Source organism: Dufourea novaeangliae, unplaced genomic scaffold, assembly GCF_001272555.1.
Source record: "Dufourea novaeangliae isolate 0120121106 unplaced genomic scaffold, ASM127255v1 scaffold30, whole genome shotgun sequence".
Classification (NCBI taxonomy): Eukaryota; Metazoa; Arthropoda; class Insecta; order Hymenoptera; family Halictidae; genus Dufourea; species Dufourea novaeangliae.
In genome coordinates this window covers 192,728-264,611 of record NW_015373906.1, presented here as the reverse complement: position 1 = coordinate 264,611, position 71,884 = coordinate 192,728, and the positions used below count along the sequence as shown (strand labels likewise).

At 39.5% G+C, this 71,884-nt stretch overlaps 7 protein-coding genes and 1 pseudogene across 8 annotated transcripts; 4 read left to right on the top strand and 4 right to left on the bottom strand.

Annotated features, from left to right (window-relative positions):
- Nucleotides 1-32,638: 32,638 nt before the first annotated feature.
- Nucleotides 32,639-34,374, bottom strand: LOC107193841 (replication factor C subunit 5). Its single transcript, XM_015583357.1, has 8 exons — nt 34,235-34,374; nt 34,084-34,148; nt 33,881-34,008; nt 33,644-33,806; nt 33,416-33,575; nt 33,145-33,356; nt 32,989-33,066; nt 32,639-32,923 (listed from the first exon to the last, which is right to left on the bottom strand). The coding sequence occupies exons 1-8, from the start codon at nt 34,270-34,272 to the stop codon at nt 32,778-32,780; spliced, it is 990 nt and encodes a 329-aa protein (XP_015438843.1). The 5' UTR covers nt 34,273-34,374; the 3' UTR covers nt 32,639-32,777.
- Nucleotides 34,375-34,546: 172 nt separating this feature from the next.
- Nucleotides 34,547-35,749, top strand: LOC107193804 (annotated as a pseudogene).
- A 395-nt stretch (nt 35,750-36,144) lies between these two features.
- Nucleotides 36,145-36,975, top strand: LOC107193803 (ERI1 exoribonuclease 3). Its single transcript, XM_015583310.1, has 2 exons — nt 36,145-36,178; nt 36,252-36,975. Exon 2 carries the CDS (start codon nt 36,277-36,279, stop codon nt 36,973-36,975), a length of 699 nt encoding a protein of 232 aa, XP_015438796.1. The 5' UTR covers nt 36,145-36,178; nt 36,252-36,276.
- Nucleotides 36,976-37,195: 220 nt separating this feature from the next.
- Nucleotides 37,196-43,436, bottom strand: LOC107193823. Its single transcript, XM_015583334.1, is given in 20 exon segments — nt 37,196-37,303; nt 37,305-37,443; nt 37,518-37,702; nt 37,770-37,908; nt 38,079-38,277; nt 38,350-38,533; nt 38,613-38,792; nt 38,854-39,067; nt 39,134-39,304; nt 39,514-39,995; nt 40,078-40,341; nt 40,405-40,613; nt 40,694-40,939; nt 41,014-41,508; nt 41,609-41,781; nt 41,840-42,150; nt 42,215-42,366; nt 42,669-42,797; nt 42,866-42,993; nt 43,180-43,436. Coding segments are annotated over 20 exon segments (4,137 nt in total). The 5' UTR covers nt 43,281-43,436; the 3' UTR covers nt 37,196-37,267.
- A 563-nt stretch (nt 43,437-43,999) lies between these two features.
- On the top strand, nt 44,000-45,839 carry LOC107193824 (tRNA-dihydrouridine(20) synthase [NAD(P)+]-like). The gene is made up of 5 exons (XM_015583335.1): nt 44,000-44,352; nt 44,431-44,944; nt 45,038-45,283; nt 45,353-45,619; nt 45,684-45,839. The coding sequence occupies exons 1-5, from the start codon at nt 44,163-44,165 to the stop codon at nt 45,790-45,792; spliced, it is 1,326 nt and encodes a 441-aa protein (XP_015438821.1). The 5' UTR covers nt 44,000-44,162; the 3' UTR covers nt 45,793-45,839.
- A 1,335-nt stretch (nt 45,840-47,174) lies between these two features.
- On the top strand, nt 47,175-50,004 carry LOC107193802 (chondroitin sulfate glucuronyltransferase). The gene is made up of 6 exons (XM_015583308.1): nt 47,175-47,820; nt 47,897-48,204; nt 48,309-48,899; nt 48,983-49,258; nt 49,328-49,511; nt 49,691-50,004. The coding sequence occupies exons 1-6, from the start codon at nt 47,175-47,177 to the stop codon at nt 50,002-50,004; spliced, it is 2,319 nt and encodes a 772-aa protein (XP_015438794.1).
- A 567-nt stretch (nt 50,005-50,571) lies between these two features.
- LOC107193843 (ell-associated factor Eaf) lies at nt 50,572-52,891 on the bottom strand. 2 transcript variants are annotated; one of them, XM_015583359.1, is made up of 6 exons: nt 52,173-52,891; nt 51,875-52,106; nt 51,550-51,783; nt 50,993-51,279; nt 50,800-50,902; nt 50,572-50,726 (listed from the first exon to the last, which is right to left on the bottom strand). In XM_015583359.1, exons 1-5 carry the CDS (start codon nt 52,321-52,323, stop codon nt 50,802-50,804), a joined length of 1,005 nt encoding a protein of 334 aa, XP_015438845.1. In that variant the 5' UTR covers nt 52,324-52,891; the 3' UTR covers nt 50,572-50,726; nt 50,800-50,801. The 2 variants fall into 2 exon arrangements, with proteins under 2 accessions (XP_015438845.1, XP_015438846.1); XM_015583360.1 differs by having other exon boundaries at nt 50,572-50,723.
- Nucleotides 52,892-54,115: 1,224 nt separating this feature from the next.
- LOC107193851 lies at nt 54,116-55,949 on the bottom strand. Its single transcript, XM_015583367.1, has 2 exons — nt 55,764-55,949; nt 54,116-54,650 (listed from the first exon to the last, which is right to left on the bottom strand). Exons 1-2 carry the CDS (start codon nt 55,921-55,923, stop codon nt 54,199-54,201), a joined length of 612 nt encoding a protein of 203 aa, XP_015438853.1. The 5' UTR covers nt 55,924-55,949; the 3' UTR covers nt 54,116-54,198.
- Nucleotides 55,950-71,884: the final 15,935 nt, after the last annotated feature.

The window sequence follows — 71,884 nt, the reverse complement described above, 5'->3', positions numbered from 1 at the left end:
CTCTATTCACGGAACTTGGGGAATTTCTGGATTTATTTCGACGAGAATTGAGTCACGGAACGACGACCGATTCAGCAATAATTCATCGCAGACTGATACACCCCCCTCCCCATTATCCACCGTTGCTGTCTTTTGTACCTTGTCAACAGTTTCCGATAATGCTTCCCCCGTTGTTCCCGTAAAAATGGCGACGTGTGCGTAAGGCAGCCATTTCCAACGGAAAATGCATTCGCTCCTTTCGCGGACACGTTTCGCTCGTTAGACGTCTTGCGCTTCTGCAATCCCAGCCGGCGGGACATACGGCTCTAATAACACGAGTCATCGAGAGGCTTTGTTTCCTTCTTGGCTTAGCTCGATGCTTGTTGCGATGTCGCTCTCTGTTGTCCATGAGCCCCGTGAAGCAAGCATGGACTGGGATGGAAAAACAAAACTGAATACTCTGGACCTGGGTGTTGGCCATGCTTTACTCCCGAGATAAATCGTGCTCACCTTATTCCACCGTCGTTGTACAGAGAAAATTGAGAAGCTGGGCGTAATTCGGTAACATTAATGGATATTCATTTCGTTGTTTTATTGTTTCCTTTTGTTAATGAATAAAGAAAAGAAATAGAAATATTTTTAAAAATGTGTTGAAGTCTTACAAAGACTGATGTTTCATGATTTTATGAAAAAAAAAATAATTTTTGTACAAGATACCAAAAAGATACAGTGAGAGGGTTAACAGAAATTAGGCAAAAAAGGGTGCCTATTTTTTTTACGTGCTAATCGCATCGATTGCTTTTCTGCTACTTAAGAGGAATCAAACGATGCCTGGACGCAAACAACCAGGAATTATAAGCGTCAATCAGTTACACATCTGACACGAATATACTTAGCGAGACCGTGTCACGCGTTTATGCACCCGTAATGAGAGAGCACTTTAAGCGCGGCGAATGTGGATAGAAGGGGAGCGTAGGGGGGGCATCCTCTCGCTTCCTCCCGCGGAATGTAGGTAGCCCGTTATATGTATATATGTATTTATCCATTCGATACCGTCGTGCAATTATAGAGCACTCTGCCACGAGGAATAAATTAGCAGAAAGGAATAAATCGTATATAAAATTCACTCGACGATTCCGATTACTTTTCATTGGGCCGGCTGGGTTGTTTGCATATCACAGCTTGAATAATGTATAGCGAGCGGGGGAGGGGGAACAAAAAATCAAGATCCTGGTGAAAAAATAACTCTCCTGGTAAGGTCCGGGTCGTATCCGACCCCACCTTACTAAGTCCGATCTTAAAATCCACCTTACCATTCAGTGGTCAAACTCGCACACAAGACGATCCTATGTTTGTCGTATGGGCATATATTAGTAGAAAAAAAGTTTGTAACTAGCCCTATTCGTACTAGCAACGACCGTGTTAAACAACAGATCTTTGTTACCAAGCGATCCCATTCGGACCGAATCAAGGTCCCTGTCGTGACTGTCGTCTTTCCTAAACTGTGCCTGCCCCCCTTCAAAATTTCCCTTTATAACCGTCGCCGTTGCAACACATACGCACGCATGCATGCTGAGGCGATAAAGATGATTTCGAAAGCTTCCATTATGGTACGTGGGTTCCGGGCCACTCATGGGCTCCATTAAACGCTACAAGTCTCGGGCCAATAATTCTAAAACAGTCTGTAACCCTCCCGTGGTAACCGTGGATAGGTGCGCAAGTAGCGCCACCATCCACAGCCCCCGATCTACCCCTACGGCGAACACGAGTATTACCGTTTTATGGAGATTGCCAATTCGCGCGGCTGGAGAAACTTGGAAATTATTTAATTAGAAATTCTTGTTGCTAGGAATTTTACATGCACCCGCCCCACCTCCTGCCCACGGGGCGTAAGTACAGGCAACTAAATATGTACTTTGCGCTAAGCGGTCGCGGATTTGAATACTTCAAAATCCCTCCCCTACCTCCACCAAGCGTCCTTCCATCGAGACGAAGAATTCGAAAACTCCCCGGTTTACAACGTTCCACACCGTGTTTCCAGCAATTAAAAAACTTTATTTCACGGACCCAGGTAAACAGAGTTGCCAAGAATATATTTGCTGCATTTTTTGCGGAGCAAATTATATGTTAGGTTGGTCTCCCAGTTGTCCGACTCGCTTACGGGATTGTAGATCCCCATGGGGATGGTTCCAAAGGGGGAATTCAAATTTCTCAAAATTCTTCGAAAAAATCATTCGACGACAAGCTTCTCAAGTTTCCAGGTGCATTTCCATCGATCAAACGGACCGATTTGTAACGTAAATGAACGATATATTGTAACGTAACCGATTTGAAATGTAAAAGTGAAACGAGGATCCGTCGACCGTATACAATATCAGGGCTACGCGCGCAACAATTAGCTAATCGAGTTTCTCGGACCTTCCGCTGATCGGATATCGGCCGATTTCGATTTGATCTTCTCGAAGGTCCAGGCTGCTCCGGCATAGTAAATAGAAAGTTGCTGGATTACCATTGAGACTCGGTGGATTTCGATCCTGGACGGAATTACATACGTAACATCCCCCCCCATCGTCTGGCATAATTGCCGGTCGAGGAAGAAGATTACGAACAATATCGAGGTCGAACCTGAAGTCGGTTTCCGCCCCCCCCCCCCCGTCCCGTCGAGATAATAACGAGTCACCGATAGATTCCCCCCGTTGAAATCTTTAAAACTCGTGAACAAGAGGGCAGAGATTTTCTTCCCGATATATTCCATCCCTCCTGTCGTCCCTTGCTCGGTGGAAAATCGTTCCGGTTCGACTGCGAACGGAACAGGCGCACTGGAGCCTTTTTCTTTTTGGCGGACGGAGGAGAAATTATTCTCTCGAACAGCCGTCTCGTATAATTCGCGACTAATAAGGGAACGGGGGTGGGTAGTTTGGCGGTCCCTTGCTTTAAGAGGGCGGCCAATTTATATACGGGACATTCCGAGAATTTTAAACGGATATTCTTCATACGGAGGTGGGTGTAAGAGTGATCACAATGGAATAAGAATTCACAGGTGATGGATCGTGGGATGGGGAGGGAGGGTTCGTAACGAATACGACCCTTGTCAGATGTGTTTGGTTTTTTTATGGTGCACAACAGATTCTGGTAGTCGGATGCGAAACTCACGACACGGACAACTTATAACCTGTGTTCTGATTTGTTCTAAAAGAAACGAAGAATAATTTACCTAAAAAACAAAATTCCCACTGCCGGATGAGAACTATAATTCTCATTGAAAAATGTGATAAAAAAACATATTCTATTATTTTGAATATATTTTGGGATACTTATAATGACATATCGGTATACCAAAACATGAAAAGAAAAAGAATTCATTTCTCCAGGCCATGGGGTGGGAGAAACGATTACGGACCGTCCCGAATGTGTTAAAACACGTTCAGACGCTAACACGTTATACAATCGTGCCTCTATTATCTCGCACACACACACACACACACACACACACACACACACACACACACACACATATCACTGAAACAATGAATACAATCGAGGCCCCGGATCTTGCATCCTAGAAACGAATATAGCTGACGAGCGTTACACCAGGATGAAATCCTCGATTAATTTCCAAGCAACGTTATGGGCGGTCCCGGTTCGTGGGCATCGTCAACGTGGATACATACACCTATATTCCCCGCGTACAATAGGCGGATTTTCATTCAGCCACAGGGATCCGCGTTCCGATTCCATGGATCCGCGGGGGGCGCCCCGTTTTCCCCGACACCCAGCACTTTTTTTAAAATCCGTCGCGCGTCGAAGAGGAGGGGAAAGGGTGTCCAAAGGAAAGACAGAGATAGAGGCACGGGGCTGTATCGAAGGATTCCCTTTGAACCGCCTTTAATAAAATTGAAGCATCTCCCTCCCCCCAGAGAAACGATCTCTCCTCATTAATCTATTTAACGGGGGTGGGCGGACTGGCTATGCTCGTCAAAGCGTTTATTTCCGCGAGTCTTTCGTTGCGTACAAAGAAAGAAAGAGGAAAAAAAGGAAGAGAGAAGAAAGAGTGGGGGAAAGGCCACGGAGGAAGGAAAAAACAGGAAGTAAAGGAAGGGGGGAGGACGAAGAAAAAAAATATGAAAATCCGCTTGCTTCGAAGTGCTTTCAACGAAATTAGAATTTCAAAAAGGTCACCGGTTAAATCTACCCCTACCCACTATTCTCTCCTTCTTCTCTCTCTCTCTCTCTCTCTCTCTCTCTCTCTCTCTCTCTCTCTCTCGCTCTTTCTCTCTACGCGACCCGCCTCGATTATTAATTTCTTTTTCCACCCTTTTTCGGACTCTCTCTCTCTCTCTGTCCTCAGTCTACACTCTGCCGCGTTCGTATTTTTCTCCTTTGTTTCTTTAACGTCGATGAAGCGATTCGCCTCTCGCAAGGGGGGAGGGAGGCTCATCTTTATTCATCGGGCCAACCAACCAGACCTGGTACAACGTTGTACATTACTCGGGGGGGAGGGGGCCAACTATTAATTCTCATTTGACACTTCGAGAGACCGATGGTCTGGACATATTCAAGTGTAGGTACCTTTTTCAGGGGGCAACGGAGGGCAGGATTTCCATGATCGATTACCCCGTTTGCACGAAACATATGTATCCCTCTTCTCACGGTGTTTTTACTTGACGCGTGAGGTAAGAGACTCGATGGGCGAATCGCCTATGGCTCATGTGTGTGTGTAACGTTGGGATCAGCCCATAAAACAAATCCAAACAAACTCCGCGTCGTTTCCGTATTGTATCAAGAACAGACCCTCGCGGAGGGGCATACCCGCGACGAGACGGAGCATCGTGATCCGGAGAAGAAAACTTTCGGGTGTGCTTCGATGTAACCAAAAAAAAACGTTCCGCGTCGTCGTCTAATTTTCTATAAAGAACTATCTTTCTTGCACAGTTTTTTCCTCTTCTAAATCCTCATACGGACACAACAAAGTATCTCTTATTAGAAACGGCATATGGTCTCGTATTAGAAGTTTCCTGGGTTTGAAAAAAAAAAGTTAAATCACCCCGAGAACAGTTTATTAATGTTTACATTTAAACGATAATAGAAATTAGTTGATAATACTAAGGACTTGAATGCTGATAAAAAAACTGATCGAATGACACCCGTAATGTTATACAAAGCTTCTTCATATATGAGCTTCTTTGTAACGAAGAAACCTACTACATGTCCGAAAAGTTTCATTAGAATCGGCGCCTTGAATTTAGGGAGGTTTCGAGAAAGATACAGAAGATTTCCTAATTCTTGCATGATCAGCTAGCCCCCTCCACACGCAAGAAATTGAAGCGTTTTAAACACCACTGAAACGGAACGCATCCGGTTACAATAGATCCTTTGTCCCTATGCTGGCCAGTCGAGCGAGCCCACAAAGCTACCGTTTCCCTCGGCTTTGATCACGACGCATCATCCCTCTAGTTCAGGCGGCTTGTTCTTTTTCGCCGTTGAACGAAAGGATCCGCGAGAATATCGATACGTATTGTACTTGCGAACAGGGGAACAGACTTTCTACTGCGGAGACGCTGTTGTCAAAGTGTCGAGGACAGGGTAGGAAGAGGAATTAATAAGCGACCCAGAAACTTCCTAGTCCTCTAAGTACAATCCAAGGCATCGCGACTGTGGGGTCAACACGGCCCGTGTGACACACGGGGTTGGGTAGTTCCGCAGGTACGACACACGGTCGCAGGTGTCCATTATACAAAGCGGGGGCTCGAAAAGTTAAGGAAAAAACGAAAGGACGGCGGGGAACGGCAACAGAGAAAAGAAAAAACGAAAGAAGACAGAAGGAAGGAAGGGAAACAGAGAGAGTTTCTCGCGCCAGGCGAAGATTTACGCCTGCCCCCCCCCCTCCTCCTCCCCCCGCTTCCACCGTCTGTAATTTAATACAGGATACTTTGCCCCGGAGTTCCTTCGAGAGTTACCTGTTCTTGGGGAACCCTTCGCCCCGCGCGCGTACTCGCGGTACGTGAGCAGACTTTGTGTCTCGGCATATCACGGGGAAAGAAATAAAAACGGGTGTGAAGAAGGGAGGCGGGGAGGGGGTTGAAATAAAAAGGAATAGAATCGAGCCTCTGGTGTCGTTATTCACCAGCTTCTAGTACCCTCCCCTCCCACTCCCCCACCCTTCCGCCCCCAACTGGAACATCTAATTACGATGAAAGAGGCTGTCCACGTACCGTGGCGGTACCCCGATAAAAAATTCAATATGAAACTGTAATCGAAACTCGGCGTTTTCCCGTGAATCGTTATTATCAGCTTCCAGTCTCTTCCTATGTCTGTCGCTTTTGAACTATGGAGGAGCACCACAAGGCACACCAGTATCAGTGTGTCTTTCGACCCCTTGATGAAGCTAGCTACAATGCTTGCGAAACGTTGAGAAAACAATTCCACAAAGACATGGCTTACACCCGAAAGCCTCAACAGTGAGAACTGTATGATGCTGGGCCGTGGAAGCCTGAAATCTCAAAGTAAGACTATTACATAAGGAATTCGTTGTTTGACAAATGCGATAAATGGGATCAGAGACAGAAAATTTTACGTTCTTTCAGACGCAAAATTTATGAGGTGGGGAAACATTGTCCCTCTACGATAAATGTTCCGAAGCAGAACCGAGTTTCGAGCGTTAATCGAAGATTTACTGTATTAAAAAACATACAATGAATACTTATGAATCAGCACGTTTGCATTTCACAGTCACTAGATACTAGATGTACGATGCTACACGAGGCATCCAACGACCGTGTAGATTGTTCAATTGTTTCCGGACGTTGGCGACTAATGGTAACCGAGAGCTAAATGCGCAAACGATTACGGAATTCGTCATTTCGCAGTTATGGTCTTATTCGGGCGATGAGTATACCTCTCTTCGAACTTACAGTCTTCTGTAGAGAAAGAGAGAGCCAAAGGCGTGATTTATAACCTGGGCCACACGTAACGCGCGAGCGCATCGGTTGAATAATTTTCCAAAGGGGAATGGGAAGAGGAGGTTGATGTACGATACTTTCCCATTCTCATCGATCTCCAAGTGTCAAACTGGTATTAGAATCGCCGGGAGTGGCGTGTACGATGTCTTATCGAGTTCTCGATGGAGGGATCGAGCCCTATCCACCAGGCCAGTTACCCTGGATCATTCTCTTCTTGCCCCCCCCCCACCCCTTTCGAGAGTTCGAGATAGGGCGGGAATTAAGAGACTGGTGACGCGACTCCGGCTCGATTTCGTCGATATTGCCCGAGATGTAAATAGGGTCTCATATTCAATGGCCGTTTCCCCAATGGTTTCTTTCGGGTAATATTTTTTTTAATGTTCGTACAACAGCATAGATCCTCGAAAAAATGAAACAGGACACGTGGATTGGCCCGATTACAAGCGAAGGGGTAAGAAAAAAGAAATGATAACCCAGGCGGACAGGGCGATAACGTCGCCGGAATTTCACCGGTGGCCCTTAATAAAACTCACGAAACGCACGAAACGTAATAAACGAGCGACGTGTACAACTTGATACCAACCAGACTCCCATAGGGAAGGGGGAGAAGGGTTGACCCACTTTTTCCAAGATGTATGAATATTAGTTTAACGAACTCTCGCCGCGGCGAGGACACCTACACCTCCCCCCACCCCCATTTGCCCTCCTATATCGCGACGCCGTCAGCTCTCTCCACCTACTGCCGATTTTTTGTACCCTCCTCCAGGTTAAATGGGCCGTGAATCAATTTTTTATAAGATACTGGAAATCGTCTTTGAAAAAAAGTCCCGTCTGATAAGTTATCATCGCCAATTACGCGATTGATAAGCTGTTATTATATGTATATGTATACTGATAAGTACCGGTGAACAATAATTTATAAAAATCGTCTGGCATCACAACGTGGTTAACCTATTGACCACTATCCGTCATACTAAAGCTTATTTCAATGGCTAAAAATCTGCCGATTCCTGTATACCGGTCTAGAGGAAGCCAGTTTTATGTATAGGACCGTCAACGATAAATTCCCATTGTCAGGTGAAAAATCGCGACTGTGTATCGATACTGTTAAGACACGTCAAAGCCAGCAATTCACAGGGTCAAATGGACAACGGGTAGTCGTTCGATCGCGGTTCTCCGGCACTGGATCCACTGTATCCGAGGGGGGGATCAGAGTAATAATTCTTGCAGAGAACATCGGAAACGATCCAGGGGAACGTCTGAATCGCGTATCCGGCCGAAATGGCCGGATACGAATCGGGTGTCAGCTCTGGGAATCCGCCCGGCCCGGTCGATCGGTCGATTATACACGGCGTAATAGACCGTCACGTATCTACGAGAATCCGTCGTGTACTGGGGCAGGTTCGACGCGGCTCGATAGCTGTCGGCCTGGTCGGCCAGGAGCTTCTACATCGTGTGCGCGCTACGGTTCCAGGATTTCCAGTCGGACACGTGTACGCGACTATTCCCACTAGGCTGCGTGCTACGCATCGTGGAATTAACACCGGTACAACTACCGATCCACGTGGTGCTCGAAACACTTTGAATCACGGGACACGACGCAATCTTGGAATATTCAGGTATCGACAATAAGATGGAATATATCGACGGTACTACTTGTATCGGAGGTTAGTCGCAGTAAGGTAAAGTGGAAATAATGAATGATGGACAGGCACGGTACACGTCAGATCTTTGTCGTCAATTTCATCGAAAACGGAGATGTGTACGAAATTATTTCATTCTACTATAAGCAGAATCATTGAAGAAACTACTATTCGATTTTTGATGTCAGTCTTATATCATCAAACAGAATATTATATCTACGTGATATCTTGTTAATAAAAAAAGAGACCAATTCAACGACATCACTCGGCACGATACCGTTGGCGAACGAGGACGAAGTAATATCACGGAAAATTTCAATGAAAAATCGTCCCTTTGATGTAACGTACCAGCAATCTGTGGAATACTCCTAGACGGCAACGGTTCGCGTAGTAACGTTCCTGTCGTGTCGGTTCGACAAGAAGAGGACGCCCGCCCGACTGTAATCGCATTGCGGCCGTATCCCTGTCTTTCCCACTCGCCGCCACCGCCGCCGCGCCAAATGGTCGCAAGACAATCAGAGTAATCTTCGTTTAATTACGAAATTATTTCGAGTGCGGAAGCTTTCACGAACTCGTAATCGATTCGTCTCTAAACATCGGAGGCGGTGCTTTTCAATTAAAACTTTTTATGAGGAGGGAGGCGAACGGAAGGACTCGGGGACTGGCAAAAGCGATCGACTCGACCCAGAGGAAGGTGAAGAACCGTTCCCCGTAATTAATTCGACGTTAAAGTCTGTCGGAGTAGCAAAGTATAATCCTCGAGAACCAATAGTGTAACGACTTTTGCAGGAAAAACGTATCGGTGTCTCCGTTTTCGGGATACACAGGTTGTTTCATAATCTACGGGACACAACTTAACACTTTGACTGTCACGTCGCCCGAATAGGGGTGACACGTACGTTGTGAAGAGGCTTGCTTATTTTTCACCAGAATAACCAAGTCCGTCAAAATGACGGATATAAAATTTGTTGTTTTACAATTACGGAAATCATGAAGGTACTTTTTTCGTAAATTATGTTAACTTTTAGTTGACATTACACTGTACATTATACTACATTAGATATTATATTGTACATATCAGTATACTGTAAAATTTAATCTATTATACAAACGCATTCAGAGATGTTAATGACACGACCTCGAAGTGACCATTGACTTTTAGTTTATCTGTTATTGCACGTTTCAGACAAAGCATATCTACGGAAAGACATCATTTTAAACACTTAAAATAACACGATAACTTTGACACCGTTCAAATTCTATACAATATGTATGGTTTTTATACATATAATCACAACAGAAGGAGATATTTAGATGTCTACCTTTAGGTAGACCACTCTGTATTGTTTTGTGTTTCATTTCAGTGTCCAGGGCTACCCACTCTTCTCCTACCAACCGGATCAAAGTGTGCTCGGTAAACCTAAAATTTGTAACACTCAGAAGAAAGATCCTGGATGGTCTACAAGCGAGCAAACTGATCTCCCACCGGATCGCCGGAATATGATACACAAGAAGCTGTTCCTCACTCGGGGGAACGAGGTCAGCGGATGTGGATACGTACATACGCTGTACGTGAGCTCGTTTAACGAGACCCCGATCGCTTAAAAATACAGTTTCGATCGTTCCACACACGTTCTACTGGATCGTCCGACACGGAGATCGAGGAACCATTCTCGCAGGAGGAACCACCGGATAAAATTTATCGTCGAAGCTCCCGCCAGGAGGTCAGTTAAAGCCGCGGCGGCGGCTTTAATGCTTGCGGTGAACGCGCAACAAGGGGATACAACATGTACACACGTTTGCCCCCTCCAACCCCTCGGGTAATTCTGAAATCGAGTTAAAACAGTACCCGCGCAACAACACCAACGGACCGTTTTTTCGTTTTTTTTTTTTTTTCGTTCCCCACCGACACGATCGCCACGATTGTCCACGGATCCCGGGGACTGGTGTGCAACGACAGATAACCACGATATCCCGCGTGTTCCTAGCCGTGGAAACGCGAAAGTCATAAAAAACAAAAACGTCGAGGCATGTTGTTGTTATGGTAACCGTGTGATGTGAACATTAGTTGTTATATGTATAGATAATCGTGGACGGGGTAGTCGAGGTTTCTCTTCAATTTTTTTTACGCCAAGCGTCGCGGAACTGGTGGCAGGAGATACATATACATATACATATTAAAAATGAAGGGTTTTCACAAAGAACGAATCTGTATGAAAAAATAGGATATATAATAACCGTTCCACTGGTGTAAAACATAAAAGAGAGGTGTTACTCTTCAGAAAAATGTCAATACATCAGACCTAGTCACCTAATACAATTTCGAAGAACAATTTCTATAATTATTCTTAAGAATTATTTCAAATGATTAGAAAATAAAATAACATGTTATTTGAAGTAATACTTCAAATGATATCATTTCAGAAGTGTCCGGGTCTGTCTATAATAGTACATTACCAATAACTAGACTGCAGATTTTAAACGTTTATCGCGTACACGACTGTCTGAAATTCAGTACAGTGCAAAATTTTCGATAAAATTCTCCGGGGATTTTATTCTCTGTGGAATCCTATCGAAGCCTCAATGGGGCTGTCTAGTTTCTATTGGTTACTAACCTTTATAAATTGTATACAAACCAGCAGGAAGAAGAGTGGATACTTCCTTAGAAGGAAGTATCGTACCACGGTCAATTTCTGTTAGTAAAAACAATTTACAAAGATTAGTATCCAATAGAAACTAGATAGCACCATTAAGGCTATCTACAAAAATCGATATTTCCATGCACATCCGTGTACCGACAGTGTTGGGAAAATTCAATATTTCTCTCTCAGTAAGATCGTGTTGTACGGTTTTTGAAACGATATTCTATATAATCTATATGTATAGAGCTGTCGATACGATTTCGCGATCGTTTCCAGTGATTGACAACTCGCTTGTATCTTGGCCAGCATAACACTGACCTATACCACAGGTGTGGTAACAATAACAGTGTAATGATATAGGAGACGAAGCAGCCTGATCGTATGGGAATATTGTATTCCAGTAAGTAGAAGAGACCAATAATGGTCAGGCACACAAGCGTACGCTACCGCTAAAAGGTATTATCTACATAATACAACATCATGGTCTGCATGAAGAAAATTATAATGTATCCTAAAGATTATACATTTTAGGCCAAAGTTATTACTTCGTAGTAGCATAAACGTTGCCCATTGAATTTTAACCCCTTCCCTTATAACCTCGAGTCAGACACGTGATGACGATTTGAAACTGGATTTAATATTATTATTATTATTATTTATTGTTAACGTTCGCCCTAGGACATTATATAACTTCCTGTACTAAGTTACATTTTCATTTTTTTTATATCATTCTTACAAAAATCTTAAAAAATTTAATACTTTCAGACTCAAAAATAGATAAATCGTTACGTTTGTCCCTGGTCTCCCCTGCCAATTGAGACAATTTATCTTTTCGAATGAAACAGATCTTACCCCACCCCCCTCCTCCCCCCGAGAGCTCGGGAAAGTATCAACACCCCCTGGGTCTGACTCTCGTAAAATCCCAATTAATCCGGGGCAATCTACTCAGATTATTCTCGAGCGATTCGGTAGGTTGCCACCGCCGTCGCTGCCAGTGAATTGGCCGTCGCGGGATGTCTGGTCGTAAGAGTGGGGGCACTTTCCACGGGAATTCCGGGTCGCGAGCGTACTAATGAAACCGTAGAGTAAGGGGAACGGGGCCTTTGAACCGCGACAGGGCAAAGAATCGACGCGGCAGCACGATCGTTTCCGTCGCGGCTGCCCGCTTTAATAAGGGGGTGGTAGCCCGTGAACGGTGCTGGTAACCGGTGTGGTCGGTCGGTACCAGTTTCCGCTTGCAAGAAAAAAAAGTGGGACATCGAGAAGCTCATTCCTTGCGCTTTGTCCGTTTCGATCGAGTTACCCTGCGACATCTCGCGAGTCAGAAAGACATACACTGATGGGAATCCCAACAGTACAAGACACCGTATTTGATCTCTCAATTGAACAGTATGTATACACGTTCTTTTAATCACCCAAATACCGACATTATACAAACCATCTCCTAACATAAGATGCCTAACAGAGAATTTTTCTCTCCAAAATTATAACTTCTTTCTTATAAATTTTTCGCTCATTTGAAAGAATGTACTTTAAACTATGTCTATGAATTTTGGCATTACAAAATATTTATTATTAACAAGGTTATTAGCGATCACCCGGAAGTCTTATTTATAACAGGAATTTGCGATGACTACAATTTCACAAGGTGATTTTTGCTCGAACCATTTTAAAGCGAAACCGTGTTATAGAAGTGCCGTGTTACACGGAGGTTATATTATGACCGGTAACGTATGTCCACCGTGAGAGTCCAGCCCAAGATTTCTTACGTTCCCAGACGGATCACTCGAACGATCCCGTGGTAATATCGTCGCCCGTGATCTCATGGACGGAGGAGAGGTGTCAGTCAACGAACACGTTTTTCCCTGCCCTACCCTATCCTCCTTCCTCTATTCGCGACTTCATCTGCTCCTCCCCTGGCCAGGAGTCTCGACGATTTCGTTTGAGGCGGCTCCATCTTGGAATTGCTTCACGTACAGAGAATTCGCAAGGGGTAGTAGGATTCGACGGGAGAAAACGATCGATTCCGGCTGGAGCCATGCTAGCCTAGCCAGCTAGCTGGCGCTAGAGAGCGAGAGAGAACGATTGCCTTCCACCAGAGCTCTCGGGGGCTTGCTCGATTTTCCCATTTCCTTTCCGCCGCGTACGCGGCTCGTTGCACGGTTTATACCTGGACCCGGTAATTGAGCGATTCGATGCTCTCCGACCGCTTCGTTCGGTACGGTCAGAGTTGCCGCCCCGGACCGATACGCCTGGTCTTTCAAAAGCGGCCGAATCTTATCTGGCTAAGTGGGCGTCCTGCCACCTCCTATATACCCTTCCCTCCCTCTTCGACTAATCTTCGCTGAAATTATCAACTCAGGGAGGGGGGTGGAGAGAATCTTCTGTCGCTTATTCGACGGAATCAATCCCCCTCCGGAAGTCAAACCGATCCGACGTGGACAACACTCACGATCAAAAGTGTTAGGATACTTGTCGAATATGGGGACAGTTTCACCCCACCTTAGATGAAACGAATATAAAGAATTGTTAGGTGCTGATATTACACACTACCGGCCAAAAATCTGAAATCAGGTTTGATAAAAGGAAAGAGAAAAATATTATTCTAGAAAGATTCGATAACAGTAAGGTGCTAAAATTGATTGGAAAAAATTTTGTATGAAGAATTTTATATCGTAACAGAATAATGAGTCACTATTCCGCCAGTCATAAGCGCTGGTCCCACAGTTTTGACCGATAATATATTTGTTGTAACGGAATAGAAACACAGTAAATCTTCGATTAACACTTGGAAACTTGGGGGTCGGTTTTTCGTCTGTACTTCGTGAACTGTATTTCGGGCCGAGCCTCTAGTGTGGGAACCCCCCAGGAGCGGGGACGAAGCAGAAGTATTTAACGTAGCGATCTCTTCGAGCTGTTATCGAGACTTTACTGTAATATGTTAAACGGTTTTGTGTTGATTCAGAAAAACTGGTCTATATTTCCGTTAGGAGAATATTTACTAGACTGTGGATTTTCATGCAAATTCTAGTTTTGGATATGAATATCTCAAACAATTAAAATAGGACAGGCTTCTAAATTCTGCACTAGAGGCTTTACTACGGTAATAACGACACTTAAACGGTATTAAACTTTCTTAGCACTAGAGCACTAGTAGACTGTAGTGTTGAGTTTCATCGGATACGTACAGACAACCCGATATTCTGCAGCAAACTGATTGCAGCACCCGGTTTTATATTTCAAGATGTTACGGTTGGTACCCCCGCGTTGAAAGATTGGGTCGATCGAGGTTCAATATTTGCTATCGACCCTTGTGCTTTACGCAGAGAGGTATTTGTTCAGGATCATTACAAGTGTTACAGTAGTTAATTACAGTAACGAAGTTCCGTTGGTATACGTTGCCCCTGTTTTAGTAGACCCAACCCTTCCCCGCACCCCAATTACTAGAATATAAAGCTTCGCGAAATTATTTAGAGAGATGTCGATTCTCAGTTTAACACCTGTCATAAATCCAGGACAGCGTTCAAGATAACTGACCCTATTCCGAAAATTATTCACGATACTACTTACTCATTCGACCTTTTTCTCGTTAATTAAGCAAATTTCAATGTTTCAAATTCAGAAATAGATAAATTGTTACATTTGTCCCTGATCCACCCCTATCATCATCGAGCATTTCGGAACTCGTCCAACAGTCGTCGTGAACTTGAATCCTCGTATTTCACAAGTTCCCGATGGATCTAATGGTTCCCGTCGTGCCATCGTCCCCCCCCCCCCCCCCGCCCCCCTCCCTTCAGAAAACTTCTTTACGACACCCTGGTCAACGATTTCCGACAGGAAGGGACACTATTGTGGCCACTAACCGTGGCTCTGTTCATTGTGCAGGGGGCTTCGTCGACGATTCTACAACTGTAGACATAGTTTTACCTGTACGGAAATTCTCTCGAAAAAAAAAAGAAGTTTCCCGACGGATTCTACACACTCGTGAAAACGAACAGTCCGTAGAACTCATCGACAACGATACGTTATTCGTCCTGTATTCATCGAACAGAATACGTACTGTTTCTTTATTGTAACAAAGATGGCCGTCGTCGATCTACTAATATACTGGATTTTACACAGTTTCTGATTCTCTATCAGAATGTATACAGGGTGGGCCAATAAGAACTACTATCTAAAGTAACTCGTTATATATCGATTGCGCCAGAAAATGTTTTAAAGAATTACTTAACATTGTAAGAGATACAATTTGGGCTTTTTATATCTTATTTTTTTTTTTAGACATCAAGGTCATCTTGTGTTTTTTCAAGGTCAATGCACAATTTTTTAATACCAAATAATAGGTAATGACTTATTTTAGATAGTAACCGGGCAATTGTAATATCTACAGTATCACGTCATGCTTGTTAATCATTTCCTATGATTTAACAAAATTCTCTACGATCCACGCAGCAGGCAGATATAATCCAATGGCCCCAGGCCAACAGCCGATGACAGATGGCTAATTGTTGAAAATTATTATATACGATTCCTTCCAAGAAAGAGAGTATCCTCTCCGCCGTGATACCAGCAACAGATGATGAGAGACCCGTTTTATCCAACTGGTCCACCAGCTGTTGCCATCCCGTTTCCCATCTTCCGCTGTACTTTGCAACAAGATTTTTCAATAATTTGGGAATGAAGGGGTTAAGCGGTCTGGGTGTTAAGGGGTTAATACATCACCCTCACCGGTCACCCTCGTCTTCTGACCATCGCCATTCCCCCAAAGGAATCTAACAATCCGTTGTTTTCAATTTCAGACGTGATTTCACGGGACGTTGACGCGCCCCGAGACGTCCCCCAAAGCACCCCTTTTCATCCCACCCCCCAAACGGAACCCGAAATCGATGCTCCACGAAAAGGGGAGGTGGTGGGGAAGAAAGGCCAAGAAACGGTCAAAGCGTGTTCGACGTAGAAAACAGGGACGGACGATCAAAGATAATCGCGAACGGAAAACTGGGGGATCCGTATCGAAGGGGCTCTTGGGGTCCAAGCGAATCTTTCTCTTCTTTTTTTTCCTCCTTTCTCGTGTCGCAGTTGCGCAATCTTCCCGAGGGTGCTTTGTACCGTACCGGTTGTTACCACCCTCTACCTGGTCCCTTTTTTTTTCCCGTTCCTAAAGAGATATGTCCCGACGACCTCGAAGAAAGGTACAGGACCGAGATCCAGTCGAAATTCCTTTTCTCTTGGTCGATCCACCACCATCTCACCACCCCGAATCCCTTTATCTCTGTCCACCCTCGCCGCGGAGTCGAGTGTGTTTATTCGCGTGTTCGAGTTTCTGTCAGCGTCGCACACCATACTCCTCCAAGGCAAACAGATCGATCTTTGAGCTGTGAGCCCCGGTTTCTCGCTGATTTTACCGTCCAGGTGGAACAAGAAAACCGATCCACTTGACCAGGATCATCGACGCACACAGTGTACGATAGATATACGAAAATGAACGAAAAGTTAATAACTTCTCTCTAGGGAAACATTTTTTGGAAAACAATTTCATATTCGGTTATACTGAAAGGTCTTTTTTATATATAGGTTTCGTTATTATAGTATACATATATTTGTATACTTATACAGTGGGTGATCAAATTATTATGAACACTTGGAAATATCGCTCATTTGAATTTTTATCAAGAACTAAATTGGAAATACACTTACAATGGTAACTTCTTTATTACAAAACATATTGTTATGTTTTTATCTTCGCATCTATAATTGCTTGAATTTTTCTCGACATACTTTCTATATTCTTTTTTGACACAATATAATTTGAAAGTGTTAGAATAAATAATGTAATTTCTCCACTTATTCAGAATAATTCGATCACCTACTGCATACAGGATGTCCCATTTAAACCTTGCTACTGGAATATCTACGAAACTATCGACGAAGGGCATACACTTTCCGATGTGGGTAACTTTTTTTCTGTATGGATGCGTAAAGGTCACACGAAGGTCAACTTTGTTTTTTTTTTTTAATGGAATCGTGTATTTTTTAATGCACTACAGCTACTCGTTATACACTGCATAAAACAAAAAGTCACTTATGGCGAATTAGTGCATTAAAAGATACACGGTTTTACGTAAAAAAAGAAAAAATCTTGACCTTCGTGTGACCTCTACCTTGAATTAATATACAAAACATCGTGGAGGTATCTTTGATACTTTTTTTAAAAGTTGCTCTAAACATGATAAACATTTAACATGAAAAAAAAAACAACTACAAATTATTGGTATTGTAAAGAACAATAACTCAGTAATTTTGAAGATATTACAGGGACAAAACACAATTTATCAACATAAAATAGATAGCACGATCATACATTCCGCCAATAAATTTAGCAAACTGTTCTGAGTAGCATTAAAACCTGCGTTCCTTCATTGGGATTTTAAGACACAATAATTTACGGATGCAAACATTTAAGATTTTTTACTTTTTTAGCATTGCATCGAACACTGCAAGATGATGTGAAATCTGATCGAAATACCACATTCTGTTATTCGTACGATTGGGACCACCGTTTCAAAGGAAGGCGAGGTTTGTGTACCGAGGGCTCTTGGATTTCGTTGCTGGGGAAACCCCATGATGTTTCGAGATGCCTGGTACACACGTGTAAAATAGGATTTTCACAGTGAATCGTCGATCGTTCGCGCGAACGAACCGTTTCAGGAGTGTAAGCTTGTTCGCGGTTTTTGTTCCGAACGTTCGAATGTTTACTGGATAGCAGAGCGCACGCTTTGGAGAATCGTGAATGAAACTTGCGGGTTAACGGTGATTTTCGGATTAGAAGATTACTAGCCACGGGAAAATAGGGGTTTAGAAAATCGTGATTGTGAGAACCGTGGTCCCATGGAGTTTGTAAATCGAGGGTGGGATTCTTTAGTAGATTCAACGAACCGTGAATCCTTAACCGTTTCCACTCCAACGGCTCGAAATACGCGGGTTCCAATTTATTAGAATACGAAACTGAATAGACGAGAATTCGCTTTAAATTATAACCACTGTAGTACATGCTTGCGTGGAAACAGGAATGTTTATCGAATTTCAGAAGTGACAGAACAAACATTCCTGTGGTTATTTAGTAATGTATAGACTGCGGATTTTAAACGTTTATAATTTATAGCACACACACGATTCTCTGGAATTCACATAAGAATTTGATAAATTTTGACGAACTAACATTCAGTATACACACATTGACTCGTAACATTCGTAATTTAATAATTTACAACTAGACTGCGGATTTCATGCATTCATAGCATATAGAAGTATCTGAAATACAACAAACGCCAAAAAATTCATCGAATTTAATAAATTCTTTATTTTATTCTTAACCCGTTAAAATCGTTAAGAGGACGAATTTTCTATTTTCATTCTTGCTTGTATAAATTACTTTACAAAACTTTGCAGTCTATTTATAACAGAAGAGTCTTCTGTAGCGGAGAGCGCTATATTCACTTATCAAACTTCACATGGTCGTGCATGTTATAAATGCATACAATCCGCAAGTCTAATAACAACACACCAGAGCCAAATGAAAATAAGAACCAAAATATGCACTCACATGTCCAAGTTCGGGCACGTTGAACGACCGGCCTAGGTTAGTAGAGAACTGGTCGAGGGAACCGATGGCGACGACGCGTGTCAACGTCCGGCGACGCAGCAGCGTGGTTGGCTCGGTCCAGGATCCCTGGGGAGCAGTCACAGACGTTTCCTCAGCCTCCGGGCGTCGCTGCTCGTGCACGTCATCTTTCGCGGAGTCACTATACGCGCGCACTAAAATCACCACAAGAGTTTCCAATACAATTTTTTTTTCCCCGAGAAAACTCGTTATCCCCCCTTGTGTGTTGGTCACTGATTTTCGAGGTGTCTGAACCACACAATGTGTCCCTCTTTCTTTATCACCAGGGACAAACCCCGTTATATCGTACGATGTTTCTCTCCCTCCCCTCTCTCTCTCTCTCTTTCTCTCTCTCTCTCTCTCTCTCTCTCTCTCTCTCTCTCTCCAACGAGAGAAAACAGACTCACTGAAGGGAGGGGTGGGGGAGCGACACGTACCGCGAGGAAGGCAGGTCAGGTCCGCTAGGATGCAGCGAAGAAGACTGGCTGCGCCTCACAGGAGGTTAGGTTACGATATGATCCTTCTGCTTCTCTCGTTGTACCGGAACTGACACGTCTCGGGACCGCGTAAAATGTCGAAACACCCAAACTTAGACGCGACGAAACACCCCCTGGATGGACGAGGCCAGCGAACAGCCAGAGGACCATGAACAGCGACACGGACGAACGAGGCAGCTGAGAGCGGCTGGAGAAGGAGTAGGAGTAGGAGTGCGAAGAACGGACAGAGTGAAGAGGGGTGTATACCGTGTAGTGGCTGGGGGGGGGGGGGGGGGGGAAGAACAATTTCGATGGTGGGGGAAACGAGGGTGGCTCGCAAGCCCCGGTGGTTGTGCTATGCTTGCTTGCCTGCTTGCTTACTTGCTTGCTAGCTCGCTTGCGTGCTTGCCCTGTCTATGCCCGTCTACTTGCCTGCCAGCCTGCTAGCCAGCCTGCCTGTTCGCCAGCCAGCTCACTTTTGCTCGCCTCTCTGCCCCTCCCTCGGCGGTTCTCTTCTGCTCTCCTGCGTCCTCTCCCTCTTCGGCTGCGCAGGACCACCCGTTCACGACCCGGCCAAACCCAGACCGTGTGTAGGTACCGCGGGCTCGCGTTTCGAGGTAGCTCCAGCCACCCCAGCTGGCTGCTCCAAACTCCCCTCCACCCTCGCCCCACCCTCCACGTTACCAAGCTCACCCTCCTACTCGCTCGCGCGGCAGGGACGTGTCGCGTGGGCTAGGCACCACCTAGGAACCAAGTGTTGGGAAAAAATTGAGATATTTTTTTAGTGATGTTCTCGAAACCAGGAACGGATAGTGGGTACGGTAAATCATCGATGAGTGTTCGGAAGGCTTCTCGGTAGCTACACGGAGAGGTTCCAAGGTGTAACGCTAACTTTGTTAATGACGTTTAGCACAGTGATAGAGTTTGGAATTTTGAAGCCAATGATATTTGTTTCAGTTGCATATAACCGTTAGTTTATGAAATATTTAATGTTCAGTGAGTCTTCGAACACTCATCTCTGATTTATTGTGGTTTCTGTACAGGGGTGGTATCTGGTGATTTAGAATGAAAGAAGATGCTGGGTGGCTGATTGGGGGGATGGGTAGGTAGGTGGGAATGCGAAAGTAAATTTTGGGGGTTGAGGAGAGACTATAGAAATAGAGATAGACTATATCGTTAGAGGGGTAACGGGGGAGAACGAATGGAGGTGGAGAGAGTGATGGTATACGTCGCGGTATAGCGTAGTGTTTTAAGGAGCGGGGAAATTTTAAACGAAGAATGGACTGACTTTGGTTTCAGCCTGTATTTTTGGCTAATATTAATTCAATCGATCACGGGTCCATTGCAGGATGGATGGTATACAGGAGGTCCCACCCAACGTCAGAAACGAGGGAAATATTTAAGGTGCTCAGGTTGGGTGGGATAGCATGTATTCTAGGAGTGAGTTTCATAGAAAATCAAAAAATCCAGAAATCAAGTTTTTAAGTAGAATTCGAACGATGGAAAACTATCGAATTGAATCTGGGGACCGTTGTCCAGCAGATCCCATAATATTCATAAATCTCGAGGTTTCGAGCCTCACTGGGGAAGTGGAAGAGGGTGGAAGGGGAATGAAAGATTCTAAGAGCTCCGGTCTGAAAAGCAGGAAACGATTAACAGAGACGCGAGAACTATTCCGACTGGTCGTCGACGGGATATTAGTAAAATTTTATTTCGCGCATGCGAAAACCGGCTATTACCCTCTCGACAGGGTAGGAAGAGAGAGGGGTAGAAAAACGCGCGGATCTGCTCGTCTCGAGACGAAGGAAAGCGACCGAAGACACTGTTCTCGTCCTACTTTCTTGCCTCTTATCTGGTTGCTTTTTGTTTCTCCCTTCGCAAATGCCCCCCCCCCTCCCTCAAATGGCCTGCAATCAAATACCACCCGTACATGAAATGGACTCGTTCCTGAGCGCGAAATTTTTCAGAATGGTGGCAGAGGGATGGTTTGAAAGAAAATAATTAGGAAAGGAACAGCCACGGGCTATCGATAACAGTCGGGGAAGTATTACTCCTCGCGTATAAATTTCCGCCGTGAGGACCGCCAAGCTTCCTTTACAAACCCCTCCCCCAACCCCCTTCCACTAACCCGTGTCGCTAATTAATTAAGAAGAATAATCGTTCGCGTTTAGTCGAGAGGATAACAATTACCGATATCAAAACGACGTTGATAAAGCATCGTTAAACGATTCGAACGGGGGAAATTATCGATTGCAAGCCGCGATGGTAGCGGCGGCGGGATCGACTCTTGAATTAGTTAGACAACAAGCCACAAAGCTCTGGGCCTGTGTTTTGTGGATGGTTAAGTAATTGGCGCACTCTAAACGAAACGTTGATCATGTAAATGTGGAGGGCGACAGATGAAAAAGAGAAACGATGGTTCGATTCGTAGTTCGGGATTCCGTAAACCGATTGGATCCTGTAGATTCATCCACAGAGAATGGAACAAAGCCATAGAACACGTGGAGAACACGCCGTGGTGTAATGGAACAGACGAAAACGTCCTGTAGAGCCGTCGAACGAATTTCTGTAAAGGAAAATATGTTAATGACGAACAAGCACAGGATGAGATTGTGTTATACTTGGTCTACCACGGTGAAAGATTTTACGTTTACCTTCCATCGTCTAATAAATCACCCGTTGTGTAACTTCTAGGCTACTCCGGATGGTAACCGCGAACGCCAAAGTGTGCATCATCCCCCGTCCGCAGGATTGTCCCGCCAGAAGAGCGCGTAATGATACTAAATTTCGCGACGTACGACGATGTTACCGGAAAATGGGCCTGTACTTTCAGTGGCCCTCGTCGAGAATGTCTGGCGTATGTTAAACTCGGAAGGGGGAGGGGAGGGGCGGTCGATGAACCGCAACGTATGCTTCCACGAACCTGAAAAGGAAAAAAAAGGGTCTATTGTCTTCAATACTGTTTAAAATCCTCCGCATCGTACGATAAACAATGAAGAACTTCACTGGAAACGTCAGCCGTGTACCTGAAGTTTCGAAAATGTACCTTAAGGGGATATTCTATTGTGGCCGGTCAAAATAATCGATTTTCTTTTTCTAGCATTTTTCTGTAGCTCGGGGTCCTGAAAATGTGTTCGTGCAGCATTATTGACGGAAGTCATATAACTGTAAAACCCATAGAAGAAGAAAGGACTTTTCTCAATTTTTTCTAAAAACCGTGTTACATTTCAGCGGATCTGTCGGTATCGTCCTTACCAGAATTGAGACAAAACATTTTTTTTTTGTAATTTTCCAGCCCGAAGGAAGATGAGAAAAAATCGCAAAATCAATGTTTAATTTTCAAATTGCAGCCATTTTAAAAATTTTAATATTTCAACCGAAATCTTTTTTTCATATTGCGAACTGAACAAAACTTTTATTTACAGTTTAAGGTATAATGTATATACGAGAGAAACGTTCAGCATATAAACCTTTCATTAAGCCCCAAACAAAAATTCTTGAAAAAATGTAACAAAATCCCACGTCACAGTGGAGTACCCACTTAATGTCTTGAGGAATCGAAGGACTCACCGATAAAGTTTTCCCTGTTTAGCCGGTGGGATCATCCTCTGTGTGTAACCAGCAAAACACAATTAGCGGCGAGGAATATCCCACGCTGATGTTATAAGCAGGTTACTGTTTACTCTGCGCAGAACCCTTCGCAATAGGTAAATCACTGAAACTCCAGCACAGATTAGCCTACCCTCTCGAGTGTTGTGACCACCTTTATGTAAGCTTAGTATTTCATTTCAAAAGAAAAAATCTACACGATCTTTAAAGTCACTGACGACCATACTGACTTTCCATTTATGGTTATCTCACCGGTATAGTATTTTTAATTTCTGACAGTAAGCTGCAATTGTAGTACTAAGCAAAGTCAATTACCCAGCATTATAGCATGGGACTTGTAATAGGCATTACAGTAAATCACAATAAAAAATACATACATACATACACATACATATTTTTAATTTCTAATTGCAAGACTATTTTCGAAGGTTCGCTTGATTTTTCAATACGTAATATTATAATTCAATAGGTGGAATTTTAACACGTTGCCGACCAATTTTTCACCTCCGAGTTCCAGTCCCCTGATGCAGATCTCAACGGAGGTCAACGTGTTAATAAAAGCCTTTTCGGCAAAAATGTGACAAGAATACTACTTTTATATATTCCAGGGTTTTTATCATGAATTCAAGGAGCCAGAATCAGAATTCAGCAGCTCGAGTGGTCATACACAAATTCTTTTACCTTCCAAAAAACTCACATCTCACTTAATATTAACCGTGGAATATTCATTCCACGTATTATTGTTCTCCTTAGGCCCTTTTCATATCAAGAATCATAATAGAACGTAGAAAAGAAATTCCCTAAACATTCAGACCATTCATGAAAATGTTGCGAACACTCTTAGTGAATGACGACATCGTCGAAGACGATTCCTAAGATTGGTTGAGCTAAACAATCGTACGAGCTGCTAAATTTTTATTCTGGACCACCGTGGAGAACACCCCCCGGTGTACACACTCTGCCCATCGATTCCAAACCCTCTGACCGAATTGCGTCCAGTTACCAAGGCGGTGGACATTAAATTTGAAAACCGGTTGGGACCGACAGTGGCGATCGAAAGTGGTCCTAGGTTCTTGAACGGCGGCTTACGGCACTAACGACAACGCCATCCTCCCTCCGAGCATCCCCGATTCCACCCCTTTCGCCCCATGGCCCACCCCCTCCCTTTCACTCTCTCTCTCTCTCTCTCTCTCTCTCTCTCCGGGTCAAGCTCCCGCGATCAGCATCGAGCCGCACCACCGTATACCTATTTCACCGTGCCGTGCGCTCGATGAGAGTGTCTACTCGAAATTACACGACGAAGACGCTCGACGCCCTCTCTTGGGGAACAAGATCCATCTGGAGAAAATACAGGCGAGAACAATTGTACAATCGACACCAAAACGTCCGTTTCATTTATAATCCTATAACAGCCTGCGTCATTCCTTTGGCACCGTCAAATAGTTTTGGAAACTGCCTTCACGGGATACTTATAGACACAGGTCCGTGGACTTCAAACACGTTTTCGAACAGTTATCCATAAATCCAGACATTCGAAAAATTGAAGTTCACCCTACGAAACAGTTATTTTAATTAATAAAAAGACTGTCAAAATTCCAAACATTCGTCGTAAAATCAAATCTACGATGTACACACTATCTACATATGCTTTGAACCGCAGAAAGGAATTCAAATTTGGTTAAAGACAGTTTAAAAAAAAGGTATCATTGCTCTCTTAATCGCGTTCTAACAAACAACATTCGATAACTGAAACTTTCTGAAGGTCACTCAAGTGGGTGACCTTGATAACATATGTCAAGGTCAAGGTCATCGGTCATTTTACTTATCAATACTACCAAAGCACATTACATTTTTTTTGTCATAATAACCTTTTAAGACACCGAAACTTAAAAAGACATCGAAATCGAAGGTAGCCCCCTTATTGTAAATCTTTACTGCTGGATTATTTAAATAGCGTTACAAAATAGTGGCTTAAAATTAATATCACGGTATAATTTAAAACAAGACCAACAGCCTTTCTTAACTAAACGTAGTTATCATATATGTTTTAGTAGTTACTATCATATATGTATTATCGACGATGTATGACTTGCAAAAACGGAATAAAGTGTGTCTGGCTACGTACGGCCTTCTTCACTGTGGTGGTCAACGTGTTGAACCAAGTGTACGTACAAAAGGAAACTCATTTAAAAAAAATAACAATCCATGTATAAATGTGATTCGGTGTTTTCGATCCAAAAATACACGATATAAGTCTATGTCACGAGTGCACGACGCCTAGCAACGAACGCGTTGATAAAAACCCTCAGTCCCCAGGTTCTTTCTTGTATGTTCCTTTTTTTCAGGGGAGACCCCGAACACGTGACTCAAAGGCGAAGGAAACGGGCAAGGCGAACGACGGTTTTCCCGATCGATCGAACATACTCAGCGGAGGGGGGCAACTCGTTGATATACAAACTGGAAGACAGCGAACCTACCCGGCGATAATTATCTCGGGAATCCCCCCTCCCCAACCGGAAACAGTTCGCTACAAGTTATCTAAGCACGCGGCAACTTCCGAGATCTCTTTTCTCCCGGGAACGCAGAGGGGCCGTAATCGATAACACGTTTCACACAGACAGGGGAGAAGGGGAGGGCAAAAAGTCAATCTATGAGTCCGCGAGCAAAAATACGTCGAACGTCCGGTATACGGTGAGTGTCAAAAGTGAATATAGACTTCGAAAGCATGGGATTTATTCATATTTATTTCTCTCAATTTAGAATCTGAATGGGTGACTATGGAGAAGTACTTAACTAATTGAAAGTGTTTTCCAGCGAAAAGAATTTCTAACAGCCTTTGCTGTATATTTTAAGTCACGATCTCACTCGAAAAATTCATCGATACAATGGCAGTTAAATTTGATTTTAAAATATTAAATATCCAGATTTGTCCATAATACCAGGAATGCAAAACCAACTGTCGTGCGCCAGAAATTGCCATACTGCCCCAAACCATAATAGTGTATTCACAATGTTTAACGATATTTACAACGTTTTCTGGTTATAACTCTGAATTTCTTTTTCTCGAATTTTTCGGCTGCCTATTCATATCGAAAATGTTAAGAAAATCATATCCAATTGTACTACTACAATGATCTTAGAACAATTGGACACGGAACCTCACCTTTGTAAGGTGTACTAGTTAGTTTTGACTTTCACTGTATATGCACACACACATATGGCAGCTGGAAATTTGTGGCTGGCTGGCTGGCAACGCCTCGGAACGGGCATCCATCAGGCGCCTTTCTGTTTCTTTTTTATTCCTGCTAGCATCAATTTCTGAACATCACACCGGCAATCCTGGCTCGAGCCAACCGGAAGCGGAGGAATCGATGGCGGGAAGAGGCTTCGACAAGAACTATTCGACAGGAATCACGGCCGCTTAACGTCAACCTCCCCTTCCCCCTCCTTTTTCTCCAGTTATCTTCTTTTCAGAAAACGAGATCATCTCGATGCATGTTCGTACTCGAGGAATAACCTCGTGTCGTCTGTTTGCGTTCGCCGCGGTTCTTCGTCCTATTTTCCAGGCCCCCGTCCCTGAATTTTAATGAGACTGTTACAATCATGTCGGCCCCCGGTTGCTAACGGACCGTTGGGATTTCTGGACGGGGAGAAACTCGAGTGACTTATATAAAACCCATTTCACGCCGTAGATCCCCGCGTTATGGCACTTGTTACCGCGATGACGAGAAAGGCTCCTCCCCGTAAAGAATTATAAACGTGAGATGATTCTGTATCGGGCGAGTAGAAGATAGTCCAGGTACACTCACGAGGAACCAGAATGATCACCCTGGGGTCCCACAGTGAGAGTGAGGTTCCATGATCGCGCAGGATCCTTCTGATACACACTAGGAGACTCAGTTAATCCTCGACCTCGAAGAAGTCCCCTGGATCGTCAAAATACGTCCAACCTTCCGGAACCCTGATGTTCCTTAACCTCTTCAGGGACGAATTAATTAAGACCAGAAAGAATCTTTTCTTCATTCTTCGGCTGTATTTAATTAAAATATATTTATTTATATGAAGGACAATGAATTGGTAGAATATCCATTTTTGTTGGGAAATTTCCTAGTGAATATTTCATTAAAAATTAGAAAAGTTATCAGCGCTTAGAAGAAAAATTGCCTTCTTTTCAGCAGACAAGTTGACTTTGTATTGTTTAAACAAAATATTACTAATTAAAAGTAAAATAAAAGTTAAAGGCATAATTTGATTTGTGTAAAAAAATTTGTTTCATTTTTTGAACCTGTTACACGAGAATCCCCTCTTAACGGACTCCAAATAGGAACTTTGCTAATCCCTGGAGAACCTCAGTGTTCCTTAAATAACAGCGAAACAATCTCTGGGCGATACCTTTCCTCGAGCCCCCCCCCCTCCCCCCGCCGTTTATCGAGGGTCCGTTCATAGACACTTTGCCCACTGGAGCGGAGTGCACGGTTGTTCCAGAAATCCAAACTTCGAAGTTCCACGGGTTTACAAGTTTCTGGACACTCGACGAAAGTACTTTCCACAATACACCGATAGTCCAGAGAGGACAGTCGAGGGGGCGATGGGTGGGTGAAAAAGTCTGGGACCACGGTCAGACTTCGATCGGCCATAAATCCTTGGTGATGCTGTCTCGCGACCGACATTTCAATCTCTAAACCATCGAGAGCACACCGAGGACACACGGCTAATCGAACGTGTATGTGCGTGGGTGTGTGTGGACTGGTCGAGCCGCCAACGCACACCACCCCTTTCACGATATTCCAAGCTCCCTGGACCGCGCGCCTTTGTACCACCTCCTCTTCCCAAATGGTCCTGACCGTCGGCGATTTCGCGCTGCGCTTACACGCCGCTTTTGTCCGCGTCTCGTTAAATGATGTATCGTTCACGGCCCCCAACGGCTGCCGTCGCCTGGGACGGCTGGTTCCGCTGGGTGTACATACACGTACACGGAGGACGAGTCAGTCAGAAATTTTTACCTCACCCCCGATGGCATTTCTCTTCGTTCCCTGGAACGTGCAATAAACGTTGAATGAGATGAATACAAACGTTCGTCGCCATCCACGATTTTCCATCGTGGATATTGAACTCTCAAGCATCGATCGCAAAACACCAGTTCGCCAATGGGGAATTTCTTACCACGTAAATTTTCAACTACCGAGCATCGATTGGAAAATCTCTTTTTGCCATGGGGTACCTCTTCCATGCAGATTTTTCACCCTTTTGTTCCGGCCATATCCGCCGCGAAAACGTATTTCACAAAAAAATGTATTGAAACCCAATTCTTAATTCTTCTTACAAAACAAAATTGACGCCTCAAGTTTTGCGATTTTGGAGAGTCCCGAAATCCTACAATGTTTCCTATTCGAGTTTCGAGAATTTAGAAATTAGGTTTCAACCCACCCTAATCGAGAGGGTTAACCGGTTCGATGCGAGATACATACTATCGAAATTGAACGTTCACGAGGACGATCGTTAAGGAAGAATTCTCTGTACCAATATTTTTCTATCGTTTTGAGTACACTTAAATATATATATATATATCGGACGCGCGGACAGGCAGTAATAACTAGACCGGCTGTTCATGCATTTATAGCATCCTCTCTAACCAACCGACACACAGAAGAAAAGGAGGACTAATAAAGACCTCCTAATATTTACATATTATTGTTTATATAATGAGACACCCCCTGTGCAGGAAATACATTTTGGACAAATTTGCATTTTTATAAGTGTCTTAGACTATAAATTTGCATAAACGTCTGCTAGGTTCAGTAGTGACACGTGTATAGGAACGGAAGTTGATCGCTGGACAACGGATTTTATACATTTATAGCCTATTACGGTTCTGTGAATTATACAATATGTAGAAAACAAAACTTTCGTTAGATACAACGAGTTTTCTATTCTATGCTGAACTGAATAAAATACTCAAGGCTAAACCTACCACGACCGGTCAAATGCCAGATTTTGCCGTTCTAATTCCTGCCTTTTTGCAGGATTTGATGGGTTTAACAGTAAAAAGGAGGAAAGAAATTCCTGGTTTTGTTCTTGTTTTCATGAATTGTTTTATATAAAATGTCCTTTTGTTCCTCACTAATACTTGTCACACACATAAGCTGAAAATGATGGATGAAATTTCTAAAATCCTCGATCAATAATGTGTTTACAAATATACAACTTCAGGTGTTCTCAAAAGTATTTATAAACAACCACTTGACTTTTATTTGTCAAACTTTAGATATAGGTAAAGCGATCTTCTCTATTTTTTACTGTTCTAGTTTTTGTTTAAGGAAGACGTACTACTACGTCAACCGACATCAAACCATTAATACAGTGAATACGTTATCCAAACAAAATGGCGACAACCCCGAAGGTGTCACGCTGCACTTCCAGCTGCAAAAGCTGCTTAAACTGGCGTAAGCCGTGCTTGTCGATCCTTGTTTAATGCCGCGCGAAATCGTCGCTAAATCAAACAGGTTGATGATCGCTCTTTACGAGGTCCTCAAGAGTGTAGACGGGCACGAAATCGTCGATCGAATACAGTCGATTCTCAAGGATGAGCTAGGGGGAGGTGAGGGGGGGGGGGGGGGGGGGGGGGGGGGGGGGGGACAGTACAGGTTTCGGGAGGGCGGAGATTAGCAATGTCGAGGGCGAATGTTCGCGCGAAGATTAGATACAACCGGCAAAGATGTAGTTAACGCGGTGGAGTCTAGCTGCGCTGATATACTAATTGAATTAGTTATTTCGAACCGGAAAGTTAAGGGCACGTCTACGCCCAAGTTTTGCAAGCTGAAATAACTCGGCGAATCGACGTGCTTGGCCGGGGGAGGATGGGTGGGGGTAGTGCGCGCAGAGCACGGCTCTGAGAAGTTCTTATTAACCCAAAAGTTTCGTTTGATACCGAGCATGAGTATTATTTAATTATCAATTCAGGAGGACGGGGGGCCGGTTGGTGACCCTGCATGCGAGAAACAGTCACTGTTAGGGTGCGTATCCACTTGTTGCGTATCCAGTACTCATACCGAATGGACCGAGTAATCGATATTAAAGCTAATGAATGTGAAGGTACATACATAGGTAGTTGTCGTCCAGTTATGTTACTGTGTTAATAAATGTTCGTTAATAAACGTTCATTAATAAAATATATCTTCGTTAAAATCAGAGATGAATAAGTTTGTTATCTGGATAAAGAATCTCTGAATAAAAGATAAGAAAGTACTTTGCCGTTTTCAACCGATTAACCATAGAAATTCCAATTTTTATAACAAAATAATAATTCCTCCTGAATGAGTCGACATTTGGCAAACAATTATTCAATCTCATTAACTGTTTAAATATCAGGATGACGCCCTTAGATAATACAGCTTTCCAATATGTATTGATCGAATAAATTTCTGTTCAACTCTGGTTGAAAGTATATTATATTAAGGAAAAAGAACTTCGCATTAATTTTTCTTCGACACAAGTGGGTATCGATACTTTTGATGCGATATTAAGTTAGATATCGTTACGTTTTTTCGATTGACGGTATCGGTTCATCCCTACGCACACCTTCGCCGAAAAGCTACTTCACCGTTTCTCGCAAATTCCCGTGAGCTCCTACCAGCTTCCGGTGGTCATCTGGTGAACCTGTATAAATAATATAACTGGCGACAGTTAAATTTAATGCACACAGTGATCTCAATTGAAAACACACACGCACACACTTGGTTAAGGGTCGACCGTACGACGACGTAGACGGGTAGGATTAGGTGAAAATAAAGAGAAACGAGAAAGAGAGATACATACGCAACAGCGAGAAGTTTGCAGTGCTGTTGAAGCGTGAGAGATTACGTGACGTCGAGCGTTAGGAAAGGAGAGGAAGCTAATGACATACCGGGAGCTGCTCTAGGGAAGCTGGGTCATTCCGCTCGCAGGGATTGGATATAGGTTCCACGATGATATTACACGACGATTTCAGCGGTTTTGCCTCACTTTTGGCGATGGCACAAGCGTGTATGTACGTGTGAGCGGCAGCTCCACGCCCGGTCCCTTTCCATCCGCGGTACTGTAACATTAGCAATCAAGCATTAGCGGACCGTTTGGCGACCAGTAAATCGAATTCAACGGCGAAACCGTTACACGCAGGTTTTTCCAATTTCTGTTCGTGGAACCACGCGGATAATCGAACGATTAACGTCGTTCAGCTGGCTAATGGTAAACGGAAATCTCCATACGTCACCCCGCTCCTCAGGCCCTGGATTATACCCACGTATTATTTCAAACCTCGATCGAAGACACGGAATATACACAGAGAATTCGAAATGGAAATCGGTTTTCGAGAGTGGTAAACCGAGAACAGTGCGACGGCGACGACGTGCTTGGACGAAAGTTATAAAACACGTTTCGTCCAGCGCTGGTGACAATTAAAATACGATAAAACATTTTATTACGGTTGGACGTTAATGATCGTGAAACTGTTCGCGAGGAAGGGACCCAACGACGTTAACTGGAAACATTTTATTCCCAACCCGGTAAGCTGAAATTGGCATAATTGCACTGAAAATTACTGTTTCCCGGACGAACTGAAATACGGGCCACCGAATAATCCCTGGTTCTTAAAAACGAAACCTCCCACCCCCTCTCCTCCCATCCCTGTGAAATGGGTATTATTCTACGATTTTCGACGACAGTCTGTTGATCGTCACGCACGGGCACAGTAAAATCTGAATAAAGACGACTTTTCACCTTAAAACAAACGCTAGTATGTTTTCGTATAATATATCGATACAAACATTAAGCAATAAAAAGGAAAAGAATCATCGTGGGGTGTAGAAAACGTATGAAAAACGAGTTAGTAGAAACGATAAGTACACATTTGTTAGTCCACATTCTTCAATTAACGACTTGCGTATATTCCATTTCAATTTTCTCACAAACGGAGTCCTATAAGAGGAAAGTTTATATTTTAGATTCGTTGCTACTCGTTACAATTCCTTCCTACTCGATTGTATTTCACAGAACTTGAGAAACGTGTATATAACCCCCGATGAAACTACAATCGACTCGCAAAACCATGTAACCAACACCCGATTCCAAGCGATAAAATCTTGGCCTGAAACAACGTGAACACCATGGGAAATCCTAATGAGCACCACTGCCACGGAACATAGTGGCATCGCATGCTTGGATTGTGGATATGTGTTTTCATCGACAGGATGCCCGAACGATCACGTGTCAATTGGTGTGTATTTATCGGACCACTGTCAGACGCTGTATCACTCGTACAGAGAGACATTGTGAATAATGTATACACGCGCGCGCGCGCATACACACAGATGCGGATGGCAATTGCACCGACGCCAGTAGAAAACTTATCATTTCAGGGATGAGTTTTCTGTAACTGCCGTACAGCCACGGGATATGATCGCGATCACAGAAAGCAGAGTACAAAAGAATTTATGGCTGTCAGAATTCATGGTGACTCGACCGATTTGTGACCTAGACTTTGACAAACTTGCTTCTGAAGATGGATCGCCTTGATAGGACTCACGAGAGAATGTAATTTATTAGAAAAGGGTATGAAATCAAACAAACAAACAAAAAAAAAGTAGCGGTGAAATAAACTGGCGTGAAGGGAACCGTTGCGTGATAAGCAGTTTCCTTGGTAAAATATCGATTTTTTATTCGGTACGCTATAACGATTCATGAATGGTGAATTAAGCTTTCTTACGTTCGTTTTTATTTGACTTCTCTTGTAACAAAATCTAAAACGTTTTAAGTTAGAGATTACCTTAATGTAAACTTTAGGAAGCTTCGATGTCACGAGCATCTTGGAACGCTGAGACAAGAGCGTTCAATTGCACCGGTTCGCTGCAACCAATTGCGACCCTCTTTTCTATTTCTGCTAATTTAATCACCAGATCAATGAGTATCCAGTCTGGGAATTCAACTGAAACAGAATGATTAAAGACTCGATATCGTACTGTGAAATATAACACAAATTCAGCTACATACTTTTATTTACAAACAAGTGAAGTTCCGTTAATATGTCTTGCAATGCAAGTCCTTTCTTCAGCTTTATGTCTTGTATTTCTGTGTAACCATATGTTAAGGAATATATGCTTTAAAGAACAATATATGCAATTGTATTTGCAGAATAGAAAAGGATACTACAGTAACACATTTCATACGACTCGTTCAATAACCAGTTTACAATATTCTTTATATCTATTGGAAGAGGGTGCCCAACACAAGTATACACATTCTCTTCTGTAACTGAACCAAAAGCAAGCCACGTACTTTGAAGAACATTCAAAACTTTCCTCATGTCCCCTCCACTTAGGGCTATCAATGCTTTCTTGCCATCTTCACTGACATCCAAACTACAACATTCATATTTGCATAATATGTATAAGAATTCATACACAAATAATAGACTTACTTTTCTTCTTTGATAATGTCGTCTAGTCTAGGCAGAATCTGACTTTCAGACAGTGGACCAAATCTGAACTTAGTACACCGGGACTGAAGAGCAGGTATGATTTTGCTCAGGTAGTTGCATATAATGCAAAATCGTACATTGTCTGTATACTTCTCAATGACTACAACATATTATTCTATTAGAATATATTCTTCAAGTTTTAATTTTGTTGGAATAACGCTCGCTTACTTCTTCTGAGAGCATTCTGCGCATCATTTGTCATAGCATCTGCTTCATCCAGAATAATTAATTTAAAACCAGATCTGTACATTGTACCTGTACTTGCAAAACTAAGAATTTGACCTCTAACTATACCAATACCTCTGTCATCTGAAGCATTCATTTCTAATACCTGAGTATGAAAATTAATTGTGTGTACAATGTAAAACAAAAAAAATATATAACCCAGAAGAAATGAAATCAAACCATTGAATTGAACTGAGCTGGTGTATATAATTTCCGAGCACAAGCAAGTATTGTACTGGTCTTCCCTGTACCAGGTGGTCCATAAAAGAGAAGATGAGGAAGTTGATTTTCGTCAATAAACTTGTTTACTGTGACAAAACAAGTTTACTTAATAGAATGTTGCATGATTTCATTGTATGAAATCTATGAATGAAAATACTAACTTGTTTGTATAATTTCCTCGTGAGATATAAGGTCCTCCAATTTCTTAGGGCGATACTTCTCAACCCTGAAGTAAGAGAAGCAAATTATTATTTTCACGTATTTTTACAACATCTTTTAACAAATGATTGTAAAACGAAATACATTACTTACCATGGTAAATTCATAACAGTTACTGCTTTCGCTGTCATGGTATTTAATATAAATTTTTATCATAAATACAATTAACGACGCACCGTGAGGTTAATAGCAACGCGTCTTGGCGTCTTGGCGGGTAACTGACACGGACAAAAACGGCGCCAACCACGATATTTCTCCTTCGAACTAAACGCTCTCATTGGTGGACGATGTTACCGAATCGAATCGAGATAAAAATTGAAGGGGAAGATATAACTAAAAATATAAAAATATTTATGGTAATTCAAGAAGTGACAAAAAAGGAATATCAAAAATACAGAGAATATAATGAACAATTTAGAACTGAACCATAAAACTCCTGACTACATATTACTTGCTAAAATACGGTTTAAACTAACCCTAAAGGAGTATCGAGACGATGAAGATTTAAAGAATGAATTCCTCGACATAGTAAATCGCAAAAACATGACCAAATACTACGAAGACGTATGCAGAGAATTAGATTGGAATATTGACGAAGACTTGCTCGAGAGAATGAAACACGCAAATAAGATTACATGGGAAGAACTGGAATCCTCTGATAGCTCGGCGTTAGAGGATTCTACAAAAAGAAATTGGCGGGAAAAATTAGAGTTCCTCTGTGAAATCGGCGACCTTGATCATGTCATGAGCATTACCAGTGTGATCTTTAAGGATGAGACCACTTCATCAAGTATCAGAGTCGAAGCGGGCTTCGGTTTATTTAGATTGGCATATCTGAGAAATAATTATCGCTCAATGGGAAAAATAATCAGCGAGATAACGAACCTGGTAGAGTCAGCGTGCGGATCTGGCAGCAACTGGTGTTGTCGTAACAAACTAAAAGCATACGAAGCTATTTATTGTCTAGCAACCCGAAACTTCTCACGTGCCACCGCACTCTTCTTGGACTGCACCCCCACATTCGAGTCCTATGAACTTTTATCCTTTAAAGAAGTAGTCGAATACACAGTGCTCTCCGGAATGATTTCCTTACCACGATCTGATCTTGACCGTCTGGTAAATGATAATGGACTCCTGCAACAGGCTCTGTTTACCGAATCCGTTAAGTACAGGGACTATTTTTGCTCACTTTATGATTGTCACTACAAAGAATTCTTTAAAAATCTTGCATGGATAGAATCAGAGCTGAAGGCCAATCCTTTGCTCCATCCCCATTATCGTTATTACGTGAGAGAGATGCGATTAATAGCATACTTCCAGCTCCTACAGGCGTATAGGACAATCAATTTAAACAGAATGGCAATAGAATTCGGCATGACCGAGGAATATATAGAGCAGGAAGTGGCACGTTTTATTGCAAACGGCAAGCTACATTGCAAGATTGACAAAGTGGCAGGAACAATTGTTACCGTTAGCACCGCCGGTTGTGACAGAGGTCAGGCACCTGATGCTACTTGCAATCGTGGACTAAGTTATCAAAATACGATCAAAAGGGGCGATACAATACTCAATCGACTGAAGAAACTTGGTCAGGTTATCGATTTTTGAATACAGTTCTCCCACCATAAGTTATTTAGATCGTTATGTCAGTGTTACTTATATAATGTTATAAGTATTGTTTGGGATCTTCTGTTGAAAAGTGCGAATGAACTATTACAAAAAAATGTTTATATCAGTTATTATAATACTTGAAGATACCGGTATACTGTTGCTATATAAATCGGTGTAGGTAAGTGGTCAAGTAAAATGTGCCCCATTTCTTCTTTACGTACTTATAGTACATATACATATACATATGTGAGTACATATGCATGGTGCCGATAATCGCATTTGTCTAACGGTCTGCAACTTTTGGAGTAAACTTTTTCTGCAAAGAAAACCATTTGTGGCACAGAGTAAAAAATATTTTGATATCTTAGAGCAAATTGTAATTCAAAATATAACGACTTTATTTGTAAATGTTTCCTAAATAATTTCGTAAGTATTCTATCAACTTAACCTTAATCATATATAACGTCAAAATAAACAATCGAAATAATTTTGTAACCAGAATCTAATCAGCATTTGAATAAACTATGGCTAATCAATTTCTGAAGAGATATCCCAGAATAATTAATAAAGGGTCAAAGGAAGTCAAACAGCATTTTAATTACTTGCTTGTATTAGACCTTGAAGCGACATGCAAAGAGTTTGAGAAATTGCAGCCCCAGGAGATCATTGAATTCCCATGTGTAGCATTATCTACAAAGAACTGGAAAGTTGAGAACGTTTTTCATCAATATATCAAGCCAAAAGTCCATCCACAGCTTACTCCGTTTTGTACAAAATTGACTGGTATTATACAAGAAATGGTGGAGAATCAACCACACTTTCCAGAAGTGTTTGATAAATTCTGTTGCTGGTTAGAAGAACACAATTACTTTAAAGAAGGCAATGATTGTGCCTTTGTTACATGTGGCGATTGGGACTTAAAGGCTATGCTACCAAGTCAATGCAAATTAGACCAAATAACACTTCCACTGTATTTTAGAAAATGGATAAACTTAAAAAGAAGTTTTTTCGACACAACAGATCATTATCCGCGAAGTATTCTAGCCATGCTTTCGTTTCTTGAACTTGATCTGGAGGGACAGTTACATTCTGGAATAGATGATGTAAATAATATGATTAGAATTATATGTTCTCTTCAAGAGAAATACAATACTGAATTCAAAATAAACACTGCACCAGATATAGTACGTGAATTTTTAAAAGGACGTAATAAATTATTTTAAAAATGAGGAATGTATTGTAAACTCGTTTGTTACTAATAAAATATATTGTTCGTATAAAAATGCAAAACTACAGCTACAAGCTGACTAATAAATATTAAGTAAATGGTAAGTATTAACTCTAATAACAGAATTTACATTCGTTTAACATTCACTTTTATCTGTACATCCAATTTATTATTCTCTGTATAAATTTCAAGCACTGCATTGAAACTGCGCTCGATTTTTCGTTTGCATTGTAATTTTAACTGAAAGCCTCTTCTTGTAGGTATCATTCCTTCGGCGGGCATAACACTTAAGTATTCTGTATTTGACAAAGCGGTTTCGAATGCTTGAGCAACAGTACAAGTACTTTTTATAGTCACAATTGCTTCCGTTTTCGTCGGTGGGGTTAAAATTACAGTGGATGGAGTAACTATAAAATTATCGGTATTCACTGCATGTTGAAACGTACTGCTTGCTAAGAGGGTTCTGAAAATTTTTCAATTGATCATGAATGTTTAAAAAATGTTGTACCGAATATGAGTAATTCAGCAGAAACTCACTCAGAGGGTAAAAAGCTTTCACCGTTTCCTTCGTATACACGACTATTGTCACTGCAGAGGGAATAAAACATTTGAGACTCGTCGGCATTGTCATGGAGAACTGTTAGAGTCTCATCGGCACACACTTCCATTGTCAGCATGATTTCATGTTGACGAATTCCTCGACAAAGGTCCCCAAGATTTTGCTACATTAAAATTAAGAAACCGATACAAGTTTGTTACAACAGTCAAAATCAATTGATTTATTTTTACCATTGAGTCTCTGATAGTATTTATGTCTGACATTAATTGTTCACCGGGGAAAGCTCTGCATATTGGATGAACTATATTTTTGAACGCTTCATTTTCATTACCATTTAATTCGCCAATTTCCTTCATTTTATTATATAATCTAGATATTCAATTTTCAATTAGCACCTCACAATTATATGATTATCTATTATTCATGTTATGCTTAGGGTCATGCCCCTAACAATTACTGCTCTACTGTTAGAGCTTCTAAGAACATGACCCCAAATACAACATAAGTCATCGAATAGTCTAAACTGTTATAGTAGTTACCTACGAATTCGCCAACGCGTAGGTTCGTCTCCATGAGTAATGAGTATTGTTCCTACATGAGATACATCTGATCGTTGTAATAATGCTAAATCTTCTTTTCGTGGATGAAATTCCAAAATCACCCACTGTGTTTCTTTTGGATTTAATATTAACTCGGTTGGATTTACGTGCCAACTCGAAACCATAGTAGGATATACAGCTGAAATAATTCAGAAACAAACTTAACAAATTAATTGTGATCAATGTACGTATTTGTTGTTAATTTAAACACCTTTTGGTACTAATTTTATTTTCACATATGAACACAAGTCGCCCGTATTTTGTAGCTTGAGTTTCGCATTCAAAGAACCACTGGAATTTAGTGTGCCAAGGGATAACCACATCTTTCCGCTTGTATCCTTAAATGCTTCAGAGATTTCGACTCTGCTATAGCCACCATAGCCATACAAAAACAGCTACAAATAAAGTATGATGGATGGATACTAATGGGGAATCCTTTAATCAACATAGATTATATTCAGTAGATTTGTTTACCACTTTTGACGGACGGGATTCACCACAGTCTTCCCTTTTCGGCTCATAATGTCTAAATATTATTTTACCAGTGGCTGCACCCAAATGATGGGGATTAAATACAACAGACAGTGTTCTGCTTTCTGATCCTTGTAATACTAACACCAAGCTTGTACCAGCCGCTTGTCGTTCTCGAAGAAACTGTAATTAGAACAATTGATTTTCTTCCATCTTGATGTAACGTATTACACTAGCATCTTACCCGAAAATTCTTCTCGCTGTCGGATATAATAGTTTGAAGCTTTATCTTATTATTGCTAGTGTTGCGAATAGTGAATTCCTTAATTTCAGACTTTCCTGTTTTTATACTATTCCATACCAAAGCAGCATGAGTTGTTCTTATGGGAATTTTCTCGCCAGCAACTGTCGATCCTGATACCGAACTCAGTGGGGAATTTCTTCCATACATTCCCGACCTACTTAACATCAGCCATCATAGCTTAACACTTTAAGGAACTGCAAGGCAGAAACTTAAAACTTACTTATTCGAGATCACACTATGAGGAGACGACGGAGAACTAACAGACGATAGATACTGAGGAGTTTCACACCGAGGGAAGTGCTCATTTTCTGTTTCCAAATAAGTATTGGACTCCCCGTGTACAGAATATTGACACACATTGTTGGCCACCGTGAATCTGATTTTCGTTTGCCTGTAGGAGTACCAAAGTAATTTGGATAAGTTTCAAATACCGTATCCTGACGAGAGCTGAAAACTTAAGCATGAGGGAAACCAATAAGATTGGCAATCCTTACAGTTCCCACCACTACCAGTGTGCTTCCAAACGATTCGTATTCTTATTAAATTAGAATTATTAAAAGGTACCGTCAGTTTCGAAGTGTTTTCACATTGTACACTCACATTTTCGAAACGTCCGCATTAGGTGGTTTATGCGTAATAAAAAAGGAACCAGTTTCGTTTGGCTGCAAAAGCAAGTTCTTGGGTTGAACCACGAAGTATTTCGAGGTTTTTCCAGAATCCGTATCCACAAATGATGCAGACACCTGCACCGGTATATTTCCAACATTGATAACATTCATCGGTTTGCTCTGCTTGTTGGAAACCACAAAAGGCTTATTTGTGTCGACTATTTGTATCTTGAATGTTCCTACTTGTACAACCAGGGGTATTTCTTTGATTATTATGGTGTCATCAGGGCCGTTTTCCGCCTGGATTATTAAGTTGCCATCGTAGCGTTGTAGTTGTAATGATCTTTCAGAAATATCTGAATGGTTTTGTAAGATACCAATGCACTGAATATTTATGATCATACTTTCTTGTGGTTTTAGCATCACTCGTTGCAATTCATTAGAATTTTCCAGGCCAAATACCCGTGGCTCATCCTACAAAAACATAAAATAATAATCATAAAAACGAACCTTAAAAAAAATATGGAATATTTTTATATTTTTTATTTTTAATCACCTGTAATATAGAAAGTCTAATTGATACATCAATGCTATTTTTATTTGTAATTGTGACGGGAAGAACAGCTGTGCTACTTTCAACAATGGACTGAAAGTCTAGTTCGTGTTTCTGAGAAGGGTTTAAAATGCTTATATTTAACTCTTCAGGCTTGAAGCAAATTATATGCTTCATGATCCATTCAGATCTGGTTACCATGTCTGAGACTGTAATGTTTAACACTGCTATAATGGGTTTAGTCATTTTCACCACAGTCACTATAATCTAAAACGGATTAAGTTAGACAGATTAGTTTTTATACAATAGAAAATTCATCTTTTCCTTTACCTTAGCGTGTTGTTCGGAGTTCGGTTTAATGAGTATGACATCTTTTGGTAATACAAGTCGAACATTTTGCTTGTCTCCTTGAATTTGATTTATACTTAATGAACATATGACCCATCTGTCACTTTTGTTGAGTAATTCGATATCAGTTTCTCTTGGCATACCGACAATGCAACTGCATAGTTCCTCTGTACTTTTACCAATGACAACATCTGCAAGAATAAAGGGTTAATAACTTAATAAAATTAAACATATAAGAAATTACAGTCATTACACTGTCGTAATAGCATACTATTTAACTGAGATTCAGTTCCTTGGGAATTCGAAAGGTCTTGTACAAAAGACTCTGTTTTATCTTTATGAGAAGTATTTTCCTCCTTGATATTCTCTTTCTTTCCTATGCCCTCGATTTCTGAATTACCAGATCGTTTCTCTTGTTTGTGTTTCATATTAACTTTTGAAATACAAGGTGACATGTTTTGCTCTTTACTGTGACGTGAAAGAGATAATTGAGGGTCTTTCAACAATGATTTGAAATCTAAAATTGATGATTGTTCTTAAACTAATTCAAACAAAGGAATTGTATTACCATTTTTATAAACTGATATATACCTTGGCTATAAGAAGATGTAAAGTTTACATTACTTATTTCCTTTTTCAGTTCCTGACAAGCAATCCCGAAATTTGCTTTTGCACCTGCATTGGAGTTGAAAGATAGCATGCTAGAAACTGACTGTTTAACATTTGCCGTTTCATTCGGAATTTTACTATCTAGTGATAATTTTGAAGAAAGATTCAATAATCCCATATCTTTATCAAAATTCTCTTTGTTTCTACATGGGGTCGCAGGCATAGACTTTCTATTTGAAGGGATTAATGTATAAGTGTGTCTATTTGCATTTGCTTCCGTTGCTTGTGTGGATTTCTTCTTCTTTTTTGCCATTATAAGTTGATCAACCAGTCTTCGTGGTGTACCACTGTCAATATCCTCTAATGCCTGTGCAATGCTAGTTAAACTCATAATACTCTGCTCTTCTATGTCTTTCGTTGTGCTTGTTTTATTTTGTAGAGTTTTATCTTTCGTAACAAACGAACCAACCGACGATGCTACAAAGAGTATGGATCACTTAGAGACTTTAGACAATGCGTATTTCGAATAAAATGTAAATAATGATGTTACATCAATAAAAAAATAAATTAGCAGTACCTTCTGTCATTATAGTCGAATCAACCAATGGTACATGTGTACCATTCTTTTTAGGACTATTTATAGATAATCCAAAACTTGGCCTTTCAACCGCACCATCCGACAAGTGCCCAAAATTTCCGCATTTCCTTTTGAAGAATTCATCAACAGACACCTTGTACCCGGCACAAGATCTAAAATGTAGTCAGTCCATGATCATAATATAAAATGACAGTTACTCTAAAAACTTACTCCACTGATAAATCCAGTTCACCGATGATACCCGAAAAACAGGATAGATTTAAATATTCCTTTTCAGCAGAAGTTGTTGGAAGAGCATAAGAGTAATTCTGCTGCCAAGATACTTCATCAGCTAGCATCTGACTGGCCATTTCGGAGGCAGGTCGAAATTCTTCATTATTAAACTGAGCCATTATTTCAGCAGTAGTTGAATCAAATGTTATTGCATTCACATTTTTATTAGATAGAGTTGATAAACGTTTCGCCGAACCTCTGCTCAATCCAGACGAGCGTGCGCTTATTTCGTTTGGTTCAAAGATAACCTAAGGATGCAGTTGTATAGAGAATATTTTCTAAAACAGTTCATTTCTACAAAGTAATACCTACACTATTTGTTTTATTACCAACTGAATGCAACGTGCTTTCATTTTGAGCATTCATCTGATTAGAATGCCTGGATTTTCCTTGATCAACAAGACTTGGAGATGTTACATTACTGGATAAGTTTTGAATATTGGCATTATTTTCTTTGTTTGTGTCTGCAATAATTATCAATAATTATATACATGACTTTTAAAAGATGTATATACGTATACAGATGTATTGAGTCATTGTAAAAGTTTGGATAAAATTTTCTTAAAATTAATGAAGAAACAATTATTATACAAACTAATCTATGTAATCAATGATATAATGTTTATTTGCAATTAATTTCTTCAAACTCTCTGATGGTATCAAGTGTATTAACATTTTTTCTCATTGTACTTTGTTGAAACAGATTTATACATACAAATTACAAGTGAATCGAAACTTGTACAATGATCCAACATACATATTTTACCATATACAGCAGATGTAGTCTTAATGTCACTACATCTCTGAAGTAGTTTCCTAGCAATCTCACGTTCCATGTCTAATTTACTCTCATTTGGTTTGTCTACCTCTCCTATTTCGCTTACCTCGGCTAGAACTAAATAAAGTATTACTGTATTATAACAAGTATCAACACACGTAGTGCAGGAGAAAAAGAAAACTTACAAGAAGATATATTGTCAAGTATACCAAGGGACGACTCATCTGATTTCTGTGTCACATCATTTTGATGCATCGCAGACTGTTTATATATTACCTCGTTACTATCCTTATTAAGGAATTTACTTTCCAATCTGTGAAAAATATTATAATTCTCTTGAATGAGAAATGCTGTAATTATAGTCTATTAAACGGAATAAATTTAATAAAACAACCACAAAAGTTATTTACGATTTAAGTTACATAAGATACACATTTCGTGAAAGGATCATACTTAATTCAAAAATATTTTAGAAGATACAAAGACAAAAAGAACTCACGTGCTTTTCCTTTGTACAGTCGAAGTTGCTTGCGGTCGAGGAGTATTTAGTAAAGTCACATCGATAAAATCCGCCCCTGTGGGCTTGGATGATGTAAACATCGTCGAAAACTTTGTTTATTCTATAATTCTAATACGTGAATACCGTTTAAGAAAAGGAAACCTGCGTACGAAAAATACTCAGCGACGTGTTAATCGCTAAATTGAAGAAACAAAAGGAAGATTGTACCATATTACTTTCAACGTATTGTTTGACTGTTGACCGATTTCAGCGTTCAAATTTGAAAATGTTTCAAGATAATTTTATCCATAGATAAATAATATACCTTCTAGATTGGGGTCACATTATTTTTATGTATCATTGCACAGCGTCATTCATGTTTAGATTTATGAACTACAAACACAAGTGGGATATTTGAATTTTACTTGTACTCCTTGTGCTGCTGTATTATTTTATTACCTGTTATAAAAATGAACATAATTTATTAAAAATTCTTAACATCTAATCGCGGTTTATAATGTTACACATCATTGACCTAATTTTATAACGGTTCACATTTGTTCGCTGACACTAGCGTTTTAGTTTAGTTAATAATGGCACCGACTAGGTATAGGATAGACCTATCATCTTATGGGACTTCGTGTCTCATGTTCTGAAATACCGATAGTGAAACAACATAAAAGTGCATGATTGTGAATGATTGTGAATCACACTGTTTTGGTCTGTTTGTCACGATGCCGTGAATAAAATCGTATGATAACTGATATTCAATTGTCTATGGTATTACTGTTTCAAAATCAAAAATGTTTTTCTAGTTATGGAGTACCTATAAGGTCCGTAGATGAAATTATACTTTATACTGCTTTATACCCTGTAACTCGCAGTTCCTTCTGGTTCCTTCTCAGCCTCAGGTTATATTTTTTGCGCTAGTTATCTTACATTTTAGAATTTATATGAAATGTTCTAATGTTAATGACAATATAATGGAAGAAAATATAATGACAATGCCGGAACAAGAACGGTTAAGTTATGAAAATAAAGTTATATTGGCACCTATGGTGCGAATCGGCACACTTCCTATGCGCCTTCTTGCGCTCGATTATGGTGCTGATATAGTATACACGGAGGAACTCATAGATTGGAAATTACTACGATCATTTCGTCGTGTAAATGGTAAGAATGCGAATACATGACAGCGTAATAATGTGTTTTTTTCTTCAAGTATAATTATCTTTAACAACTATATTCTAGATGTTCTGGGAACAGTTGATTACATAGACAAAACAGATGGTACCGTGACTTTTCGGACCTGTCTCAGAGAAAGAAATAAAGTGGTCCTTCAAATTGGAACTTGTGATGCTGCTAGAGCTCTGAAAGTAGCCAAAATGGTAGAACAAGATGTTGCTGGAATAGACCTCAATATGGGATGCCCAAAATTGTTTTCTATGTTGGGGAAAATGGGTGCCGCTCTTCTTCAGGAACCAGAAATGGCAACCAAAATTTTGAAAACATTAGTTGATAATCTAAGCATTCCAGTAACATGTAAGATTCGTATACTGCAGGATGTAGAAAAAACTCTGGAACTCTGTGAGCTTCTAGCATCTACTGGTATATCAGCTATAGCAGTTCATGGTAGGACTGTTAATGAAAGACCACAACATGCTAACCGTAATGAAGTTCTGAAAGCAATTTCCAGTAAACTTTTAATACCAGTTATAGCAAATGGAGGCTCAAAAGATGTACAAAAATATTCTGATATATCAAAGTAATACCATAGTTATTTTTCTTATTGATTATTTATCAAATATTTTGAATGTTCTTATTTGTACAGTTTATAAGTAATTATAGTTATTTACAGATTTAAGGAAGTCACAGGGTGCAGCAGTGTCATGCTTGCACGTGCAGCCCAATGGAACTGTTCTATATTTTGTAAAGATGGTTTACTTCCTATGGAAGATGTGATAAAGGCATATATAAAGATTGCTGTAGATTGTGATAATTCACCTTCCAATACGAAATATTGTATACAAAATATCCTTCTTGAACAACAAGAGTCAGCGCTAGGTAAAAGATTCCTGAATTCCCAAACTTTAGAACAGATATGGTAAGAATATCAGGTATTGTGAAATACCTTTATTTTACTAATAAATAAACGATAAGTGTACTATTTTAGTGCTGTTTGGGAATTGAGTGATTACTGTTGTTCAAAGAGAAAAGAATTTGAGGAGAAAGGTTTACAAGGCAGATCTCAAGTGTCGCCTATGAAGGAGGATGAAGTACAGAATGAGGATCAAGTGTCCAATAAAAGGAAATTTTCAGGAGAAGAAGATGTAGTTCTTATGCATTGTGCATTCTTAAGAAATAACTACCTGACAGATCTTGAATTACCCTTCCGATCCGTCGTTACAGTTGACGGAAGAAAGTTTGGGTCATCCTTCTGGTAAATAAATGAATATCTCGCATTTTGTAACAATTATGCAATATTATTTTTCGAAAAATTTTAGGGAAAAAAACAAGAAATGGGCGGAACAAGGAGCTGCGTTAGTTTGCCTGTATTCGTTAGGTCTACTCAGTGAAAAAGCTCTGGTTACTACGGGAAATGTAATTTCCTGATGTCCAATAGTTGAAAGTTACAGAGAATTAATTAAAACTTGAAAATATTTCACCCATGTATATAAAACTCATTCATATTGGTTTTGATATCAATGAAACAACGTTTTTGTTACATAATACTCTAATGATTATATTTATTAATAAAAAGATAGACCTACTTTCGGCATATGTTTCTTTCAAATATGTAAAGATGTAAGGGTGGCAATAGGGGGCTACATTTTGTTTCTGTCGTTGCCTTCAAATAAAATGGATACATATATAAAAAATTGATTTTGTACAAACAAAATAAACCGTTAATTTATCTGCTTTATATTATAAAATTTTTGTTAAGATAATATAAAAATATATGAAATTATAGTGATTGAATCTTTTAAATGTATGTGCACCTATACTAAGGGTGTGCGGCGGGCTGCTCGTGTATCGGATGCCCGAGTACTCGGGTCGGGTCGGAAGAAATCGGGCGGGCTTGGTCGGACGTCCGAAACATACGAACTTACGAACATCCGCACCCCCGCACGGTCATAGGACCGAGAGTCCGAGCCGACGTAATCGGATCGGGTAGTCCAGGGTGTCCGAGCAAGTCCGATGCCTTCAGGTACTTAGTCCTGGTGATTTCGAAGTTAATACAATTAATTATGAAAAACTCTACATATAATTATGAAAATATAAAAACATATATCAGTTTCAACCCGTTTGTTCCTGAGGAACATTTTCATTTCTATTACTGTATACACTTGTACACATGCATGGCAAACAAGCACTATGCGTTGCCTATTTTCAGGTGCACATAAGAAAGATTAAAACAATATTGAGAACTGTTAAGCACTGTTGAGAACCCCTGACATAATAGGAAATGAAAATAGAACGATTGTAAATTATGTATGGAATTTAATCGTGATAGAGGTAAAAAAACTAAAAATTTTTAAAAATTGATGAAGACATACACCATACATACATTACGTTAGCAAAGAATAAGAATAAATCTTATATTTAATTATCGTATTGAAATTACATGAATATTTGAGTGAACAGTTAACCAAATGTAATTTCTTCAAAGATTATTTAACAAAGTTAGGGTAAAAAGAAATTGCAAGAAGAAGTAATCTGTGTCTTCCTAATAATATAAGAATAAAGTATTTAGATACTGAATGAATTTACTTATTGTGACAAACCTGCTGAATGCATTGTAGGTTATTCAAATTATTGCAAGAGAATTTTTGAGTACCTGTCAGTTACAGAATGGAAAGAGGAAGTATCCAACTCAATTGTCGTGAAACAATAAACCTTATATATTTATAATAGAAAAAGAGGTCTTTCAATTTTCTGTGATAAGTACCGAATATATTATCCATATTATACATATTGTTAAATATTCTGTAAGAATGAATCCACTGTTGAAAATATTTTTATCCTATTGTTGGGGAAACATGTATTTAATAATTGGACTAAGTATGGGCTTAAGTGTCAGCATGATGTCAATATCAATCAATATGAATGAATATGATAGCAATACAGAGCATCAAATGTCATATTCAAATTACCAAGAAGATTTGGATGAATACGAGCCAAAGATAAATATCAACAGCAAACCACAACAAGCACAAAAAATACCAAAAACTCTGATACGACCAAGATATTATTCTACAGAACTTGGAATCAGGGAAAAATTGTTCGTAGGAGTAATCACAAGTCAACAATATTTATATAGTAGAAATATTGCAATTAATAAAACAGTGACTCACATTGTGGATAAAATACGATATTTTATTTCTATACCAGAAGGAACCAAACCTAATGTTACTCTTCCTGGTATAGTTGGGTTCACAGACACTAGAAGCATTTTGAAACCATTCCACACTATGAAATATATAATCGACAACTACTTAGAGAATTATGATTATTATTTGTTGATTAAAGACATAAGCTATATCAATGCTAAGAAATTAATAGAATTTGTTAACAAGATCAGTGTGAGTCAAAATGTACATGTAGGTGTCCTTGGAGATATTCCAAGTTATTGTTCCTTAGGTAAATGGATTGGTGTTGAAAAATCAAGCTACCAGCATTATCATAAGATTAAAAAAAATTCATTATCAATTTTCAGATTCAGGAATTCTCTTGAGCAATTCAGTAATACAAGAATTAAAGAACAACTTAGACTGGTGTGTAAAGAATGCTTACTCGGATTCGGACGATGTTAATTTCGGTCGGTGTATTGTTCATTCCTCGTCAACACCTTGTTCTAATCATATACAAGGACAAAAGTTTCAGTATACTGAATTAAAACCCACGTTCTCATTTGAACAAGATTTTAAAGATTTAGCCAGGAACCGACAGTTTTTAAATTCATTTGTAATTTACCCAATATATGATCACCTTCTTATTTATAAATTCAACACTTATTTTGCAGCGGTAAGATTGTTTAATAATACAGCTAACTTGTGGAGCTATGTAAACTTAAAATGATATTTTATTGTTACGATATATTATTCATTCATACTGTATATTGCTTTTAGATGAAGTCCATTGCAATTGAAGACAAAATTTCCAATATTAGGAAGTCAATTTTAAGTATGGAGCATTTGGGTCCATCCCAAGAACATGATGTTTCCTGGCCTGTTGGTAACCAGATGGGAAATAGGGCCTCCGGACGTTTTGATATTTTACGGTGGAAATATTTTAACGAAACTCATACGTTCTTCAGTACAGATTTTTCAACTGTACAGGAATTAAAAACTGATGCAAAATTCGATATTGACAGAATAATTAATGTGACAGCCTCCAATATTATTGGTAACTCTCAGCGCAAATTAAAATTTAAGAAGTTACTAAATGGGTACCAAAAGTTTGATGCATCCCGCGGAATGGATTACATACTAGACTTAGCTTTTATTGACATAGTAAACGGAAAAGAAGTAAGAAAAAGAATCGAAGTATGCAAGCCTCTTGGTAAAGTTGAAATTCTGCCTGTTCCATACGTGACAGAAAATACAAGAGTAAATATAATATTGATTATTGATTTGTCAAAAAAACAAGTTGCATTAGACTTCCTAGAACAATATGCCGTAGATTGTATGGAGAAAAAATATAAAACTTTTCTTATGGTGGTTGGTATCTCTATAATTCTTTTTGTTTAGATACTTTTATCGAAATTTTTTCGAATTCTGTAATGCTTTTGGTTTTCGTATAGGCTCTTTTGTATAATTATGGTTCTACCTCAAAAGGCAATGGAGATATATTTTATGATATTAAACAATATGCGTTAACATTGGCTGATAAATATAAAAAGTATCAGTCAAAAATCACTTGGCTCTCTATTCGTCTACCGAGTAACGTAGCATCCATTGAATTGGACCCCATATTAAATATTGCTGTGACAGATTTGTGTATTAAAAAATTTTCACCCGAAAGTTTGATATTATTTGTTGAAACGGGGATACAGCTACGGTTGGATTATTTAAACAGAGTACGTATACTACCTATTATAACGGATTTCTGTTCGACAGTACAAACTTATTGGTGTATTAACGTTTAGATCCGTATGAATACTATCAACCAATATCAGATATTCAGTCCAATTCCCTTTGTCGAATTTCACCCTGACATTGTTCATATGAACGATGTAAAACAAGCTGACACCGACATCAATCGTAATCATGGAAGATATGACGAATATAATTACAATAATATTGCCTTTTACGTCAGAGATTACAATACAAGTAAGTGCTTGAAAAAAAAGATTTTCATACTGTTTCCTATATTTGGTTGTCGAAAAAAACAATTCCCTTGACAACTACCTCCGCATCTCTCATTCCTTGAACAGTCAACTTTTTTGATACTTCGTGTAATCGTTTAGCAGAACATATAAGCGATAATCAAACACGTTTAAATGTTACAGTGCGAAGAACTGCCGAGAACAGCATTCCAATAACACACTCCGATAGGGATATTCCTTCTATTTTAAAGCCATCAAAGGATCTACCTGCTATGTCTTTATTCGAAATGTTTGTTTCTTTCAGTAATGTACACATTCTACGGGCGGTAGAGCCAGCCCTAATAGTCAAATATAAAGATATCAATTGCAATAGTACCTACAACAATAATATTTTCAAGCTGTGCACCCAGTCGAGGGATTTTCATTTAGGTCGACGCAGCCAAATTGCTAGATTGATATTAGATTACCAAACTTATAAAATCCATTTATTCACATGAATAATATTTAGCGAGAAAGCTCGCATAGAATATTGTGAATCATATTATTAGTATACACGTATAATGAGATACGTATTATAATGAGTACTTTATTAAATTTATACATTTCATTTAAATAAATATTTTGTAAGTAATACAGTCGTTTAATCGATTTTGTGCACACATCACATATGATATTATATATTCTGAGGCGAAATCGTGTTGGGCTAACCAATCGGATGCATCATGTATGACATTCAGATACCAAGAGCGTTTCGAAAACACAATGACAATTTAATTCAAGATTAAACAATCAAAAACTTTGCCACATTTCTAGGAAATACGTAAAAGAGTTTGGCAAGATTTCTACCTTCAAAGTATATAAGAAAGTAAAGATCATATAATTACACTAAATATTAGTCAATAGTAATTGTACAATCCCTAATACCTTATAAATAAATGTACATACACTACATTACCATTTGTATTTGTTACTTTTTCTATATATTTACTGCTTGAAAAAGCAAAGGTTCGCTGTGTACCTGTATACAGCGTAACTTACTGCAGTACATATAGAATATGTGGTGCCTGCTTTTAAACTCATTGTACACATTTTTTTCTGTGATATGAAACAAGTTTTTTCATATTATCTTCATATATCTTTCGGTAGATTATAGCGATCGATATGCCCGAAAAAAACAATGTTTTTGGTAAAATGATCTTTAAAAGATCTTTTAGTACTTCTGAAAAACACTGTCTCAGTGAAAATTTATTAAAAGAAATAAAATTCTTAGGAGTTGTTTGCATATACCTTACCATTAATCATTGTCGGATTCTGAATCTGATAGTTGCAAGTCGTCGTTTAAAAGATTGTCTGGCATCAGTAATATAGGAGATGAAGTTGTGCTGTTCATATGTCCTGAAAAACAAACAAACTCAACAATTTTCAAATATAGTGTACCTATAGAATTTAAATAAATAATAATTAAGAAAATATTCTGGTACGCACCATTAGTTCCTGGCAACACTGGAACATTTTCAGTGTCAGAGTCACTATCGGAACTATCTGAACTAGAACTACTTGTAGTAGAATCACTAAGAGCACCTTCATCACTATCTACAGTTATAGGAGGTTTTGTGATTAATTGAGTATTCATAGCAGGAGACGATCTCAGAGGTGCAGAAGAATTCATAGTCGGGAATGATCCAGATGGCATCAAAGGGCAGTCATCATTATCAGAACCAATCATTGGCAAACTAGCCAAAGTTGGTGCAGCAGATGATTGCACTGGTGAACTAAAGTTCTGTGTTTTTAGTACGTTTAGAAAAAAATCTTAATATATTACTACAAGACTACTATGTAGAAAAAGATTAAGGAATTATTTGAAACTTCCTTTGGTGATTATTTTTTTTTTTTACTTATTTTTTAAATCTTGACCAGATAGTCAAAATTAAAGCTTCTTATTTTTCAACCACAAAGCCTTTCAGAGACCACAGATCAAAGATTCTAATATTAATTAACTAAATTCAGTGACCATTTACATTTAATACACAGTACTTAAATACCTATTGGTTGAAGTAGGAGGTGGACTTTTGCCATGATATGGAGAAACTCTAAGAGGACTGTACTGTTTTGGATGTAACTGAACACTAGGTTCTCTCTTCTTCCCACTTGTAACTTTTGTTCTTCCAGTCGCCCTTCCATGAGTGGGACTCCTTCTTGTTTCAACTGGAGTAATAGGTCTATTGCTACTATTTCCTCCAGGAACTCCTAAATGTGATTGAGACTTCGGTTCTGTTCTATAAAACCATATATGAATATATGTTATACCAAATATAAAACATCAGGATTCAATGCAATACACAGACAAGGTACAAAATCTAGTCATACCTAGTTTTCTTAACCTGTATGTTTGCAGTTAATTTCTCCAAAGTGATCTCCCCTGTAACTCTATCTATTATAAGAACGCACTCTTTATGGTATGGTCTTTGAGAACCTTTGAACACTGTGTGAGGGATTCCAGCACCATCCAAATGTGGCACAGTAACTGTCATTGTGTTATTAGCTCCAACATCGACCCTTGCCACTTTGGAAACATCAACACTAGCTGGCTTAAAATCATCTGGAAATAAAAAGCCAATAATTAGGAACGAATTTTAGAGACATGGGTTCGAGATTTTGCACTAACATTTCAGGGTGTGAAAAGCCGTCGATCTGTTGTTGGTGAACGTCGGTCCGAGCTTGAGTTCCCGAATTTCGGGACCCAAATCGAGCCGCTCTGCCATGTCACGCCCGATGCCTTGAAAGTTTGTTTCGGGGACAGAGGCGACTGATTTCATGTTATTCACTTTCGGTGAACGTAAACGCACTACGTACTCAAAGTACGACAAATCTTCGAGGAATCGGGACTACCTGTCGCGCGTTTTATTCGTCGGTCTGCCAAAATATAGCAGAGACGCGCACTTGCATTTTCCACTAACAGCTGCTTCGAAAGCTGCCAATTGCTACAGTTTCGGTGAACTCGTTCTGTCCTCCGCTCGGTCCGTTACGCGTTTGGAAATGATTATCATTAAACTGTGCTTTAACAATCAGTAAATCGGTATGGACGGGAAAATCGAGCGATATTATCGCAGTTCCAAAGAACACGATTCCTCGCTGACCTAAATAGTTCAGTCCGTGTATCTGCGCTTACGAAGATCCACACTTATGGTTAATTCGTTTGCGTTTGATAATATTGTTCGAGGATGCACTTTGAAAAAGCGAAATAATTGATCCCGAAGGCCCAAATGTTTAGTCGTTTTGATCGAATTCAAGATATATTACGGTCGATCCGTTCTTGAGTCTTCGGAAAATGCATTGCAGTGAACGTTTTAAGCAGTTTTAAGGTTCAACCGAAAATTAACTTTCCGAATGTATTATAGGAATTGAAGTATTATCATAGGATCTGCATTGAATACAGAACAATCCAGACAGGGTATGTGGTGGATGTGGGTATGAACTATAATATCTGTCGGAAATGACGTTCAGCAAAAACTATTTCCTGATTGGACCTTGAAACATATTACTTTAAATCTTCAAATTCCTGAAGACTGTATAGCCGGAATATACATCGCAACAAAGTGTTCATAACAATAGAAATTTTATACATATGTCAAAAAGTTAAAATATTGACTCTTTTAAGGCTAGTAACTTTTTAATATTCCTATTGTTGCGATATCGTGACATCGTTGTTGGTAATAATGATGTTCCTCATTGTAGGTAGAGATGGCGTGAACTGCTACTTGTGAATCACTCGTGATTCGATCACGTTCGTTCTCAATCACAATGATTCGTGATTTCCCGTGATCCTTTCTTATTGGTGGAGAAACCTAACAGTTCTTTACACGCGATACATAATTTGTATATTTCAAATTAACGACGTCAAAACAAAAATTAGGGTTATATCGTATAAAGTGAAGGAATAAGTAGAAACAATGAAGAATAATGAATAAATTAATGATTACAAATTATAATCTATATGTTACCTAGCAAATCATTTTTTTAGAATTTCTTGTTTTTTCTACTGATGTTTACAAACACGAATAGTAATGTAATTATCGTAAAATCATATTGAATACGTTTTTCTGTTTAAAGATTAATGACTTACGATTGCAGTGAGCAAATTCACCCAAGATAAAAAAATCGCAATCACGCTCGTGAATGAAGTTAAATCACGATCGTGATCATGATTCGGCGATCACTGTGATAAATCACCGTTAGTGATTTTGCACGCCATCTCTAGAGGTCATTGGTGGCCTAATTATAACATTTGGTGGTACTTGACCACACGTTCTCACAAGACGAGTCTCTGGCGCCTCCACCGGGGGTTCTGTGACCCCACCGTTTTCCTGCCATTTTGGATTCAGAAAAGTGTCGGACAAATTTGGGATTTATGGGGCATTTAGTGGCGTCCCACCACTTTGGTAGCGTCTTTGCGAACTATCGAAGAAGTTCTGGAATTAGTTCCAAATCTAAACCAGACCAAACCATCAGGATTTATGACGATGTTGACCTTCTGAGCATTTCATCGTGGAGGGACATATGGTTTTCCCAGGGAATTTATTGCACAGTTAAAAGCCGCCAAATTTGATACCACAAACGGATCTAACAGTGTAGAACCATTTATTTTCTTAAGGGTATACAAATGCAATAACCGTTCAATATATTAATACTATTCACATTTCATTTAAGGTCAATACCACAAAGATTTCAGTGAAACACATTGAGTATTGGATCAGATCAGTACTTGGAATATCGTAATAATAGCAAAATTCGTCTATGAAAAATCGTTCGAAAATAAATGAAGCAACCAAACTAATAACATTGTAATTACTATGTCGTAAACCTATTAATGTAATCATTAACAATTGTAATGTGGAAGCAATATTTATTAACAACTGATGTCTCCGTATCTGCTTGTCTTGTCGTTTTGGCTGCAGCTGGAAAAATATTGGCAAAACGCCAAAGGAAAGTACTATGAGCCAAATTGTTTCGTTAATTCCATATCCATTTAGGATACCAGCAGTAAACAATGCCAAAGGTGCAACATCAGTGATCTTGGAGTACCAATCATAGAAAATCCTTAAGTACTTCACTAAAGCAGGTGCTGATGTGATACATGGAACTCCTGGAAGCAACATTCTTAAAAATAATGTGTTTAATACTCAGCATACACAATACACTACAAATGCTACTATGGTAACAATGTTTTATTGTTCCTAAACAATGAAACTGGAAATGTATTTTTTTTATGTTTGGTAGTTTTTAGAGTTTCAGAAATGTTATAAGAGTATTGAATTTCCAGTACGTTCACCTTTACAAATTTAATAGGATCTGAGAACAAGACATGAAAGTATGCAAAAGACGGTACAATTTGTTCTCACTCTTTAAAAGGGAATATATAAACATAATTGTGTAGTTTTAAGATTAATTTCAGAATGAATATAATGGTTGGAACTTGCGAGAAATAATATGAATAGTAGATAGTTACTGTTAGTGCTTGTTATTTGTAACTGCTAAATCTTATATTAAAAGGCTTAGGAATAAATAAATTTTTAGATTTGAAAAATGTTTTTATACATTTTGATGGATAAGTCAATGTTTAATATCTGTTAAGTTGATATGTTAAACATGAGGTAAATGTACAATTATGTAAGGTGAAAAGGCCAATGTTATAACATTTTAATTCTACAGACGTTTTTTAAAATCTTTCTTCTCAGCATTATGGAGTTAAACTATAATTTTCTATGGGCAAAAAGTATAGCCATGCAAATGAGTTTCAGCACTAAACCAAGCCAAGATGCAAAGGCAGTTTATAAGTAAACAGTGCAGAAAGTAAAATAATTAATCTAAAAAAATATTAAATTCCATGAGAAAAGCATAAAAAAGAAGTTATGTGCATATATGTTTAAGCATATAAGCTTCTAGATATTAAATGCATATTTATTTGCATTAAAGTTAACCATTGTACTCAAGTTATAATATTATTTCTCACCTGTTCCAACGAAATGGAAATGTTACAAATGGTGAACTAATAACCTGCTTTCCTCCACTAGAGTTCTATGCTTAAAAGTATAATACGCTTATGTAGTTTCATACCAACTAATCCTCTGCATGACCCCCCATAACACATACATAAGTCGTAGTTTTAGGGGGTCTTGTACAGATACCGTTATTTTAACAATATACTAGGCAGATATCAAGATGCATAATATGTAAACTTCGAAGGGTACTTCCTTACCAAACCTAAGGATCCCTAGGATGGAGTGTGAGAGTAGAATTTGAAAGGCACGAACTGACCAGGTACTTGTTTTATCATACGAGATGCCAATAGCTTTCATGCAACAGACTGTCACGATTAATTTTGCTAGATGTGCTATGACGCCACTTGGACAAGCCATGGTCACCTTTTATTCACAGACACCTTATTTCTCGATAAAATTAATCTCGAGTAGTGAGATGTAATATGCTTAATCAAAAGTTCCATGCGATCACAATTGTAAATCGGCAATACTTATAGGAAAAACGTTAGTCTTATCGATGAATTGAGCGACTTCTACGAATTTCTTTGATACTTAAAAGAGGTTGCGATCAATTGGATCAGTAACAAGATATAAAGAGGTATGTAATAATAATCGCTATCGTACGCCGAATACAGAATAAAATCTCCTGTGAATGCCTCTGAATTTGTTCCAGTATGTTAAAACACAAACGTTTACATAGATAGCAGCACATCATATATATACTGTGTGGATAGCTCGCCTGCATGGTTCTATCTTGATCGTGATTTCATATGAATCATTTGATATCTTGTCCTTGATATGTATTGCATTAGTATACCGATTCACTCATTTAATAATGAACATACTGTTAAACAATTTCTATAAACGAATAGCAAAATTAAATTCTGGTTAAAACATTAAATTTTTCTTCACAATACTGACATAATCTATAGAACACCAGTAAAACGCATGCAATTGTAACTGACGAAACTATTAATGTTCCTCACAACTGTAAAATAAATAACGGTTCGGTGACCAATCCATTCGGAACTATACGTATATGTATACATACATATATGTATCCATACCATTTTCACTTGTAAAAATATTTCAAACTTATACTTTCATCATGACAATACATTTCCGCTAACTCTGTTTAGTTGTAACACTAGTTTTGTTAATAAGAGGATAATATTTAACGTGGCCAAGTTTATAAAATTACACACTAGCGTTCTATAGCTAGGTCCAATTAGATCCATCGTTCGGCAAGAGTTAATTAGTGAAAAGATATAGATATTTGAATGTAAACGATTTATGTATCTATATGTATAAGAAAAATAAGTTGGCAATGGCGAATAGGTTTGGCTTCGGTAAGAAAATGACTTCAGGTTTATTACATAGAATAAAAAATTGGGGGTACGGTGGAGGTCAACGTCTTTTCTTCCGTTCAAAGCGACAACATGACTACCTAATACATCACCGATGCGCGTTCCCAGTTCTGCTAAAAGTTTTGCAGCAGTACTGCAGTGTTTTTACCCTTGACAACTTGTCGTGTAATCGCGGTAAATGTTCGTGCGCACTCGACGTGAAATCGTTACACCACCCTAAACTCTGCACGAACTTCAAGGCATTGGAAATTTGGATTTCGTTAGTATCAGTGGTTCTCAGACTGATCTGTCCCGCAAAAATACATTCCTAGCGTGCACTTTTTTAGAAAATTTTTCATTAAAAAAGCATTTATATTATGCATCAAATACAATATAAACGAAGTCGTTCAGAACTTTTAACAAGTGGCTCGTATTCCTTTTTAGGTAACGTGAAATTCTGTTAGTTATTCATGAGTACAATTTTGCGATCATAGATAACTTTATCATGACGGATGTATTTGCATTTTAATCGATAATACAAGAAAATTGATAAATGAACAGAATTAATAAAAGAAGTAATCAAATGAATTGATCTTTAGATTGAATTATTATGATTGTAAGAGTTTAAATTCTGTATAAATGTGACTCCAGTTTATCGTTCGTATGTTTAAATTTGAAACTCTCACAAATTGCTTCGTCTTGTCTAGTAAGTGCTGCCATCTACTGCGTCAACAACCTTCGAATATTTGGCAGATCGCAATCAAGAATACAAGCATACTGAAGCATACACGGCTCTAACACGCCTGTGCCCGAGGCACTTAACGTTTATGAGCGCTAGTTTCTACGAATGTCAACAAAAAAAAATGTTTTTACGAACGTAACGATATTGTTTAAGAAGTACTTATCCCTCCCGTGTCGTATTACGACGACGATTACTCATAATCATTGTGTCATGATGCTTTTCGGCACGTTTTGTTATTACCGTTCGGTAAACGATACAACCGAAATGTACATGTCATGCGTTGTCGTTGATTTTGTAACCCGTGACAATAACGGTATCGTTTACACGCAACGATTTTACGTCTATAAATATTAATGGCCGCTTTAACATGGATTTTCGAATTCCATGCAAGTATTCAAGTCAATTGCTAGATAAGCTTTCCACGGTTAGAAATGCGCTGTCTAAAATTAGAATTTTTGCGACATTTTTACATTGGCCGCCAGAAATACTGTTCTTATATTAAACGAGTCTGTTTGTGATGCGTGCTGAACGGTAACCGAAAAATTAAACGATCCTCGAGAAATGTCACGTTTCGTAGATAAGGATTCTTAATTTGTGAAATTCTGCACAAATTTCATTCGTGATAACGGATTCTTTTCAACGATATTACGTAACAGGCACTTCTGTCAAATTTATATAATATTGTTTTCTCCTCGTTCACAGTCTTTCACGCTATCACCGACGAGGTATAGGAGTATTACGTAGGTATAGTCGTATACCTACCTCGTCGGTGACGCTACTGTTGGCATCGTACAAGACGTTTCAACATATGCCGTGTAAGGCAAGAAAAACGGTGAAAAATGTTATTATTCCGGAACTAAGTTAAAAAAAAAAAGAAAGTCAATTTTTTAAATTGGTAGGGTACCACCATGGTGGCGCCACCAGTTGTAACGCATCCTGTATGTTCTTCGTTTTTTTCTTCTCTTACCCTTAGAGATAATTCTCTCCTCGTATGCATATGTAGTATACACAATGGAAAATCCAATGGTGTTGCGTAATATACATACATACGATGTGAAATAGGATGCACTTTTCCTGTTTGGTACCTCGTAAAATTTGTCAAATTCTGACGAATAACGTACAGCAGACAGACCTGTATGTTTGGACCACTTTTCAAATAACATTATTTTAAAGTTACACGATAAGATTATTAAACATTAGTACACATAACATAATTTCGCATTATAGACAGTATACATTAGTTATTCAAGAACGGCCGGTTCTGTCATTTGAAACGTTTGTTTTAAAGTTTTTATTTTAAATAAATTTCGTCTAGGTCCGATAACAATTACATACACCCGACCACAGATACATGTATTATTTCTCTTCGGCAACGATACCAGACTCGGGGGAAAATGTAAATCATTGGTGTTCGTTTGAACGTAATTTTGTCATTTATTAGAATTTCTTTCTTCTCTACTCTGCTTTTGTCGAGCGTACTCGTCGTAGCTTAAAAATAATTAGGCACTCGAGTGCACGTTTTCAAAATGAAGTGAAACACTTAAAAGATTAACCAGGATTCCAAGACGGGTGGAAAATCTTCTTGGATTCAAATTGCAGAAAAGTCTCGGTAAGTTTTTCTCCTCTCGCGCGCGCGAAACTCTTCAATCTCGATCGAAACAACGAGGGTAGGCCTTAATGAACTCCATTCTCGGATCCTTAAACGCGACGTAAAGTCGTTAACTTTATCGGAGTAATATCAAGTATATTCAACGAGGTGACGACGGCGCAGCGCGTGGAAATCCGAGTGACCGAACGAGAAACATTTTCCTCTAGCTTTTCGGATGTCCGTCTATTTCGTGCGATGCATTGGTTATACAATTGTCTCTTTTCTCCCTTCTGAAGAACTTTAAGCCCTGTACGTGGATGATTTTCAGGCATCTGAGACACGTCAATTACAGTATCTGTACAGAGTACTCGCATTTTAATACGACTTCCGGTCGGTTCGCTCAATATTGTCACGAGTAACATACGATATGTGGCTTCGCGGAATAATCCTTGGAGGTGGTTTCATTTAAAAATTATAAGTGTTCTCTTTGAATATCGTTTCCTGTCCTTGAGGAAGTTGAGGTGCATCCGAAAATTTTCCATGGATTACGTAAACAATTTGTCGAACAGATGTGCACGTTACACGCGGCACGGTGGATCAAAAAGTAATTTATACGCGCAACAAATACTTAGAAAAAAAAATTATATAAATTTCTAGATCGTGTAACAAAAATTTCCATTAGTTTATCTTATCTTCCACCGTGGCAAACGTCCAAATAACGTGGTATTATCAATCATAATACCGAATTAAATTGTCAATTTCGACCATTCTCCGTGGTTCTAGACATTAAACAACCGGAAATTGATTTTCGCTGCTGATCGTTTCATTTTTCTCATTTCGCGTTGATACACGATCGTATCACGTTGGGGATACCGTTCCCCAGACGTCGTTACAACGCGCGGCCAGTCGATATGATACTCGGAAATGACGATATCAACAACTTGACCAATTTAAATCTCCTGCCACGCGGGGTCTGGCAAGTCGTAGAATTAATTCGAATGAAGTTTTCCATCGTGTGACGCGGATCTCCTCATCCCAGCTCTATAATTAATCAAATTACAAATAAAAATGTATCTGTTGGAGCATGCTGACGTGGGATTGTAAAGGGGTCGCGTTAATTGCCAGAGACAAGAGATACGAGGTGCCGTGTTACCATCGTGTTCGTTACGACCGAATATTAAACAGAAATTGTTTTATTTATCATTGAAATATGATACCCCCACAACGCGACACGTGTGTGTGTGTGTGTGTGTGTAGATACGAAATCAATGTCCAACAAGTAGCGAAATACCAGTTGTAATGCATTTCCTCGAGGAACCATCCGATCAATGCGTATCGCGCTCGAGTCACGCGGAATTCATGGTGTACCCAGACAATCTCAATGAAAAAATGCAAACAAAACAAAAAACCACAAAAGAAATGCTGTGCTGTTAGGAAACGAATGTAAATACTGAAAAAAGAAGTCGCGTAAGTTTTTAGCACAAATGTATCGTTTACACACAACGAGAGAACACGATCGGCTCCCGAGGTCGCAAGAGAAAACAACACATGCAGGTAGTTTCCATTCAGGTACTTTAATAAATATGTACAGTTGAACTTAATTTTTGTTGAACGTATAATTATTACTATTGGATGAAGTATATGTATATCACGTTTTGAACACGGGCGGACTCTAGCATCATCCTTTCGAATGACCGTGAAACGCAGTGAAACGATTCAACATCGAACCCGCCTAGTACGTATTTCAATTAAACTTAATTACAATCTATAATTGGCAATGTTTTGCGGTGATAATACAAGAAGTTACGGCGAGGGATCCATTGTTCGTCGTTTTCGTTCTTTCCTTTTTGTTCTGCGTGTCTCTATTACAATTAATTACCATTTTCGGTTGATCTCGTCTCCGTTTAGCAACTGACCGTTAGAAAACGAAAACAAGAAACGTCGCGCAATTGTTTTTTTTTTTTCGCAGCGTACCTTATATTATAGAATATAGAATATAGAATATAGAAAAAGGATCGTAAGTGATAAGTTTTCATGGAAACGCATCAACCAGTCTCTCGGTTTCTTTCTTTCCGCAAGAGTGCGTTTCGAATGTGCAAATACCGTTATAACCTGTGGAGAAAATTCTTTGTTTCTCAGAAGTACATATATATATACACAAAACTTTCGACGGAATACATCCGTGTCGGTAAAAACGGTACTCTTCTGTGGTTCTTGTATTAGGCATGCGCGAATCTCTTTTGAAAAATATAGTTTCGACGTGTTCAGGCGAACTGGTATAATGTAAGATACACGGCACGCTTAACAGAAAGAAGAAAACTGACTAAAAGTAATGACAACCATTTAAAACAAAAATAAAGAGGAAAAAAACATCACGATGTATACGTACATGTACGCGTATACAGATTTCATAAACATTCTCTCTCGCCATGAAAACTCTGGAATTTTTGAAATCGGAGATTGTCCCAACTTTTCGCAACGAGATGCACCAAGAGACACCGAAGAAAAATTCGATTCTCGGAAAACAGCCTCCTTTAAACAATTCGCTGATGCCTAAACTCGCATATATGCAACGTACGAGTGTGCGTACGACCAGTGATGACGGTACATTTGAATTGTATCGATACGTATTGATACCCAGAGTATCGATACACATATACATCAGGAATAAAATATCGATATTATCGGTATCGATACTTGCAATTAAATTCGAAGTAATAATATCCAAAAGTGAAAATAAATCATTTATTTAAGCGAATATTTACTGGGGCAGATTTACAGGTAACAGCGTGGAAAAGAAATCGACCAATCGCAAACTTTATGGGAAGCTCGCGATGGTCCATTCTCCTTACGACCTGGTACCTCCCTCGTGGGAAATGCAGCGATTGTATCGAAACTTCGATATTAGGAGTTGATACTGGAATATATCGTTACATTAAATATCGATACAAAATATTGATACACAATATCGATATTTCAATTGAAAATTATCGATATTCGAAATATCGATTCTGTATCGCCCACCATTCCCTTCAACGTTGGTGCATACATACCAAAAACATCGCACATGTACGTGGGACACACACCTCATACAGAGGCACACACGCAGCAACAGCAGCGTGATAGCACAGAGATAAACACACACATACATACAAACTTTAACGACCCCATCATCACTCGCTTAATATGTATGTATGTACACGTTCAGGCTACACCAAAGAACGATAGATGCACATATTGCTCAATATTGCTTTCGAATATTACCAAACTATCGATCTTACTCGACAGTACGTACAAACATTCGACCGTCACGTTTCAATTCGTTTCTCTCTGTATTTGGCAGTTAAGAAATTAAGGAATTGATTTTGCGGAATCATGTCTATACAGCTACATACATACATACAGATGCCCAACCCAAGGTGTTACTTGCTACACTCTTGGACACTTCACCGATAATTGTGCCACTGATCATGATAATGGCTTAAACCTGTAAAAATCGAACGTGTCACGTACTCTGTGTTATATCGATCTGAATTGATAATACAGCGGAACTGTTATTCAGTGTTGAACTCTGATTCCAGCTGCGTTGACAGTTGTGTGTCTTTACACAGTTAAACTATACACAACTTAGGCCACTTTCATAATCACCGGTACATAACATAATTTACCTAGTTTTTTTTCTTTTTTTGTTTCACGATGATGCACACGACAGAGGGGAACCGACGTTGGACTGGCCACCGAAGTAACAAGTTAGTGGATTCAATATTTTTTTTTCAGTTCTCTAGTCACTGCGTGATCATGTGAAACGAAAAAAAAAAATTAGTTCACGAGGAAATAATCTGTCTAAGACCTTCGATGACACGTCGTTCAAAGTTTGTATTTACAACAGCGTTTAACGGAAACGAAAGTCCGTTTGGAGAATGATAAATGGGTCTGAACTCGACACACTCCGTGTGACACTGTGCCGTTCTAACTGAACAGAAACGTTCACGGGTAATGGAGTTCAGGCCAGGATGAGATCGAAGTTGTATGTATTATCGGTACATGGAAAAAAAAACAAAAGATCGTTCATTCAGGAGAGTGTAAAACCTACGTGTAAGTAACAAGTGTACCCTTGTATTAACGAACGAAAATGCTAGCAACCTCTTTATCACTCCGTTGTTCTCTTTAATTCGCCCTCAGTTCACGCACGAGCTAGCCAATCGAAGGACTCTGTACATCAAAACAATACAAACGCGCCATGAGCTTCTGTTTGCATTTCGAGTCGATCTGGAGACACGAGACGCGTGGCGGTGACCGGTTACCCCATCCTCCCCCTCCTTTAACCTAATAGGTAGCTGCATTTTTATGTGTGTATTGCTTCTGTTTTTTTTTTATTGTTTTCACGAACACGCGAGGTGCACGGTGGTGTTTCTTTTATTCGTGATACGAAAAATCGACAATTGCTTTACACGTAATATAGCTGCCATACCGGAAACTATTTTAAGCAAGAAATCTCACGCCGCTAACAGATGAGAGCGTGAATCACTATTAAACAGTGAAAAATTACGGTAAGAAATAACGTACGAGCTACAACCAGTGTGACTGCGGCGAAAGTGTTAATCAACGTAACAGCGTAACGTTTCCGCCCTTGGTTTCGCACAAAACCACAGTTTTCCATTCCTTAACATACATACTCGCATACCCCACACGCCCACACGTCAGAGATGGGAAAATTTATTATCTACATAAAAAGTTCCGAATAACGAATAAAAAATAAAAAAAACGAGCGTACTTTGTAATTTTTAATCGTTTAAACGTGGAAATTCCTATTTTTACAATAAAATAATACTTTCTCTTGAATGAGTCGACATTTGGCAAACAATTGTTGAATCTCATTAACTGTTTAAAGCTCAGAATAATGTCCTTAGATACTGCAGCTTTTCACTATATATTATTCGAATAAAAATGCGTCTAACTCTGCCCCACGCGCAACAGTTTTATATGCGTTCCTTCGTGCCTGCAACGTGTAACACGTGTGTATATGATAATTTGCACGGCCCGTCGGAACAGACAAGAACGAAAACTGAAACCGACATGAATTATCCGTTCTGCGACGAACTGTTGAAAGGGTGCCTCAATCATTGTAGTACTTTTAATACAAAAAAAATAGACTATCTTTTTTTTATCATCTAAAATAATCCACGTCGTTTTGTTGTGACAAGTACGCTCTTAAATTGAACAGAAAATAGTAGAAACCCATTTTTGTTGTTTCTCAGTTTCACGATCCATATATTCTAATTAACAAGCCCATACTACATCCAGGTCCAATCTTTTCAGCTTCCATCGGTACTCACGACAGAGAGAAAAAAGAATAGCGTAAAAATGTTACAGTTCGTCTTGTTTCTCGATTCACTGATGTCCAACTGATGACACATCGCTCTCTTTCTTCCTTTCTTTCGTTCTCTCTCTCTCTCTCTCTCTCTCTCTCTCTCTCTCCGTGCAATCTCGAATGTATCACAGTATTAAAAGGAACTGTAAATAGTCCCTAATTCCGGGATAATGAACACCTGATACATAGTTGCGTCGAAGATAATCTTGAAACACGAAGTCATAGTACATCTCATCGTATCGACAAGCGTAATCCCACGTGGGTGTCGGGGCGATCGAACGTCATTAAATCGCGACGATCTATTTATATACGGCCTATGGCGTCAATACATTTTTCGGACTGGACTCTTTGCACAAGTAAAAGTTTTACTATCACCAATTCTGAAGAAGCAACGTATCCTCAAATATGGGTGTCTTAAGAGTTCACTATTATATATTTTTAAAAAGTTACTGAAATTGGTCCACTGAGAATCTAGCAATGAACAATTTCTGTGATGCCCCACTTCCCTTAATGGCCCAAACACGTGCTTATTTTGCTTAATCGTTAATCAGCCCTGGTAAGGTCCCCCCTGCCCTGTCAGCGTATCGGTTCGTAAGCTTCAAAGTTCAAACGGAGAGTATAGGAAGCGCGGCGAAACGATCGAGGACTACGTTCGATTACAGGCCGTTTAGCTTACGGAAGAAGTCTTCCCCCGATGTGAATGTTTAACGAGACTGGACACCCACACACCCGTGATAATACGATTTGAAATCCTCTTATCGTGGATTAACAACAATGACGATAATAGGATGTAGGATCGACGGAGAGAGAGGTCGCTCGATGATGATTCGAGGCGAGCAACCTCAGTCGTATGAAGCGTTCCCCCCCCCCCCCCCCCCTCCCTACCCTCCCATTGGTCACGCGCACGCCGCCGCCGCAGATTCGTATGTATGTATACGACAGAGAATTACTTTGGACTAGAAATCAATTCGATTATCTCTCTCCTTCGTTGCTCGCAAATCGATTTGCTCGTCGCGACGATTTATATTCACGGATCATATCGAGAACAATTGCCACAATATGAACACCACCGCCGTCTCTCTATTTTCTTCGCCGGTATATTGAATTTCCGGAGGAAGGGTCAATGCTAAAATATCGGGTGAATCGAGGGTGCCTTGACCTGAATTTCGCTTGATCCAACGGGATTCGATATGTGAGGTATCTACATATAGAGAATTTAAACCTCGGTTAACATTCGAATTAGAACAAGCGTGTTCGATCGTTGGTAGTTAAGGTCGATCGATCAGGTTCGAATTGTATCTACGACGAGTATCGGATTTCCGTTAAGTCAATGTGTTAAAATACAGAGTAAACGAGATACCTTGACCCGATTTGGTTCTCGATATACATACATGCTACTTGGCCGAACGTGTTTCAGAACTAACTTCCGACGATTAATTAGGAATCTCAAACGCCTTGGTTGTTGGCTAGCACGTACATGATACCAGGGGCGAGGGGGAGAAAGTGGATGTTTGTTCGTAGAATCGTTTTCCCCGTGGACTAAGTCGGAATCGAACCGCGCGTGATTTGTATTCGATCGAGCGTATACATATAGTACAGGGGAAAATTTATTAAAAACGATACACGCTACGTTCAAATCACTTGACCTCGCTTACCCACAGACGCTCAGGCTAACGCATACTTGTTTCGTACAATTTCACTTAAACCGTGTGCTCGATCTGTAATAAATATTTTATTTTCGTTGGTACGCAACAAGGCCCTTACCCCGCGGCTCGAAACAAAACGGATTCAAGTTAAAAAGCGAAAGTACAAAGACCCTTCGGAGTACGATCCCATCTGTTTTCGTGTGCCCGGTTGAACGCTATAATCGATCTCGATGGTCCGTGTATGTACGTTCCTCAGGGCTACCCCGAACGCCACCAGCCGAAAATATAAAGCGCAAGAGTCGTTCCGGGGCCACTAGACTAGTAGCGATGGCGATACATTTACATATTATCGATATTTGGTATTGATACGTATTAATGCTCAGAATATCGATACACATTTATATTGGTAATTAAATATCGGTACTATCGGTATCGATATTTGCACAATTAAATTAGAAATAATATCATCCCAAAATGGAAATAAACCATTTATGTAAACAGATATTTACTAAGGCAGATGTATTGAAATTTCGATATTTACGGATGAAGTATCGATACTGGAATATATCGTCACATTAAATAATATCGATACAAAATATCGATATTTAAATTGAAAAGTATGGATATTTGAATTGAAAAGTATCGATATTCGAAACATTGATATTCGAAATATCGATACTGTATCGCCCATCACTACTTTGAATCCCTGATCAACTAGGGATGCGTTCAGTTGCAAACGGAGACTTGAATACTTCGTGACGAATAACACATACATAACCGCATACCGGGGGCACCGATACCAGAGCAAACTGCTTTTTTCCCTTGAACGTTTACATCGTTCTATTCTATAGGCTAGTAACTTACGAGGAGCGCGCGAAAGATATCCCGAACAAATGACTAGTACATTACTAACAAGTTCGTAATCCTAAGTGTATACCGGGTGACGCAAAAGAAAAGAAGAATAAATGTGTATAGATACTATACGAAACAAAAAAAAAGAACGGGGTTGGGGGCCTTCTTCCTCTAGAAGCGGGAAACAGACTTAAGTAAAAAGCGACGGTAAGTCTTTGATGTTCACGCCTATATATACATTCATATAATATTAAGATATTCATATTATTAATGACATTGACCAATAATATCAATACCAATATTATATATTAATTACTATATAACATGTCCAATGTGTTTTTATATAGAAACGAGCAAGAAATGAAAAGAACGAATTACGAATCCCAGATATGTTATATATGTCATAGATATGTCATTGCGTCGCGTTACGGAAAAAGGCTGCCTGTTTCATATCCATTTTATTATTGCCAGCTGCACATACGGTATCCCCTCGATTACTTCACACACCCATCGGGTAGAATGAACGGATTAGAACGTATATCGTGTGTGTTTCTGCCTGTGGTGGCGGACGCAGCGCCCGCGCGACGTGTACGCGATGACATATGTTACATAAGGCGCGGAAATTCTATCACAGTTCCTGAACAGTTCCTGATCCGAATTCAATTCCTGATCACCAGTTTAGTACATACATAACCATGTGTGTAATATGTTCATTATAATGTAGGAGAAAAAGAATCGGCCAAACATGGCTGCCGCTGCGCGCTCAACCAGCTATAATAATAAAGGTTTTTTCCAAAACAATGTACTAAATAATTATTAACTATTTTGAATTGTATACGTTAAATTTCTATAGATTGAGATACCTACAGATGTACTATTCAAGTGATCAGAAATTGCTTCCTTAGCACTTCTTACCTTAAACATTAAATTATAATTCAATTGTGTTACTATTTCTGTACTTTTGTTGATAGCAAATTAAAGATAAAAACAGATTTATTCGAATAACAACAACTCTTTTGGTTAATTTTTCTAGTTATACGTTAGAGAAAACGGCGATAGTTATTCTTAAATAATCGGTAGCTTGGTCCGTAACGGTACCGGTTAAATGGACTCGAAATAACCAAACGACCATGAACACGAAGCATAATTCCGTCGTACATCGACGCCGTATATACACTTTCCTGTTGAATTTATCCCATGGTCACCGAAATCCATTATTTGTATTCTTAATTAAAAATTCTCTTACTCAATGAAAGACACTTTTCTCTTATTCAGATTTCTGTGATAAACAGCCACGTATTTTTTCAATACATATCGATTACACAAGTTAGATACGAGATTGGTTCTAAATTAAGAAGTACGCACGTACGATCGGTCCACGCTTGTGTGTGTATGTGTTTCATTGCATTTTCCCTTTGCCCACTCGTTGCCTTTCCATATATCAAACTTCGATATATTATTTAAATTCTTCCTTAGATAACTATAGACAATTATTGCATACCATTTTCGAAAAAGAACGCCCCCCCCCCCGCCCCCAATTATAAACATATCTCTCACAGCTCAAATTGATAAATCTTCACTAAATAGACACGTTAACTGCTCTTTTATTGCTGATCGCGGAATCAAGTGGATCGCGATATTGGAACCGAGACAAAAAGAAATGTCACTACGTCAAGGATTTTAGGTGACTGTCGCTTCGATTCCTCAATGAAAACGCTCGTCTCCAGTAAATAATTGTTGGACGAGCAATTTTCCAGTCAGTCCTGAATCAATAGAGCACCTCTACGTCTGACAAACTTCCACTTAGCCATTAAATAAATTCATTCGTTTTACTCATCTGCAAAGTTTTACAAATGTTCCGTTAATCGTGAGTTCACAATCTATCAGTCGAGAAAACATTATTACATTCTCTGAGCGTTCTAGGTTTCCACAGAGATGCTCAATCTATGTTCACGTGCTAATCGTTTAATCGTTTCCACGCGAAACTATTATTTGAACGAGAATCGTGCTCATAATTTAAGGTTAGCATTTAACGATTTTCTCATTAAGAATTTTCAACTTTACAGCTCGAACAAATGGATTATCATATGGTTTTATATTCCAATCTGAAGCTTCGAAAACAGAAAACCGAATTTTTAACTCGTAATCCTATTTTAATAAACGGAATATCACGAAATTCGCCTATTCAAACTTTGGTTGAAACAATTCTAAACACGCACAATCACTGATATTTTGTTCAAAGGTCTTCTAGGCCTGAATTTCCTCCGATCTCAAGGTTGTCATACCTATTATCACGAATTCTATTATCTCCATTAATTCCTATTCGTTTTCTTACACCCAGATATCCAAACACACGACAATCGTACAATTCATTTGGAACTCGAAACCCAAGAATGGTGAAAGTTGCGCGTATAAATATTCAAAATCTATATAATCTCACTGAGGTCACAGTGTCACTTAATAATTTCGATTCACACACCCGGTTTCCACCAAGAATCACGACTAAACGATTCTTCTCCATAAACGGCCTCCTTCGAAACCGTGCACAGGTGCACATACGCGACAGGTCACCTTGCAACTGAGTATCGTCCAATTTCGCTGCCCCCTTTACCCTCACCAAACAAACAGACAGACCCTACCCTATGTAGGAGCCGATTCACCTCACTGTAAGACTTCGATTAGTGACGTTGTTGTCGTTGTGTCGTGTTACATATACATATTGTATATGCTTCTCGACGAATAATATGTATAGTATAGTCCCTCTGCTTCTCTGCTCTGTCATGTAAACAGTACACAGATATTTCAAATGTCTTTATTGACCTATCGACTTACATTCCGTGAACGCTTCGCCGGATGACAGACGAAAAATGAAAAACAAACACAGAGTAATTACGGAACTCTCGCCTCTAATTGAAGCATTATTATTACCATTCATTACGGTTCGTGTCTGTCTGAATAATAACCGTTCTCAGGCGTGTTCCACGCGTGAATACTTGCACGCGGTTAAGTAAAGCATGATAAACGTGTTTTGTCTGTGATAATTACGGCGGTTACATAAACGATTCTCCGCCGAGAAGGGTACACGTGCATATACAGGTTACAAAGGTTACAGTGATTGGGGAAACAGTCACGAAGATACACTGCTTCTCCTGTGTGTGAAACTTTTGGTGTGCCGTTACAGCGAATGTTAGAAGTTGCCTGGGGACTTTATTCCGAAAGAATTAACGCGGCGAATGAACGTGCGGGGGACACACACAGGCGCGCACACTCGTAACGATGGGAAAGAAATCACGACACTAGTATGTGATACTAATACTAAGTATGTGACACGCGACGTGCTTCGTTCGAGAGATTCACAGATGCGATCGTTTCTTAAGTATCAACGGCTCATACGAGCGGCGTGTTAGCCGGAATGAGTCATCTGACGCAAATGAATCATGGTGGAGCAAGATTATCAGCATGTAGCTTCGCAACTGGCGTTATTGTCTGGGCACCACATGTATAACAGGTGACGAATCACAGACAACGGCCTCCAGCGACGACGGAGATAGAACGACACTATCGAGTAGAGCAAACTTCGACCGGATCAAGAACATCTATTTAATAACTTTCGAATATGTACTTATCTGTCACGTTGGTAATTTTATTGTGTAAAACGTCTTCTACGATATAATGTTCGAAAAGTTCGTTGCGTTTTCAAGGGCAGAAGTATAATCTATACATATTTTTCAGCTGATGTATCCTATTCGTATTTACATATTACTTTTTACAATTTCTTTTTACTTTTCAACCAACGACGTATAACTTCGATTGTTTTGGCGAAAGTGAAACTACCTATTTCCAGATGGATTTTGATTTCGACGTTTTTCCTTGATACAGAATATTCTAGCGATCTGAAGGAATAATTGTCTCGTGTAGCAAGGTCCAATTAATCGGGTGGATGCTATGAAATTTTTCCAGTCGAAGTAGTGTACCTTTTTTGTTTTACAAGTTTCATAGAATGTAATGAAAAGTAACTTTGTGAAAACGAAGAACAACAAAAGAAAGCCTGTAACCTGTGCAACAGATACATTCAATTAACACCTGAAAAATAGTACATATTTATATGTATAAATACCTGTTCACAGACCACACGATTTTTCCATTCGTCCGGTAAAAAGGTGACAAAAACACTGGAGGTTCCCAAAACGCAAACAAGCTTTCCGAACGACCCGGTATATTGCTGTGTAACGTTCAAAAACATTATTCGTGAAACATTACGTCGTACCGTATATTTTTACATCTTAATGCACGTATGTGGGTAAAATTTGATTTATCCATACTCCGTGGAACATTGTCGAGGCGAATTTAGGCATACAAAGTCATATCGATAGGTCGTCCAGACTCGTCCCATGTCACGATTATCACGAATCGAGAGGTTGCACGGAAGGAGGAGTAATTCTGGAACGTGACAGAGCGAAACAACACCGGCTAGAATTTGAGAAAGGAGTTTTGGCATCGCGTCAACGAAGGTTACAAGGTTAAACACTCGTTGCGCACCGTATTTATAGCGGAGGGCAATTCAGATCAAAGTGGTCCTCTCAATCTTGACACACACGCTCTGGAAGCGACCTTTTATGTTTTGGCTAAGTGTGGCCCCGGCATTAGAGGCAGGAGGAAGAGTTCAATTTGTGGCTGGGACACGCTTCTCGCGGATGTTCCTTGTCAGGGATTTGCATCTGAACTTCAATCACAGACGAGATATAAGAATAGACCTACATAACATGCAATGTAATTTTCTGTCCCATGCTTCGG

Coding starts and splice junctions, on each gene's coding strand:
- LOC107193841 (XM_015583357.1), bottom strand. CDS start 34,272: ATGACAGCGAAAGCAGTAACTGTTATGAATTTACCATG. Junction 34,149..34,234: donor ACTGTTATGAATTTACCATG/GTAAGTAATGTA, acceptor CTCTTACTTCAG/GGTTGAGAAGTATCGCCCTA. Junction 32,924..32,988: donor TCACTTGTTTGTAAATAAAA/GTATGTAGCTGA, acceptor ATTCTGTTTCAG/TTGAATTCCCAGACTGGATA.
- LOC107193803 (XM_015583310.1), top strand. CDS start 36,277: ATGGCTAATCAATTTCTGAAGAGATATCCCAGAATAATTAATAAAGGG.
- LOC107193824 (XM_015583335.1), top strand. CDS start 44,163: ATGGAAGAAAATATAATGACAATGCCGGAACAAGAACGGTTAAGTTAT. Junction 44,945..45,037: donor AAATATTCTGATATATCAAA/GTAATACCATAG, acceptor AGTTATTTACAG/ATTTAAGGAAGTCACAGGGT. Junction 45,284..45,352: donor CAAACTTTAGAACAGATATG/GTAAGAATATCA, acceptor GTACTATTTTAG/TGCTGTTTGGGAATTGAGTG.
- LOC107193802 (XM_015583308.1), top strand. CDS start 47,175: ATGAATCCACTGTTGAAAATATTTTTATCCTATTGTTGGGGAAACATG. Junction 47,821..47,896: donor TCCAAGTTATTGTTCCTTAG/GTAAATGGATTG, acceptor ATCAATTTTCAG/ATTCAGGAATTCTCTTGAGC. Junction 49,512..49,690: donor CGTCAGAGATTACAATACAA/GTAAGTGCTTGA, acceptor TAAATGTTACAG/TGCGAAGAACTGCCGAGAAC.
- LOC107193843 (XM_015583359.1), bottom strand. CDS start 52,323: ATGAAATCAGTCGCCTCTGTCCCCGAAACAAACTTTCAAGGCATCGGG. Junction 51,784..51,874: donor ATACAGGTTAAGAAAACTAG/GTATGACTAGAT, acceptor ATGGTTTTATAG/AACAGAACCGAAGTCTCAAT. Junction 51,280..51,549: donor CCTCCTACTTCAACCAATAG/GTATTTAAGTAC, acceptor ACAGAACTTTAG/TTCACCAGTGCAATCATCTG.
- LOC107193851 (XM_015583367.1), bottom strand. CDS start 55,923: ATGGCTTGTCCAAGTGGCGTCATAGCACATCTAGCAAAATTAATCGTG. Junction 54,651..55,763: donor CCTAGGGATCCTTAGGTTTG/GTAAGGAAGTAC, acceptor TGTTGCTTCCAG/GAGTTCCATGTATCACATCA.